General features: G+C 41.5%; 1 protein-coding gene and 1 long non-coding RNA gene across 4 annotated transcripts; one reads left to right on the top strand and one right to left on the bottom strand.

The window, feature by feature from the left end:
* Positions 1-298: 298 nt before the first annotated feature.
* Usp8 (ubiquitin specific peptidase 8) lies at positions 299-49,507 on the bottom strand. Of its 3 annotated transcripts, none has more exons than XM_006234916.5 (19): positions 47,675-49,507; positions 37,194-37,363; positions 35,122-35,266; positions 30,328-30,413; positions 27,083-27,245; positions 24,484-24,526; positions 22,619-22,763; positions 20,618-20,780; positions 19,334-19,478; positions 18,832-19,055; positions 14,401-14,961; positions 11,215-11,295; positions 10,533-10,795; positions 8,131-8,343; positions 6,942-7,152; positions 5,013-5,249; positions 3,905-4,047; positions 1,330-1,462; positions 299-1,164 (listed from the first exon to the last, which is right to left on the bottom strand). In XM_006234916.5, exons 2-19 carry the CDS (start codon positions 37,295-37,297, stop codon positions 979-981), a joined length of 3,246 nt encoding a protein of 1,081 aa, XP_006234978.1. In that variant the 5' UTR covers positions 37,298-37,363; positions 47,675-49,507; the 3' UTR covers positions 299-978. The 3 variants fall into 3 exon arrangements, with proteins under 3 accessions (XP_006234978.1, NP_001099972.1, XP_063139398.1); NM_001106502.1 differs by having other exon boundaries at positions 314-1,164; positions 37,194-37,312; positions 47,675-47,813; XM_063283328.1 differs by lacking the exons at positions 299-1,164; positions 1,330-1,462; positions 3,905-4,047; positions 5,013-5,249; positions 6,942-7,152 and adding an exon at positions 7,159-7,358.
* On the top strand, positions 17,543-25,812 carry LOC134486144 (uncharacterized). Its single transcript, XR_010064881.1, has 2 exons — positions 17,543-17,689; positions 23,357-25,812. It is a non-coding gene; the product is annotated as an uncharacterized LOC134486144 (long non-coding RNA).
* Positions 49,508-60,948: the final 11,441 nt, after the last annotated feature.

Here is a 60,948-nt window from a genome sequence, read left to right as displayed (position 1 = left end):
GTGACTCAGGACTCCTCCCTGACTCTTCCACAGAATCGTGACAGGCAGCTGGGATTACTTAACTGATTTCCAGCTCTCGAGATCTGAATACCACATGTGGAGAGAGTGGAATTAAGTCCTAATTTGCAGAATAAGTAACTAAACCCAGAGTGAGTGTGGAATAGTGTGTAGAAAAGCACACAAGCAGCAAGAGGCAGGTGGATCTGTGAGCTCCAGGACAGCCAGGATATGACACACAGTGAGACCCTGTCTTAAAACACTTAGGAAAAAAAAAAAAAAAGACAAAGCATGTACAAGGTTTCAAATGAGTTTTCCTCGTTAAGATTTTAATGTAGATGTAAATGAATTATTTTTAAAAAATTAAAGTTTCCATTTTTTAGAATAAAGATTTAGTGCACAAATACAGCCGGAAGCCAACAGAAAAATAATTTTGCCCTGTCATTTCCCTAAGGAAGCATTGCAGCTACCTAGAAGAGGTGGGAAGAAAAAGGACGGATGCTTTCTAGGCGTCCACAGAGGATCTGTTAAGTATGTACAGTGGTCTGATGTGCAGCAGTGCAGTAAATATGTACACATACATTCCTATCTGGGTTAGGCCATTCTAGAGAGTTCAGTGGGTCGAGCTGGGACAGAAGTAGGAAGAGGCTAGAGCAGTGGATAGGAAAATGGAGGTTACAATGGTTTGGTACCAATAGAATAATAAATGTCTGGCTAATGAATTATTTAACTTTGGGGCAGACTCAAAAAGTTGTTTTGAAATAAATGATTCCTGTAAGGAATGTGCACTATGATAGTTGTTAAATGTCAGGGTTTTTTCTTTCTTTTTTGATAAACAGCACTGACCTGAATTCTATGGTGCTAGTAGCACAGCCCCCAGTGTTCTGGGCTCCTCTGCATAGCGGCTGCAGCGAGCCATGATCTCTAAGCATTAGATGTGCTGCTGCAATGTAGAAATGTCACCCCATACCCTACGCCTTGTTATGTGGCTGCCTCAGTCACGCGTGGCCCCAGGGAGGTGTAAAACAGGATATAAGCTGCTGACGACCTCACAGAAGACACGGAGATGTCCGAAACCTCGTGGTCATCAAACTTAAACCAGCGCTGCCTCGCCGCGTTTTTACAATAGGCCGTGTAGTGGCCTCCATCGAGCCCGCCGTAGTGGTTCTGTGCCGAGTGAGACAAAACAAACTCAGTTATTCCTTAGCATGAAAAAATGTCTTGGTTATTTCCAGTTTTGGCTATCTCACTCTTCTGTGACACAGGCACATGTGGAGCCTCCTATCTTACTAGTTTGCTTTAAAAATGCCTTCAGTTCGACACGATACTTACTGAAACAGAAAACAAGTTATATTTCTTCAAACTGCTTTTTGGGCCAATAACATACTGTGACAGGTCAAGATTTTCTAATGGGAAATCCACGGACGTTTGCAGTTTCTGCTTCCACCTGCCGTCATAGGAGAATCTGCAGGACAAACATCACAGGAATTAGGCTGACAGAGAAAGACAAAGATGATATCTCACTATTTAGCATGGATTTTAGGAAGCTCTTAAAGTTCACTTTAAATCTGAGGGCCAGTAAGACGCTCAGAGGGCAAAGTCCTTGCTGTGCCAATGCTGCCCACCCATGTAAGAGTGGAAAGAGAGAGGGGACTCTGGAAAGCTGTCCTCCATGTGTGTGGCATGACAAGTCTGCCTGCACTCACAGCGATACACATGACAAAATTGTTTAGTAAGTCCTGTTTTAGTAATGGGAAGATATGTTTCATTTTTAAAAGAGATGTATGTATGTATGTATGTATGTATGTATGTATGTATGTATGTATGTATGTACATGAGTAAGTTGCTGTCTTCAGACAAAGCAGAAGAGGGTACTGGATTCCATTACAGATGGTTCTGAGCCACCATGTGGTTGCTGGGATATGAACTCTGGAAGAGCAGTCAGTGCTCTTAACCGCTGAGTCATCTCTCCAACCCCGACATGTTTCATTTTATTTTACAAAGAAGGAGATGTAGGTTACAGAGCAACACACCAAAATGCAAGCTCTATTATTATTTACAGTGTTAAGGGTTAAACCCAGGCATCATGCAGACCAAAACAGTTCAGTGATGAACTGCTTCTCAGAGACTAAACTATCTATACCATTGCTTTAGCGCTTCCAGGGATAATGTTTTACTAACTACAACTTTTAACAGAACAAACCTCTGCTTGAAAGCTATACTGCCATTTACGTCATCACAGAGCTCAAAGTGAGGCCAACTTTGTCAAGACTAAACTAGAAAACTGAACATTCAGTGTTAAAACTGATACACGCAGTTGGCTATGAATCTCCAGTAACCCAAAACAAAACTATAGTTCTCAACAAAGATGAAACTTTAGGTTTTTGTTTGTTTGTTTGTTTTTTTGAAGCTAATTCAGGCTGGGTGTGGTGGTGCACCCATAATATCAGCATTAAGGGAGTCCAGGGAAGACAGAGTCACAACTGGCCTGAGGTATACATCTATGTGTAACATCTAACTTCCCACATGGATTTACTGAGGAGTGAGAATAGAGCGCGCTGCAGCTCTCACTGCTGTGCTGTCTGCTGTGTGGGACCCTGTCCTCCACTTGGTGCTTCTCGCCATGAGGAGAATGGACTGAACCTCTGAACCTGTAAGTCAACCGCAATTAAATGTTGTCCTTATAAAAGTTGTCATGGTCATAGTGTCTGTTCACAGCAGTGAAACCCTAACTAAGACAGAATTTGGAGACAATGCTTGGATTTAGCACAGGCAATATTTAAATATTTTTATCTTAAAGTCAGTTACTTTAAAATTATGCATTATTTTTCCCCCACTTAAAAGATGTATTGTGGGCTGGTGAGAGGGCTCAGCAGACTCAAACAGCTGAGCGCAGCCCCGATGACCTGAGTTCAATTTCTAGATCTCAGTAGGTGACATGAGAAAGCTGACTTCCAAGAGCTGCCCTCTGACTGTCATACAGGAGCTAAGGCACACATGCCCTGAACTCACACACCGCTTTTTAAAAATATGACTTTACATTTTAACCTTTTTGACACCGGGTCTCATGAAGCCCACACTGGTCTTAAAGTCTTTTCTTTTTTAAAGATTTATTTATTATATGTAAGTACACTGTAGCTGTCTGAAGGCACACCAGAAGAGGGCATCAGATCTCATTACAGATGGTTGTGACCACCATGTGGTTGCTGGGATTTGAACTCAGGACCTCTGGAAGAGCAGTCGGCACACTTATCCGCTGAGCCATCTCTCCAGGCCTGGTCTTAAAGTCTTGATCATCCTGCTTCCACTTCTCAAGAGCTTGAATTCATAGGTATGGCCGCCGTGTTTCACATAATGTTGCTATAGTTTATACTTTGAATGTCAGTTAAAAACGACTGTATCATTTGATGTGTCCGGATACTTCGCCTGCATGTGCATCTGTGCTCCACACATGTCTGGCGCTCACAGACGACAGAAGAGGGCACTAGATCTGCTGGAGCTGGATTTCAGGCAGTTGGGAGCTGCCATGTGGGTGCTGGGAATGGAACCTGGGTCCTCTGCAGGAAGTCCGTTCTCCTAACCAGTGACTCCTCTTTCTAGAATGTTAAGTGTTAGCCACTCATCTGTGTTAGAATTGCAGTGTGTAACATTTTTCCCTAGATGTGATTTAAAACTATGTTATCTGAAATTCCATTATTTCCATTAATTTTTTGTTCCATTTTTTGTAAGGCAATAGAACTGCATAGAATGCACATAAGTAAGTGTAGTTATTCTGCTGTCCTGTCTCTCTGCCTTTCTTTTTTTGCTAGAGAACATTCCTTAGGTTTCCTTTAAGAGACAGTATGTGCAAATTATGTAGACATTACAGTTCCTCTATCAAATGCTACTGCACAGGCAGAGACCTTACCGTTTCAGGTGTACTAACAGCACAGGAGGCAATTTCCAGATTTCTATTTTCTTTAGAGAATCCCGCCGAGCTCGGCAATGGCTGCAGTAAAATCTGTTGTTATCTGTAAGCTTTTCTTCTTTGGAAAATAATCTAAGGCAGTCCTGGTGGGGAGAAAAAAGCACAACTACTCAGTGATTCCCTTCCTAATGGAGTGCCTTAAGGAGGCCTCTTCTGGAAGAACGAGGAGACACGAAGGGCACCTCAATAAGGTGGACAAGTGTCTGCGATAAGACGGAGGCAAACAATGTGATGCAAGGTGCAGTGAGGAATAGGGAAGGGGTGCGGAGGGGAGCACAGCACACAGACCTCTGTCCTGAGTCTGGTGGATTACAGTAGACTTAAACTGGAGGAAGTAAAGACTGAGGGTATTAACACAGGCTACTACATTAGTTACACTGCTGTCACATGCAAACCAACATGTCTGATCCCAAGGAAGTAGATGGAAAAACTAGATCTGCATTAACATCAAATTTAATTCCTAAATTAGCTTTCAAAACATCTTTAAAATACAAGCTTTTTAGTTTGGCTGTGTGGTGAGATGTTTATCCAGCATGCACAGCGCTCTGGGTTCAGCCCTTACAACCAACTTCTAGTTGACATAAGCCTATACCCCCCCAGCGCTGTTGAGTCCTAGCTAGTCTGAACTACATGGCAGGATGCATTTCAACTCAAGGGCTATAGGCTGGAGAGATGGCTCAGCAGTCGACAGCACTTGGGTTCAATTCCCAGCACCCACATGACGGTTTGCACCCACCAACTGTAGCTCCAGAGAATCTGATGCCCTCTTCTGGCTTCTGTGGGTACTGCATGCAGCTGGTATACAAACATGCGGGCAAAACATGCAAACATAAAAACAGTAACAAAACCCCACAAGGGGTAGTGGGGTAGCTCACCTACTTTTCTGTCAGGATGAAGCACACTTCTATGCACACAGAAATAACTTTTTTTTTTTGAGCTGGGGTCCGAACCCAGGGCCTTGTGCTTGCTAGGCAAGCGCTCTACCACTGAGCTAAATCCCCAACCCCCAGAAATAACATTTTAATAACACATTTTCTCTTCAGCTTACCTGTAAAGTACATTTACTTGTGGATGCTAGTGGCAAAGACAAATACATGAAAGCCTCGAATGTCCGAGACTTCTTGTGACAGGTGAGGCACTGCACTGTGGATTTGAACTGACCCTGAAAGAGTGCGACAATAATGGACTCATTGAGCTGCTTGTGCTTCTGCCAGGCATGTTCTGCCGCTTTAAAGTCATCGAGGTGGTCATTGTTCTCTTCCTTATGCCTCTTCCGATTGTCAGCCTAGGGGTGAGGACAATTAAATTCTGTTAGTATCTAAGGGTACAGCTGACAGTTAAACGTGAATTTGATACTAAATATCTTATACATTTAGCCACACTGAGGAGCTCTGAGCCTAGTAAATACTACAAAAAAAAATTAATTCTACCCCAAACCCACTTTACTGAAAGGATGTGGCTTGAATTTCTTCTCTTACCCCCTCCTTATTTTGTTTGGAGACAGGGTCTCATTATGTAGCCCTGGCTGTCCTAGAACTCATTATGCAGACAGGCTGGCTTTGAACTCAGAGATCCACCTGCTTCTGCCTCCCAAATGCTGGGATTAAAAGCATAGGTCATCCTACCAGGCCTTTATAACAGCTTCTGGACATATTTTTATTTAAAGTGTGTAAGACTGCAGACTGTAGACAACCCTGAGTAGTCTGCAGAGTGGCTCTGAGTCAAAGAGGCTCAGTTCTGTTTCAAGAGTGAAGCTGTTTTTACACTGTAGAGACTCTAACTGGCCAAGGCACTGAGAACAAATGACTGCTGAAAGCCCAGCCATAGATGGAACATATGTCACCCTCTAAGGCTCACAGAGGAAGGGTAGAAGGAAGGGCAGGGGAGAGAGGTATGCATAACACAACTGCTTAGATTTAAAACTCGCAGCAGCTGTAATGACACATACCAGAACTGAGCAAGACTGGACAGCACCATGGAAGGGAAAGGGGCTCATGGTCCCCACACCTCCCCATAGTTAATGACTGATGAAGGACAGATATTTTCTTCAGTGACATACCACTGACAAGGTGCACGTGTTCCAGTAAACAAACCTCGATCATGCTTCTGCGAGTACCATTAAGTCATTGATTACAAGACAAAAACTATGAAGGAGGAAGGGAACTAGCCGGGAGTGGGAGGAGAGCAAGGAGAGTAGACAGGCTTAATAAAACTGAACATGGGCTGGAGAGATGGCTCAGCGGTTAAGAGCACCCGACTGCTCTTCCAGAGGTCATGAGTTCAATTCCCAGCAACCACATGGTGGCTCACAACCATCTGTAATGGGATCTGATGCCCTGTTCTGGTGTGTCTGTACAGTGTACTTATAGATAATAAACAAACAAAGATGTTAGACTATACTTAATAAAACCATGACTTGGCTTTCATAAGCAGAGTCACAAGAGCACCTCCAATAGCTATTTTACTATCTGTTAACTGTGTAATACTTCTTATTAGTACTTGAGTGAATAACCACACTACTTTTCAAATCCATGGTGCACATTCCTAATCTGAGAGTCTCAAACATGGCATGCTGCCACAAGTGGAAAATTGTACTCCATGAGAAAAAAAAAATCATTAAAAAATAGGTATTCAAAAATACTGTAAAAATTCACTTCAGGACATGTATATATGGAAAATAAAAATAATTTTATGTTGAGTCTAAGATTCCAGTCCCAACATGTCTCATTCTATTAAATAAATGTAAACATTCAATTTTATTCTGGGGAGCTCAGCAGATTCCACACAGTACACACATTTGCACACAGGACCAGCACACAGAACACACACACACACACACACACACACACGCGCGCGCGCGCACGGCACAGGCCACACTTACTACAGTCACTGTATCTGAGTAAGGAACACTGGTGAGCAGGCATGTAAACTGCTGTGAAGACAGAAGTGAGTGAAGCTGCGGAGACCCCACTCTTACCTTATTTAGATCCTCGTGGAGGCCATCCATGAGGAAAAGCAGCAGCTCTTGTGAATCTTGCTGGCTGGATCCTGCAAACTGGTCATTAATCTTACCAATGGTGACTTTAAAGTCTTTTGGACTGATGTATCTATACTGTCCTGTCCACAGTGCCTTCATGATTATACCAAATTCTTCTGCCACTTCACCTTTATGCCCCAACAAATTTGACCTGTGCGAGTAAAGTTACGGAAAATAAAGGAACAAAACTTAAGTTATAGTGGGGTCTTGATGTCAGCACAAAACCACACACAACACACAAAGGAATCACTCACCTGCAGGCTTGAACCAAACACATCTGAACCTGACTTTGCTGTGGTCCTCCAACTCATTTTCTTATCCTGGTTGCAAACCCTGCTCCTCACGCACATCAACAGGCTGCAGTCAAAGACGGAAGCTGTAACCCTGACAGTGTGTCTGCCATTTTCTTTGTCCTTATGACCAGAAGTGGGGTAACTACCCCGTATTCTGACAGATGAAGATAAGTTCTCTTTTGCTAATTCCCCTCCTCTGAAGCTGAGTAACAACTGAATACGTCCCTTCAAAATTTGGGTATTGCACATAGACTAGGAACAAGCCCTTAAGGGGCTGAAGAGATGGCTCCGTGTTAGTTAGGAGGAATTGTTTCTCTTGGAGAATACCCAAGTTTGATTCCTGGCACCCAGATGGTGGCTCACGATTGTCCATAACTCCAGCTCTGGGGATCTGATACTCTCTCTGGAGCCCTCAAGCTGCTATCCTCACATATGTACATACTCCTAAAGACACAATGAAAAAACCAAACTGAAAAGGACCTGACGAGGCCATGCCTTGCAAGGCTTTGGGGTTGGGTCTGCTGAAAAGGACCCAATGAACACTCAATCTCTACAACTATGGAAAAGAAGCTCAGCAGGTAAAGTGTTCGCCATTCGAGCTGACAACACGACATAATCCTGGAGTCCACACTGGAGCACTAACTCCTGCAAGCTGCCCTCTGACCTTCACGTGTCTGCTCTAGTTTGTACAGAGCCACACTTAAGATACACACATTTTTAAAAATCAAAATTCTTTTATATAAAACAAAAGTGATTACCTATCTCGCATGCTACAACAAGAGTAAGACTAAACATCCTTCGCACTGGTGTACTGCAGCAGGGCTAAGTCCCCTTACCTGTTGATATCGTCCTGGTAGCAGTTTCGGTTGAAATAATCAGCCAAATGTGGAGCATTGCACAGGCACTGTAATATTGAGTTCATGTAACAAGTATTTCCCAAATTACGAAGTCCAGTAAGAGCTGGTCCAGATCCTCCAAAAACGGGATTGAGGTTCCGAATCTGAGAAGCAGAAAGCCTCGAGATCTCAGCTTTAGGGTAACACGGCGGCCTAAGGAAGAAGAACAAGATGCCTTATGCAGAGCATCTCACGCTGAGTGCACACTGAAGATGCAGACAGCTGGAGCAGCTGTACCACATCAAATCTTGTCCACAATCCACAGGCTAAACTGCTGTGTTCTCTAAGACATTTAGCAACTAGGTTAACTGACTGTGACCCAGGATCCTCCCATGAAACGCATGCCTACCACCTCTCCTATGAGGTCTTGGCTCTAGAGGTGGCCTGAGACAGGTCCTCTAGCTTCCACAGACTCAGCTACTGCCCAATGGGAAAAGCCTCTTTCAAACTTCTCCAAGTGGCCCAGAGACATTAGCATCATGAAATACTCTAACTCAACCAGAATGTTAGAGAATTAAATATGATAAAATCATGTATAATTATAAATTATACATTGACTCTAAAAGGGTAATATGTAGTGTTCTCTCATATGTAGATCTCAGCTGCTAAATATCAAATAGTGTATTTAAGTGGCATTAGGTTGAGTAGAAAGAAACCCATCTATCAGGAAAAAAAAATAAAAAAATAAAAAAATGAGGGGGGAGAGGGAGGGAAAGAACATGAGACATGGATAGATTCCTAGAGGCAGAAGGGAGCGGGGCTGGGAGTTTGGAGTGGGGTGGGGTGTGTACAGAGATTTTTCTTGTAACATTTCCTCAACACTATATATGCACAGCATTTATACTGTAGTAGGTATTAAATATTAAAAAAAATAAAGAACCAGATATTTATACCCTTGCAAATAAAATATACATAAATAAAAGAATATACTAACCATAGAATGGGTCTCAAATGAGGCAAAGGTTATCTGGGTACTACTACCTAACTATGCCTGTAATATTCCACCAGGTCTCAGAGGATGGCCACATTTAAATGAACTAAAATTTAAAGTCATGGGGGACAGCATGGAGGCATCTGCTGGGCACGTCTGGGCTAAAGGTTCCCTGACCAGTGAACCAGTGAACACTCTCTTCCTGATCCCCACTAAGTGTTCCCTACCTCTGGAGGGGAATATAAAAAACAGCACACATCCCAGTTTTCTCTACGTGCTCTTTCTCTGTTCATGTATCTTTTACAGAAGATACATAAGCTGTTAATGAGACAGCTTCAAAACCCTGCCTAATTAATGAGCGTTAATAACATTATAAGGATTTCTAATATCTGAACTGTACTAATTCCAAAAACTCTTTCAAATAGGTCTCTCCCTCGTAAGGTGAATTCTTAGGGAGGGGACCGATTACTTCCTTGGGATGTGCTAGAAAAGATAAATTGAAAACCCTTAGTAATTAACAAATGATATATAATACATGAAAAGAACACCCCATCAGTTATTTATATATACTCCAAACTCCAATATCCAAGGCCCCTGCAGTAAGGATATTCCATGCCTGAGATAAAATGCTACAGTGTCTGTGTTAACTTGTGTACCCCTTCCTGTTTCCTTTAAACCACTTCTGATTATTAATTCCTGATACGATGTAAATAGCTGTCGTACTGTGTTAAAAACAACGGCAAGGACAAACACCTATTCGTATTTAGTACTTCTGTAAGTCCCCCCACCCCAATATTTCTGACCCCAGCCCAGAGGCCAAGGCCACTTGAATTTCCACTCCATCCCCCAAAATTGCCAAACTCCTATCAGTTAGGGGCAAAAATGCAAGAAAATGATGTGCTACTTAGGGAAACCTAAACCCACTGATCACCCGGAGAGCAGAGATAGGAAGAGGAGACTTGCTCCTAGATGACTGGGTGAGAGAAACAAGTGCTGGAAACTGAGTACTGTAACACCGCCAATTCAACCATCCTACAAATTACCATCTTGGGTCAGCACCAACTGAATAAAGGCACTCCCTCCCAAGGCTGCTACCTGAGTCCAATCGTCAGGACCCACACAGTAGATGAGAGTATTGTGTGTGCAAGTACACATGTGTACACACACACACACACTTTCCTTAATAAAATTAAAAATTACAAAAAAAATTGTGACCTATGAAAGATGAGTGGAGGCCTTGGGCATGATACTGGGAAAGTGCTGTAACAATATATGCAACACTTTATATCAACACTAATTAAACTTCTCATGTATTAAGCTTCCATCATGACATCAGAATCCTCCAAGGTGACGACATTCAGATAGGTTTAACTGATGCCACTGTTTTGGTCCTAGAATTGGGAGTGCTTACTTGTTCTCCCGGTTGACTGTCGGGGTCACTGCTGGCCTCCTCTTCTCCTCCTCCTGCAGGGCCTGAGTGATGTCTGGTGAGGAGTAGGAGCGCTTCAGTTTGGATGGCTCCCTGTCCCGCTCAGCAGGGATCTGGGGCTTGACTTTGTGAGTGGGAGGGGTGGAAGGAGGCACAGACGAAGGAGCCATCTCAGGCGGATACATGTGAACCGTGTTTGTGGGTGAATGGTAGTAACGAAAAGTCCCAGTGATTGGATCAAGAAACTTGGAAAAGAAAAATAACAAAAAGGTAAGAGAATCATATAAGCACAGAAGTGACTCAAGTGTCATCCCCATTGCAATATTTACATCTGAGTTAAAACGTGTGTGCTAAGGATTACAGCTAGGGCCTTGAGTTTGCTAAGCACAAACTTCTATATTCTGCAGTGCCTAAAATAACTTGAATAAAAGTGATAATCACTTTACAAACTTTCAAAGAAATTTAGGTTTGCCTTAATAGAATATGCAATTTCAAAATTATATTGCCAGGGTGTTCATATGTTAGCCAGCATCTGAGGCTGGAGCTCTCACTCTACAGTAATCAGGGGAAGAGTTTATATTCTCCAGCAAAGTGGACGGACAACTAGAAAATGCCTTTTTAAAACAAAGTAGGGTGCATTTTAATATAGAATTCTAGTGTTTACCTTGGCCCAGCCTAAAGGCAGTCCTGGCACAATTCTCCCCATTTCTTCACTTCTTGCTCTTGTCAAAGGTTCTCGCTGAGCCTAGTTTAAAAAACAATAATCTGATTTTCCAGTTAAAAATTTCCATTCATGAACTTAAAGTACTTACACAGGAAAAAAAAGTTTCCTGACCACACTTCATATTTTTTTTTAAGATTTATTTATCTATTTTATTTAGATGAGTACACTGTAGCTGTCTTTAGATGCACCAGAAGAGAGCATTGGATCCCCATTACAGATGGTGTAAGCCACCATGTGGGTGCTGTGAATTGAACTCAGGACCTCTGGAAGAGCAGTCAGTGCTCTTAACCACTGAGCCATCTCTCCAGCCCACACTTCATATTTTTAAAGGCAGCATCAAAGATGAAGGTGGTTTTGTGTTTCTCAAAGTATACTATATCAAGGGTTAAAGGAATAAGAAGTAAGAGGGAAAATGAAATAACACTTCTAGAACTTTCCAAAGGAAGCCTAGAGGCCCAGGGAAGCAGGGACTATGACTGCAGCTGCTAGCTAGGAGAGATCCAAAGGCAAGTGAGTAATCCTTAGTTAATTATCCCCTGCACAGAGACTGGAGACACTCAAAGGGTACAGACTCTGGAGCACTCGCTGAGAGCTGTGTGACTCTTCTCTGTCTTCAACAGCGATTCCTAAAACCTTAACAACATGGTTACTTCTGCAGTCACTGTGTTTGCAGCACTGGAGATGAGTATGCACGGAAGCCTGGTGCTGAGTGGGGAGGAGGCTCTCCATAGTGGTTGGTGAGAGAAGGAGCCACATAAGTCTGTCAGATGGTTATCTCCTGATGTAGTGTAAGCCACCTTGCCCTCCCTCCCACCACAGTCTCTTCTGTATCCTTTTACAAAAATCATGTAGTGTTCTCTACATGTAAGTAATGCCGGGCAGCATGCTGAAGCATCAGTCCCCCACACTGACTGGTGATGCTTCTAGCTTTAGAGGCTTTTCTGTTTGTAACACTTCCTTAAGTAAATGAAAGACACTTCTCATCATGGAGAAAATACTTACAAATCTTACTTCAAATAAGGGACTTAGCCAGAATATTATAAATTCCTATAGCTCAGTCAAAACTGGCAGTCTAATTTAAAAGTTGGCTACGATTTTGTCAAAGACAGATAAGCTGGGTGTAATAGCGACTGCCTACAACCTCAGCTTTTGCGGTGTAAAGGGGAAAAAGTCATGAGTTCAAGGTCAGTCTGGGCTCTATGAGACTATCTCAGAAAACGAAGAGCAAAGATAAATAGGGGTTGGGGATTTAGCTCAGTGGTAGAGCGCTTGCCTAGGAAGCGCAAGGCCCTGGGTTCGGTCCCCAGCTCCGAAAAAAAGAAAAAGGAAAAAAAAAAAAAAAAAGAGAGCAATGTCATTAGGGAATGTACATTAAAACTACAAGCTGCATCTTACAATCATTGTAATGTTTTGGCTAGGATGTGGATATACTTTGACAGGTGTAAAGTGGGCAGCTGACTGAAAAAGCATTTTGGGAAGTTTTTTTGTTGTTTGGTTTTTGTTTTTAAGTTTTTTTACTGTTGCTGTTCTGTTTTTTCATTTGTTTGTTTTTGAAGATGGCAGCTCTGGCTGTTCTACAATTTGCTCTGTAGACCAGGCTGGCCTGAAACTCAAGAGACCTGCCTGTCTCTCTCTGTGCCTTCTGAAAGCTGGGATTAAAGGCATGTGCCACTGTGCCAAGCTCCTTTGAAGTCTTTTTATTTTTGGTTTGTTTGTTTTTCAGTTTTTAAGTTTATTAACAAAATGGGTTGAAAGATTCCAGTCCTAAGTATCCACTCAAAGTAAAGACACAGGGCTGGAGAGATAGCTTAATGATTAAGAGCACTGTTGATTTGCTCTTTGAGAGGTCCTGAGTTCAATTCCCAGCAACCACATGGTGACTCACAGCCATCTGTAATGGGATCCAATGCCCTCTTCTGGTGTGTCTGAAGACAGTGATGGTGTACTCATATACATTAAATAAATAAATCTTTAAAAGAAAAAAGACACAAATGTTCACAGTAGCATTATTCAAAATAATTCCCAAAAAGCAATGCAAATGTCTAAACAATGCAAACTGACATGTGTGTGTGTGCAGAGCCTATAATACTTAGCCACATGGAGAAACAGGCTGCCAATACATGCTACAGCATGAACATGGGAGCTCTGCTGGGTAAGGGGCTGGAGACATGGCTCAGAGGATAAGAGCACAGGCTGCTCTTCCAGAGGATGTGGGTTCCCAAGACACGTGCTCTTCTGCCCTCCTCAGAGGAACTGACATACATTCAGGCAAACATCCATACACATTAAAAAAAAAGTCTAAATTTTTTTTTTCTTTTTTCTTTTTTTTCGGAGCTGGGGACAGAACCCAGGGCCTTGCGCTTCCTAGGTAAGCGCTCTACCACTGAGCTAAATCCCCAGCCCCAAGTCTGTAAATTTTTAAGTCACTGACTAACTGCATGTTAAAAACAAGTAAATTTTATAATATGTAAATACCTAAATTAAACTATTATTAAACCTATCAGACTGAAAATAAAAACAAAAAGAAAACTTTGAAGTCTCTCTGAAAGGTGTATTTTATTGCCAAGGTTAACACTGAGCTCACTGGGAATTTCATACCCCTAAAGAGAAAAATGAGTCAGTGAAGGAAATAAAGCTCAACAGAATGTGAAGCGCTGGTTTACAATGCGGTGTAAAACGTTAATTTTTCATGTGTATTCACTATGCTCTCAGACTCTACTGGCGTTACATACTACTCAAAATGCAAGGTCTATTTATTAACTAAAACCTTTTTTAAAAAAGATTTATTTATTTATTTTATGTATATGAGTACACTGTTGCTGTCTTCAGACACATCAGAAGAGGATATCTGAACCTATTACAGATGGCTGTGAGACACCATGTGGTTGCTGGGAATTGAACTCAGGACCTTTGCAAGAGCAGTCAGTGCTCTTAGCCTCTAAGCCACCTCTCCAGCTCTAAAACCTTATTATTATTATTATTATTATTATTATTATTATTATTATTATTAACTTGAGTATTTCTTATATACATTTCGAGTGTTATTCCCTTTCCCGGTTTCTGGGCAAACATCCCCCTAATCCCTGTGTCATCATCTTATACACATTTACTGTTTGTTTTACCTACCTTGCCTGCACTCAGCTCTCCCGACATGGAGGATGCAGACGACACATCTGCTGGCCTCTTCTGCACTTCTGACATGGGACACCTTTTACCTTCCACAGATACCTTAGCATCGGAAGCATCGTGTTCACTCTTACTTTGTCTTTGCGTTCCTGTGGCGTCCTGGGCCCCATCTGCTGGGGGCTCTCTGTCTTCTGCCTTGGTCTGTTTGCTGTCTCTCTTCTCTTGTCCATCCTTTGCTTTGTGCTGATTCTCAGTGAAGTCCCGTTCTTCTGCATCCTGGGTCTTTCCAGCTTTGCGCTCTTGTTCCTCCCTTCTCAGCTTCTCTTTCTGTTCCTTCTGCTGCCTTTCCCACAGTTCCTTCTCCTGTCTATTCTTTTCCATAAGAAGGGCTGTTTCTTCATGAATGCGAGCCTTTTCTTCATCTGTTAGCATGGTGGCTGGAGAGGTAAATACTGGCTTGGTGGATCGGTCAGAAAGAACTCTTCCACTCTGATCTGTACTTTCAGATTTCATTCTATGATCTTCAGGCAACTTAACTGCTGGTTTTTTTGTACGATCAACCTGGAGAAACACAAATAGAACAAAATTTGCTTTTTGTGTTGTTTTTGAGACAAGTTCTTACACATAGGCTAAGTTGGCCCCAAACCTACAAATTTTGCTTCAGCAAAATTTAGGAGTATTACTTTAGTTTCCGTTTGCAATCATGTGTTCTGGGCTCACAAGAGTTACATGTCTTAATGATTGACCACAGAACCAAGACTGGACAGACGAGTCTGAAGCTCCATACTGACACACCCATCTACCCTCCCCATCTCCACAGAAGTGCCACACAATACCTCACATCCAGCATGGCCAAAGATGAATGTATGATGCCCACGATACAGAGCGTCCCCTCACTCTCCACACAGCTCTATAAAACCATGGCAGTTCAAGGCCATGTTCTTCCCACAGCTTTCTGCTGCCTGATGAGATTCCTTTCAGCTTTACCAGCTTTGAGACTACCAGGAAGCCTACTGCCTAACTCCAAAACTCCAGAAAAGCCTCCACCATTTCCAGCTACATATCTGATGTGCCCAGCATAAGTGTGAAAATTAAAAGATAATTTTCTCCCACCTTTATGGAACACCTTCTAGGAATTGAATTCAAGTCACCGGGTTTATTTGGCAAGAGCCTTAACCTGTCACTCATCCATTGTAAAACAAATCTGACCATGTTTCTCTTTCGTTTAATAAAATCCTATTTTACATTGCCATTCATATTTAAGTTGTAATTCATATACATATACTTAAGTACATAGACCTATAAACAAAATGAGTAAATGAATTAAATAAACTTTATCATAGCCAGTCTACTACTCATTCTTTAATACTTAAACATTTTTCTTCCTTTATTTTTAATATTTATTTTTATTTTATGTGCATTGGTGTTTTGCCTGAGTGTAAGAGTCTGTGTGAGTGTGTCAGACCCCTGGAACTGGAATTATATATAGGCAGTTGTGAGCTGCCATGTTGGTGTTGGGAATTGAACTCAAGTCCTCTGGAAGCGCAACCAGTACTCTTAACGCTGAGCCATCTCTCCAGCCCCAACATACTTACTTATTTTGTGTGTGTACACCGCATGTGAGTGTGAATGCAGAGTCAAGTGTGGAGGTCAAAAGACAACTCTCGGAAGTTGGGCCTTTTCTCCCACGTTGCAGGGTTCAGTGACTGACGCTGACCTCAGGTCATCAGGCCCATGCATGAATGCCTGTACCCACTAAAGCATCTCACCAGCCCTACTTCTTTATTCTTATCCCTGTTATACATTTTAAAGCTATTATTAATTGTATTTACTTGGTAGGGAGAGTGAGAAGACAGCCTGCAGGAGTCAGTTCTCCCCTTCTACCACATAGGTCCTAGGGTTCAAACTCAAGTCATTTTTAACTACTGAGCCATCTTGTTGGCCCCCCATCTTACTTTCTGAAACAGGCTCATGATTCCCTTACTCTGGCCTCCCCGGTTCCAGGATTCCAGGTGTGTGATGCTACACTTGGCTTTCATGTGGCTGTTGGGGCCCTGAACTCAGATCCTCATCCTTACACAACAGGCTCTTTACTGACTGAGCCATCTCCCCAGCACCACGTCTGATTAAGAAAGCTGCCATATACCTAGAATGTGAGCACCGAGAGGTGCTTTAGCTGCTCCAGCAATATTGTGAGACGTAATCCTAACATTTCTTGAAAATAGTGTGTGCAAAACAGAAAGGAGAATGTAACTGAGAACTTCTTAATAATGACTTATGCAGCATGCTTATTAAAGGTATTTTATGTTAACATTAGAACAAAGTTACTGTTTTTTCTTTTCACTTTTATTTTTTGCCTTCTTACTTTTTCATATAAGCAAAGAAATCCCTCAAATAAACAGAATCACTTGTCTTTTCTACAAATGAGGATGAAGTAGGGAGAACCACTGTAGAGATAAAGCCAACATTACAAGTGGAGCAGGAACCAAAGCCAAAGCTTCTATCCCTGTCTGCTGGCTCACTCACCCTTCCCCAATCTGAAAAGCACAATACTTCACTATCTCAAACTTACAATTCCTTCTTCAGTCCCTCATACCTACAGAACAAAGTTCAAATTCCACCCAAGTCTCTGTCACTGTCTGTCTTTCAGTCGCATGTGGTGTCATGGTGCTCTCTCCAGCACGGACCCTCAACTATGGAGGTCAAGGGCTATCTGGCCTCAATCACTCACTTTTCCACCGGTCTCTGCATCTGTAAACTCCACTAAGAACTCAGAGTTCAGAAAGCTGCTGCTTCTCCAAGGAGAAGAAGCTCAGTTCTCCTGCTCTGCTCCACGGGGGCTGGTAGAGCAATGGTGCACTATTCTGTGACCGGGCTCTACACAGGTCTTTCTTAGTCACTCCAGGAGTCCATCTTACCCACATTTACAAACTTTCATTTCATATAGAAATTTCCTCAATTACTTCTCAGATTATTGAATGCAAAGGACCTCAAAATACACTGGACAAACTGTACATTTCTCAGTCATCTTGGGATACATAAGGATTAGAATTCAATTAACTTGAAGACATATACAACATTATACCTTCTCTTTATAATGTCTTACATTTATATTTTAAGGAAACTTATTTATTCAATTTGTTCAAGTTTAATCTGAAATATTAGATAACCTTAAAAATGATAAAGATACTGACTTTCAACAGCTCTAAAGAAATCAGCATCGTTCACTTCAAATGGATGATACCTGAGGGAAAATAAATGCTACAAATCCATTCTGAATACTACATAGGTAAGTTTTATTACTGTTTCTTCAAAAAAAACTTAACAAGAAGCTCTAAATTTTTATCTGAATAGCTTTGCAAGTTTTCAATAACTATTGTTAATATTTCAAACGCCAAAGAAATGTAACTAAAATATGTTTTAAAACCAGAATACTGATATCTCACTCTCTGATATGCAAAAGCAGGCAACTACTCTGCACAGTGATGGGCTCCGTCCTCCACAGAGATGGGCTCCGTCCTCCACAGTGATGGGCCTGCCCTCCACAGTGATGGGCCTGCCCTCCACAGGGCAGTGCTTTGTCTACAGAAGTCTGCTCCTGTAGCCAGCATGTCAGAGAGTTTCTCACCATTATTCTGAACAGTCAGCACAGCAGCTCTCCCATAGCATCTGTAGCCACCAGAAGTAATGCAGAGAGGACTAAAACTCTGAGTGTGGTGTAGGTGACGTGTACATGTGTGAGAGTGAGTGAGCACTTGCAAGCTTTGTCATTCTCACGGAGTCCTGGAAGCCATCTGAGGCAGACCCTTGAGGGCAGCTGTGCCAGTCAAATCACAGCAATGTCACCAGCTGATCTCTTCCAGCTACTTCAGAACACAAGCTGTTGCTACAGGTTATGGGAAATGACCACCAGCTAGCTTTGAAGTCTTGTAAGTAGTCTACCATAGCCAGGGCAACAGTGATAATTATTATAAAAGGTTTTTGTAAAAATAAGGGTGCCTGGGGCTGGAGAGATGGCTCAGTGGTTAAGAGCACTGACTGTTTTTCCAGAGGTTCTGAATCCAATTCCCAGCAACCACAGGCTCATAACCATCTGTAATGGATCTGATGCCCTCTTCTGGTGTGTCTGAAGACAGAGACAATGTACTGTACATTTACATTAAAATAAAATAAATCTTAAGAAAATAAAAATGCACAAATCCAAATCCTTCTGATGTTTCCTAAGGTATCATAGACAATATATAAAACTCTGTGTATCATGTATCAATATGATATTAAAAGAAAAGAATAGGGGTTGGGGATTTAGCTCAGTGGTAGAGCGCTTGCCTAGGAAGCGCAAGGCCCTGGGTTCGGTCCCCAGCTCCGGAAAAAAAAAAAAAAAAAAAAAAAAAAAGAATAAAGTTAGTAAACAAACAAACACCAAGACAATACCTGTGGAACATTCTTTGTAGCAGGCACTGGCTGAATTATGGGTGAAGCTTCAGCTTTGGGAGCCACACTGGGTCCGGCTAGAGCCGACTGGACTAACGGTCTCGGTTTACCATCTTGATCAGTTACCAACTGTGCCTTCTCATTTGCTTCTAAAGGAGGAGGTGGCATCTGGGCAGGAAGTTTGGAAGGAACTGGTTCTTCCAGTGAGGGATAAGTAAAATCCACTAAAACCGCCAAAAGAACAGTACATGTGTTTTAAGAACCGCGAACTGCACACACGGTATTTACATGCTATGTAGGCTGTGTGATAACTAATAGAGTGAAATGGCAATCACAACTGTCTTAAAGAACATGAACTCCCAGTCAATGTTGTTTTGCCCGAAGACTAGCATTTCATAGGACAAAGGTATATACAAGTAAGGTTACCCTGAACACATAAGTGTTTTATTCTGTACTGAAGCAATTTTAAACACAAATTTCACATACATGCATACATACATACATGAGACAGACACCTCTTCAGGCCTGCTCCGAGGGGGTGGAGTAACCTTAGCATTTGTTGTGAACTGTGGATAGCACAGGAGCCAGTTCTCATAGCCGCCCTCCAGCACCAAGGGCTCATGGTGCAGGACAGCTTTACTTTCCCACTACAAAATAAGAACAGATATTTTTAAGATGGTACCAGTCTCTTGACAGTAAAACCCACAAATCACAACAAACCCAAATGTAGAACTGTTCCCTGCTGAGCAAAATGAAAACAAAACAAAATAAATTCAAAACATAACATTAAATAAGGTATTAGATATATGTCAATATAACCGGTTCAAGAACCAAAAAACAATCCATGATCTTAGAAGTTATAAAATAATTAGGGGGCTGGAGAGATAGCTCAGCGGTTAAGAGCACCCGACTGCTCTTCCAGAGGTCCTGAGTTCAATTCCCAGCAACCACATGGTGGCTCACAACCATCTGTAAAGAGATCCAATGCCCTCTTCTGGTGTATCTGAAGACAGCTACAGTGTACTTATATATAATAAATGAATAAATCTTTAAAAAAAAAAATAATTACAAGGCTACCTAACCCTGGGTGCTTAGACCTGATAGCACTTCTACATTCTGGGGTTTATTCCTACCTCCTGCATATACACACACTTTTCAAAATGTGTTTCTATAAAATAATGGGTTTTTAAGATAAGGGTTCTGTGTACAATACCCCTGGCCACCTGCCTCTGCTCCACCCTCGCCCTCCACCCGAGTGCTGGGATTAAAAAGCATGCCCCATCCCACACCCTCAGCCTAAAATAACAAAAATGATTACGCCCCCTGGGGTTGGGGATTTGGCTCAGTGGTAGAGCGCTTGCCTAGCAAGCGCAAGGCCCTGGGTTCGGTCCCCAGCTCCGGAAAAAAAAAAAAATGATTACCCTCCTCTCTCCCTCTCCCTCTCTTTCTGTGTGTGTGTGTGTGTGTTTGTGTGTGTTTGTGCACAGATATTTCAGAATTTAACGAATTATTTAAATACTTCCAACCATCACCCCTTGCTATGCTGGAATAAACACCAAAGATAAGCATCCATGCGGTCACCCCCTTAAGTAAAATTTCTAAAAAGAGAATGACTGAATCCAGGTTCTAGAACACATTATGACTTTCAATATTAAATTTCACCGCCAAGATGGCTACTGAACACAACTTCAGTACAGTTGGTTTAAAAGTCTAACAGAGCCAGTCAAAACAACCAGGCTCCAAACAATCAGACAACAGCAGTTACAGCAACAAGGAGAGCCCCAACCTTGAAAAGAGCATCTTTCAGACTCCGTAGCGTGGTCCCGAGCAGCAAATCTTTCGCTGAACTAAACCAGTCCAGCAGGACCACATAGTCCACACTCCCCCTTTTTTTCCACGTGTCTTTAGAATCATCTGAAAGCTTTGCTTCAATCCAATTGGCAGTGACTCTGAAATAAATGAGCATTTGTATTAAGGCAAAGTTGAGAAATGATCCTCTTACATCCAGGACAAACGTTCTCAAGTTAAGTTCCATATTAAGATATTAACTAGTCAAAGATACTCTATCCCTTCGTCACTGCATGTTAGTGCTTTTAGTAATTACAAGACAGTAAAAGAAACAGACTCAATTTTAACTCCTTAAAAAAAATATGGGGTGGGGGAGCACAGCAAAACAGGAAATCACCTGGACACTCTTCTCAGCCAAATCTAAACTGGAGAATCACGTTGGATAGATTACTCATATTTGAGCTCACGTCTATCTATACTCATAATAACTAAACAGCAAGATTACCTTAGTTGGCAAGTGCACGCAGCCTCACGGTGTGCCAGACAGCATGTGCTTCAGGCTGTACTGAATCCTCCCAACAGTACCAGTCAGGAGACCTTCCCCCACATTACTGCATCCTGGCATTTGGTTACAGCTCAAGTCTATGCCTACTTAGGTCCTGTCATCAGCTCTCAACTACACAGCAACAGTGTTCAGCTATTCTTTTGCTCGTACGAAAGCTCAGGTCCTTACCGTGGCCTGTTACCCAGACTGCAATCCTGTCACCTCATCCTTCTCTTCTCAAATGGCTTGTCCCCTTTGCTGTACTCCTGCTTAGGACCTCTATCCTCACTGTCTTCTCTCGGTTTGCTCTCCACTCCTGGCCTCAGAATGTGCACATATTGAACACTTGTTAAGAACGTTTCTGTGAGTCTTCCTTAAACTAAACTTTAGGGTCTACTCCAAGACAGAAAGACAGACCAATACACATCCACCCATCACACCTCACTAATATTAGGAATACTATATATTTTAATTTTTATTATTTTTCTTGTCTTTATCTGCCTGTTTAAATAAAAGCTTCATAAAGGCAACAACTTGTATTTGTTCACTGGTTAACCTCAGCACTCAGAACCACAGTAACCCAGCGTACTGCTCAGAAAATACTGCTGAATGACATAGTGACTGAATAACACAGATCCATCCCCTTGGTTAAAACAAACAAACAAACAAACAAGCCAGTATTCTAGAAAGCACTCAGCATTTCGTAGGCATTTTAGTATTTAACTGACAATGCTGGGAAGCTGGGTGGGACTGGTGAAACTTTTACTGATAAATAAAACAAAATGGCTCTGGACTAAAAATTAAAAATTAAAAAAAAAAATATGTCCCTAAGTTATAATGTTGGCTACTGGGAAGTGTAGAGGAGGAGGCGGACCAATATGAACTATCGTCCTGGCTGTCCTCACAGAGACAGATCAAGATGCCTGCCCTACAATGGAATGGAATGGAAGCACATGGACTGAGAGGTTCTCAGGGACGCTTATTCGCCTACACAGTTCCTTTACCTTTAGTATTTTAGTGAACTTGTTTGGAAATAACAGAATCAAAAGTGTTTCCCAAATTTAAGTTTCTTATGCATTATTTTCATAATTTGTTCTATCCATTCTATAATTTAATTTTAAATGTAACCTAATAATCAATTAAATTTAATTATACTAAGTTTATTTTAATAAATTCACATGTTCCTGTATAAATGGAAAAAGCACCATCATATCCAATATATAAAGGCCAAGTCTAAATAAAACAGGTAAGAAAATCACATTGTCATTCTATAAGGAAACGAACAGCGCAATGGTAATAAGCACACCGCTTACATAGTGATGGCGATGACGGTCAGGTTGACTCAAAGGACACAGTCATTTACACACCAGGGAGGTCAAGTGGGAGCACCATTCAGGGCCATCCTGTTAGCACAGCAGACTTTATCTATTATTATCTAAGCACACAATGACCTACCCTGGACTGATAGCTTCTTCAGGAACACTGAGAGAGCCCAAGATACAGGAATGCTGATAATCCTGTATTTTCCGAGCATCCATTATAATCAGGCTTGTGTTTTTATCCATCATCATTGTATATAGCTCCTTTGCTGTGACTGCTCCTTGGAATTGAGAGACATAGTAGTAAGTGAAGAGTCCAGCTCTATGTGCTGGCACATCAGCACATACGGAAGAGCAAGTTTTGGCATCAGACTCATGGTCCCAGAGTCATTTTTTATCTTTTACATGAACACTGAGTATAATTCATATTGTCTTGTTTACACACAGGCTGGACATATAGCTCGATGGAATAGTATCTGCCTACCAGTGTTTGGCTCTGGGTCTGATTCGACCACAACTCCTTTTGCCCAATTAAAAACCTTCATGTCAAGGTCCCAACTGTATCTGGTATTAGTTCTACTAGTAGTCCCAAAGGAAAAAAATTAAATATATGCCTCATTAAGATAGAAATACTTCATACACAAAATGCACGATTAATAAAGTCACAAGGACGGTGATGTGGCTCAGCTGGTGGAATACTTTTCTAATTGATCTTTTCTAAATCTTTTTTGGGTCTCTGATGAGGTGCTATGAGGAATGTTTGAATGTCTAGATTTCTAATTATTTATTAATTGAAATGGGGGTATGCAATTTGGCAAAACAAACAAAACTATGTTGTTATTTTTTCTGTCACCTTTACCACCTGAAATGAAAGATCAAGAAGCGTCACACTGAACTTTAGATACAGAAGGCTGCTTGCTAATCACCTTCCAGCTGCCGAGAGCTACGCTGATGATGAACACCAATCTTAAGACCACCAACAGCTTCTAGGAAGGTACCTTCCACTACATGCAGTTTATTCTTAAAACTGTGATCAGTACACAATTGCTTTGGTGTTACATATAATTATGTGTAATTTATATCTTTTCTGAAAAAGAAAAAAATGTCTCTAGTAGATGACATCAACTACGTAACATTAGCAGGCCACATACTTGTTACTAGATCATCAATACCATCAGTGTGTGGATACCTGCAAAGTACAGGTTAAGATTTCTTCTTCAGGGCATAAGGGCATCTGCTAAATAATTAACTCTTACAACCTACAGTCACAAATAAGAGCTAGTGACCCTTAAATTTACTATGGGTTCTCAAAGTTCAATATATGCAGCTGAATTCACTACGAGCTGTTTCCTTATTAATTCCTTGACAGTTAATGACAGTTAATGCTGTAAGCCTGACAGGATCTAAAATCACCTTAGAGACAACTTCTAGCCTCATCGGTGAGGAACTGTCTCATTTCTATAGATCAGTTGAAGCGGCATGGCTCCATGGCTGAGGTACTGTCTGGGTGAAAAGGAGAAATGAACCGAGTGCTAGCACTCACTTCCTCTGCTTCCTGACTACTGTGCAGCGTGCACTGCTGCCTCAAGCTCCTAACGCCAGGGCTTACTTCCCTGCAGTGACCTGCTGTGACCTTGGAACCATAGGCCAAAATAAATCCTTCCTTCCTTAAGTAAGAGGAAAAGAAAATAATACAATCCCACTTTACATATAGGGAAACTCAGGTACAATGCTAAGTATCATACTCAATAAATATATTGAGAGGCTGCTTCAGACAGGTCATCTCTCAAACACTACGCTATGGCTAACTACTGTGCTTAGAAAACAAAATAAGAAAGCGGCACATTGACACATTTAATCATGCCAGACTAAAATTATATATAAAATACCCCCTCAGTAAATCAATACAGAACTTAGAGAGTATAGGAAGTCTCTCACTGTATGTATCAAGCTGAAGTCTATTCCAATGGAAAGACTCACAGGAACAGCTCTCTCACATACCTCTCTCTGCTGCTGCACCTCCTTCGCTCTTCTCTCCATTGACCTAGTTCACAGAAGAAAAGAGTTTCAATTGCATAAAAGACTCAAACTTAATACTCCACTGCAATGGAAAGCAATGGCATTTTATAAAAAATACACTTGAAAAAAAGACATAGCTCAGCCGTAGAGCTGCATGAACTACTCAAGCCTGCAAACGCCCTCCACCCTCAAGACTTCAGACACACAGTACTGGCTTTACTAGGCACCAGCTAAAATAGCCAGAAGTGTATCAGAATCACGGTTCATTCTCAAAGTTTCTTAAGAAGCGCCAGATATAATTTGAGTACTTAACCAGAAAGTGCTTCTTAAAATGAAGCAGCAATTCTAGTATTTCAGCCAGTGTTTTCTACCGCAAAGTTAAAGGAAAACCAGTAATAACTGAATAGGCAGCAATACTTATACATTTTCCAGGGCAACATGACATAACCTTGTAGAATGCTAGCTCAGTTTTCAGATGGGAAAACTGAGGACCCACTTGGACCTATGGATCAAAGTTAATAACATACTTGTAGGTGCACATTTGCACACGGTATATATATATATATATATATCATCTGGCTCCTAGTATGAAACACAGGATACCGTCCACAGAGAATTCTTACCATGAAACAAAACAGCACTGCCCTGACACTGTAGGAAATAAAGGAAAACCTACAGGTTGGGGGCAGAAAGTGTGGTTCACTTTCTTTATTTAATCACGTGCATGGTATGAAGTTTCAGAAGAGAATCTTAAAGGGAAATTATTTTAACACCTTAAGAGATATAACAATCAGAAGGCAGTTCATTGTTGTGCATCATGATCAACAAATCAACTTAAAAACCAACCACGTGCAGGCAGCAGCAATGTCCGACTATAGACTGAGCACCAGGCAACACTAAGGAGTTACTGTGAAGTTTACAGGGTGGAGAGGACCACGGCTATGTGAGCTGTACAGCGAAGTGCTTAGCAGTAAAGTAGCAGAGCAGCTAGAGTTTGCTTTCAAATTCTCAAACCACAAAAAGAAAAAGCAAAGAAAATAGAAAATGTACGAGACAAAGTTGGGCAAACGTTAAAGTGAAAGTAACAGGGCTGGAGATGTAGCACAGCTGGTCATATGCTTGTCCTAGCAACCCATTAACTGGGCATGATTACCCAGGCCTATAATCCTAAAAATCGGGGTAAAGGCAAAAAGCAGGAATTCAAGGCCAGTCTTGATTACTTAATGAGTCTGGGCTAGCCTGGACTATAAGAGACCCTGTCTCAAATTACCAAAAAAAAAAAAAAAAAAAAAAAAAAAAAAAAAAAAGCAACTTCCCACTTTTGAAAAGGCAACAGGGGCTGGAGGGATCACTCAGCACTTAAGAGCACTGACTGGACCCAGGTTCTATTCCAAGAACCCACATGGCAGCTCACAACTGTCTGTAACTCCAAGATCTGACACCCTCACACAGACATACATGGAGGGAAAACACCAATGCACATAAAATAATAATAAATTATTAAAAAAGAAAACGAAAGAAAAGGCAACAAAATGAAAAGTTCCCTTCATACCACTCTTTCCAGTACTGTTATTTGCTGATTGAGAAACACCTCCCTAAGTTAGTGGTTTGTCTGCCATTGTGAATTCAAACAATGGAACATTAAACCCTTTTAGAGTGCTTAACCCAGTGGAAGCTCTTCCAAACAAGTGATCAACACTAGCAACAAGACAACACTTCAAACACTGAAGAAACACAAAGGACCAGAGGAATCGAAGCACAATCTCCAAGGATTTCAACAATTCAAAACAATTTACATTTTAGGGCGAGTAATTCTCAGACAGTAGAGGAAGGGGCACAAGGACAGCTGGCAGAGACTGAGTCACTGGTGGCTTTGGATAAAAACATCTCCTACATGTGCTAAGAAGACTAAATGAAATGCTGAGCAGGACAGACAGACAGACAAAGGGAAAACTAGAATAGAAGAAGAAAGGAATGGATGACAGTGCCCGAGACTCCAGTCACAAAAATTGTTTAGGACCAAATAAAGCAGCAAACCAAGCTCTTCCCTCCTTTATTTTATTTTTGGTTTTCAGGCAGGGTTTCTCTGTATAGCCCTGGCTGGCCTAGAACTCACTTGAATGAACTCTGAGACCCACCTGTCTCTACTGGGATTTAAGGCCACTCACCTCACCACCATGCCTGGCCCCGGTCCTTCTCTTAATGTAGATCTCATCAGGAGGAAAAGACACCTCAAATCTTGTTTTAAGACCTTCATTTGGCAAACCTGAGTCCAAGAGTTGTTAAGCAAGACTCGCACAGGCCCAGAACTTAGATGGATAGATCACAATCCAATGCTTCCTCTCATGCCACCCTCCTTCTGCTATAGTGATGCTAAAATTGTAACCAATGACCAGGACAATGCTGCTGTGGACACTTACAGGAAAACGTACCAACTGCAGTTGGGACCTTTGATTCAAATTCTGACCAACACTGAAATGTTCTCCCTGCTGCCTCAAAGAACTTTACAGAAGCAGCACAACTCCTCCAGGTAGGTCACCTGGCAAACAGGACCAGTGTTTACACAATGAACTTGCAATACCCTTTGGATTTTGGTTTTGGAATCCAGTAAATTTTCCACGGAGCGTTTGGCCGCCGCACCACTATCCTCTCTTCCCATCTCCTGCCTTTTCTGTTGCTGCAGCTGTTCTTCCTCCCGTCTGTCCTTTTCTTCAAGCTGTTTCCGAACTTCAGCCTCTTCGTATCTAGTTGAAAGAAGATTCTAATTACATGATGGAGTTAAGGGAGTTCGTGTTTCATACTTAGCATCCTGCCTTGGGCATAGCCTATGGCTTTTTAACACACTCCTTCCTTCCAAGTGAAAAGAGAATTCTGCTAGAGTTCCCATACAAACCACACACATCTGCCCTTAGGGGCTATCTGTGTACTTTAAACTGGACAAACACCTTGAAAAATAAATGTTATGCTTTTTTTATTAATGCTGTTCTTGCTTTTTCACTAATTTCAAATATTTAATTATCAATTCTGGTACAATTTTATTTTTAAAACAAACATTTGTTTGTCTCTAGAAGAGAAATTGTTGACGATTTAGATTAAAATGTTAAAACAAGTATGCAAGAAAGGTATTAACCGGGGCTGGGGATTTAGCTCAGTGGTAGAGCGCTTACCTAGGAAGCGCAAGGCCCTGGGTTCGGTCCCCAGCTCCGAAAAAAAGAACAAAAAAAAAAAAAAAAAAAAAAAAAGAAAGGTATTAACCATATCAACTGGAGAATTATTATCAAAGTCAAGAAGTGATTATCTTCTAATTTGCTAAAAGTTAAACAGCTATGGTGATTACAGTTGCAGCTATCCAAAGTATTTGGAGCCATTCCCCTCAGAATGATAAGCAGTATTATTGGGAATGTGTGCTATCAAGGACCTTGCTCACCCTGTCCTTAGTGAGGACAGTAATGTCTGCTGGCTCTGAACTTAAGAGGAAGGGAGACAGAGACAGAGACAGAGATGGGGTGGTGAGAGAAGGGAGAGAGAATATAGAGCAAAGGGAGAAAAGGGTAATGAATAATTGACTCCAGTTGGTTAGTAAAGGATGAACTATGCGTCTACTGTCTGTCCTCCATACTTGTATAAGGAGGACATATGCCTCCTCAGACAGCTACAGCTCTGGCCTGTCACAGAGACAAGGAACAGGCAGAGTGAGAGACTGCGAAGGGGTCATAACTCTCTAGTTTTGAGGGCCTTATCCCTAACGTCAGGACCTCACGTGCCAGAGGTGGCTAAAACTAACACAGAAAGCCAAAGCTCCTGTCTCTTTGCTTTGTAAAGTTGTCCAAGTCTACAGTCGACACCCAAACTAAGTAAGAACAGAGCAGACACTGAGGACTTTAAAAGACATTTCAGATGCTGACTACCACAGGCAAGGCAGTGAATAAAATCTGACCCAAGTTCACCCCCATCCCAGAACAAAACACCCCAACACTCTTCAAGGGATAAAACAAGAGGCTGAGTTTCCAGAGCCCACCATGTCCAAAACTAATCAACGTAGCAAGAAAACAGGACCCAAAGAGAAAGGGCAAACGGTCCAAACTGGACCCAAAGAGAAAGGGCAAACAGTCCAAACTGGACCCAAAGAGAAAGGGCAAACAGTCTAAACAGGACCCAAAGAGAAAGGGCAAACAGTCCAAACAGGACCCATAGAGAAAGGGCAAACAGTCCAAACTGGCTGAGGTAAACCTGGATGACAGCCTCAAACCAGAGCAATCAGGAGAGGCTAACCAACTCTGCCCAAGGATAAGTGAAAAATGGCTTGCATTGAGTAAACAAACATAGGACACTAAAAAAAAAGCTGATACTACAAAACAGCTACATAGAAACCCTGGAGTTAAAATGTTTCTGAAACAAAACCCTGAAAACTGGAAGCAACAGTCAGGACCTAAGGAGCCAACAGAAACTTCCCAGTATGAGGGAGAGAAGAGAGAAGAGAGAAGAGAGAAGAGAGAAGAGAGAAGAGAGAAGAGAGAAGAGAGAGAGAGACAGAGAGAGAGACAGAGAGAGAGACAGAGAGAGAGACAGAGAGAGAGACAGAGACAGAGAGACAGAGACAGAGACAGAGACAGAGAGAGTTTTTTCCAAGTTAAAGCATTTATAGTATCATAGGCCCTAGATTCAAAATCCTTGAGGGGGTGGGGCAGAAAATAGTTAAGATCTGAACAGCATTCAACAAAGCACAGAGACCTAAATGACAAACAGTACATCAGGTCCGTCAACTCTAACATCCCCCTCCTAACCATCCCCATTCTATCATGTTCCTGAAGAAATTTCATTTCCATTGTGAGGTTAATACAGAAGATTCCTGTGAATTTTATAGAGGTGATCAGTTAGGTCAACGAAGTGAAAAGATCTTGGTAGCTTTATAAGAAGCCAGAAGAGAAATTTAACACCTTGTCCTCACTGACATGGTGCGTCAAGGACCTTGCTTTAGGTTCTGTAATGTTGTTTGACCTTCAGCCTCTAATAAACCTTTTTTATTTAAAAAAACAAAAAACAAAAAACCAGACTGCCTACCTATCTATGTATTTTTACTATAGTAATGAAAAATAGATAAACCACATAGAAAACAATGTATTCAGTCACTGCACTCTCTTTTTAAGTACACACAGCATACTGGACTAGGTAAAACTATATGTAGGACCATAAACAAAACTGTTTAAGGACAGATATCTGTAGCTATGATGAAATTGAAATAAGTAAGATACCCAGAAAAATATCATATTTGAAAATTAAACACCATAGTTCTAAACAATGCTGGGTCAAAGGACAAACAAAACGCTCAAGTGCTCTAAAGAGCAGCAAGTGGCTCCTGACTCCTGAGCCACCTCTGTACTCGTTTGTGATCATTTCACAGACTGGTACAGCAGTTCTGGTAAATACTGAGATTGTTTTTAAGATATCTAACTTTTGCAACTACAGGGAGATTAAAACTAAGAATAAATACTTCATTTCTGTATAATTAAAGCCAATAGCAGTTTCTAATTCAACATACCATATGTAAAGAATTAAAATTCCTTTTTATTATGTCAAAAATTTACAAACATGAATAATTGGACATGAGTTCTAATGTAATACATCAGTGCTATTTTAATAGCCTAAAATGTTCTTGAAGAATATTAATTGTAGCACATCAATACGGGCACTACTAGTTAACATATGACTTGCTTGTAGGAAATAGTTATTATAGGTATGGTTAGATATAAATGAACAAACCTATAGTATTATCATTTTCTAATTTGCATTCTTTACAGAATTTATAGTGACATTTGACATCGGTACCTCAGTTTGAGGCTCTCAGAGAGTCTTTCAGCTTCTTCAATAGCCTTTTTGATGTTTGCAGGTCCAAGTATTGAAAGGTAATAGTCCTAAAAGTATGAAAATCATCCCACACTGTTAGCACCTGTCAGTTATAGCACTGGTGTTATAGGAAACACTAAAATCATGGTGCCTGTAGAAAGGAAGCAAAAGTTTTTGTTTTTATCTTCTAACCTATATAAATGCACAATTTATTGTCTGTCTTAGCCAGGGTTTCTATTCCTGCACAAACATCATGACCAAGAAGCAAGTTGGGGAGGAAAGTGTTTATTCAGCTTACACCTCCACACTGCTGTTTCATCACTAAAGGAAGTCAGGACTGGAACTCAAGCAGGTCAGGAAGCAGGAACTGATGCAGAAGCCACGGAGAGAAGTTTCTTACTGGCTTGCTTCCTCTGGCTTGCTCAGCTTGCTCTCTTATAGAACCCAAGACCACCAGTCCAGGGATGACACCACCCACAATGGGCTGGGCCCTCCCCCTTGATCACTAGTTGAGAAAATGCCTTACAGCTGGGTCTCATGGAGGCATTTCCTCACCTGAGGCTCCTTTCTCTGTGATAACTCCAGCTTCTATCAAGTTGACGCATAAAACCAGCCAGCACGTTGTCCAAATATCTCAAAAGTATCTTTATAACATCAGTATGCACAAAATCCACTATATAATACATTTAACTTATTTATGAGATGCCACTAAAAGTAAACACTATTCTTACTAATCACAAATAAAAACAGGAGAATTTGGGAGAATAAAGCAAATTTTCTTCTGACAAATATGCAATACACTAAGTTCCTTTTCTCCAGTCTCAAAAGGAATAAAGCAAATTATGCAAAGATGAATAGCTTGGGATTTATTCACTTGCTGAGATGGGCTGGGTGTGTATTCCACGCTGGCTTATTAGGTTCTAGGATCTTCATCCTCAACACCTAAGTAATGGAATTATATGTGCTCCCCTGGGAGAGGCTATGTTTACTATAGTAAACAGATTTTTTTATCTCTATCTGGAATAGTTACATTAACTAGAGTTCAGTTTTGACACACAAAACAAATTTTATACTTGAAGAAATCGAATTTCTAAAATCAAATAGTAGAAAGAAATAGCATAAATCTAACTCAAAAAAAGGTTTGATGTAGAAAGTAACTAAATGAAGTTACTTCAAAAGGTCACAGGTTACGGTCAAAGAGATTCTGCAATCAAGGCTTATCAAGTCTAATTCGTTACAAGTCACTGTGACTTTGTAAACAAAACCTATTAGGACACTTCATCACTAGTAGTAGTAGTAGTAGTAGTAGTAGTAGTAGTAGTAGCAGCAGTAGTAAAAACGCACGCACAAGTGTGTGTGTGTGTGTGTGTGTGTGTGTGTGTGTGTGTGTGTGAAAGGCAGTGAGAAGGATGAAGATACAGGGCTCACCTTCAGCAATGAAGTGGTTAAGAGTAGTGATGGCAAAGAAATCTGTTGTAACACTTACCATTATCTATGCATTGATCTAAACTTTGACTCTAATGTTTCACTGTGTCAGAAGAGCCCTTCACCAAGTAATACTAATAAAGATGTAGTTTATTTAAAATTGTACCAACTGAATATTAGAGACGTCTAGTGCAACATGTTCTTAAAAAGTGTAATGCAATCATCGCAAGCTTCTTATAAACGCAAAGCACAAAGCAAAACCAAAAATGTTCTCATTTATTTTATTTTCATGAACTCAATTAAAAAGCTAGTCTAAACCAGGGAGTGGCGGTGCACACCTTCAATCCTAGCACTTTGAGAGGTAGAGACAGGTGAATCAGTTCAAAGTGGTCTACAAAGTGAATTCTACAACAACTAAGCCTACACAGAGAAACACTGTCTCAAAAAACAAAACAAAAAGCTAGTCTGAGAGCCTGCTTTATCTTACTTAAATGTTGTTTGAGACTGTCTATTACAAAACTATGAGACAACAGTCCTCACAGTCCTCTAGTATTACTGAGGTTCCCTAAAGGCCATTATCAGCATAGATATTGTCGATAACATGTCAAGTGGCATATAGAGCGATTAACACCTTCACAAGTTCACCAGTACAACTTTCCTATTTGCTGATTCTCTAATTTAAAAGGTTAATTTAAAAGGGAGCAGGAATGTGATGTGCACACCTTTAATACCAGCACTTCTGAGGCAGAAGCAGGTGCATCCCATGTTTGAGGCCAGCTAGGCTCCATAGTAAGAGCCTGTCCAAAAAAAGGGGAGGGGGTGCGTGCATGCCTGCGTGAGTGGGTTGCAATGCTCTGACGATTCCTAAATATGACCCTAGTTTCCCGAGGATTTGCTGTGCTTGTGTTTTACCTTCTCTCACTTCTCAAAGGACCCTGAAGGCACTGCTCAGGATGGAGCAGTTTCCAGCTGTATCACTGTGTCCTCTCTACTACACTAACTTTTACTTACAATTAAACACTGTGCAATATAAAATAAGAGGGAAAACACACAATTTTGAAGGAATTCAGCTACATATTCTGTCCCTACTCAATTTAAAGGAGTTATAAAATATGTAGGTAGTTTAATACCTCACATGCTTGAAGGTAAGAGTAAATGAAACAAAACAAAAACAGTTCTAAGACAGGAGAGGAGAGGGCTCTAGACAGCACAGGAAACAAGCAACTATAGCATCCAAAGTAACAAACTGGGTTAGCTGACCCTTCCGAGGCAGCTTCCTAACCTGACCTTCACAAACTCAGTGACAGTGAGGACATGGAAAGAGTTTTTATCCATCAAAATTAATCCCAACCTATTCAAAGAGAAGGAACAGACAATCAAAATGGTAATTCCAACTTTACCAAAGGAGAAAAAAAAACACTATTAAGTTCCAAAAGTAAAGCAAAAAGCAAATACACAAAAACAGTGCAACGACAGACCAATCAGCTGACAGCAGCTACCAAATTTAGCAATCATCAAGCCTTCCAACTATTTACTTCAGAGTCCCAGCGCAGGAGTTGGGGTAGAGGGTGTGGCACACAACCTCACAGTGCGCACATGGGAGACAGATGGCCCGTGGGAAGTTGCTCTCCCTGCCTTATGGGTCCAGAGAGTCCTATTAGGTCATAGTGCTTTGTATCCAGCCATCTCACCCGCCAATCCTCTTTAAAAGCAGTTTCTCCAGAACATTTTAAAGAGTGTTTGAATTGAGGCAGGCTTCTGACTTCTTAATCTGCTGATAAGTATGCTTTTAAATATTAAAAGCTGTTTTCTCCCATGGTAGGACAAATCCAACCATTTATGGGCAGGCAGATGAACCCCTAAGTGCAAGGGGACCTTTGTAATTGCTTTAAAATCCAGTAACAATTAGCATAATTTTGCTGGTAGAAATTACCTACTACCATTAGCTTAACTATTAAGGTATCCCTCTTTATTAAGAAATGTTATCTATCATTCACAATACACTGGGCAAAAAGAAAGGAAACTTCAATTAAGAGAAATTTCATTCCTTCTGTAAGTCAACTTTCCCACCACAGAACAAAGCAAAATACTATAAAGTATCAAGTGCTAACAGAGTGTGTCACAGTAACTTCCAAAATAAAATATCAATATTAATTTTTAAATGGCTGGGCATGATGGTGTACTGTTGAAATTGAAGTGCTTTGGAGATAAGGCAGGGGGACTGTAACCTCTATGCCAGCATGGCTTTGAGACCCTCTCAGACAAAGAAAAATTCCTCTGCGGGGTAAGAAATCTCTAGGCAGTACTTTGCTGTTGTATGTGATAATCAGGTCATTTCTAACGTGGGAGCACTAATGCATCACTCTTCCTATTCTTTAACATCACCTATATATTATTTTGCCTGTTTCTAGGACAACTGATATGCAAACACTAATTCTGGCTATCGGTTTCTCTGTCTATACCATGATAGCCCTCACTTTCTACTCATGACTTCAGCAAAGTGAAAGACTAGTATCTGCTAAACAGATTAAGAACAAAAAAGAAAACATGACCATGAAAAGACCCTAAAGTCTTCCTCTTAATTCTACAGCTATAGCTAACACAGCTCCAATGTCAGTCAAATGAAAGGCTGACAAGCATTTGACCTTAAAGCACAATGAAAACATTGTCATTTCACTTTTCATCTGTGTGTGTTGTGTGAATGTGCACATGTGCAGGTGCCCAAGGAGGCCAGAATGGGGCACTGGATGCCCTGGCACTCGAGTCAGAAGCATCTGTTAAGTCACTTGAAATGGGTGCTGGGAACCAAACCTGGGTCTTCTGCACACAGCACTCTTAACTGCTGAGCCATGTCTCCAATCCCTGTTTTATTTATTGATATACGATCTCTCTATGTTGTCCAAGCTGGCCTAGAACTCTTGGACTCACAAGAGACTACAGGCATGAGCCACTGCAGCACCCAGCTATTACTTTTCTCATTCAGTGCACTGAATAAACTCAATCCTTCCACTAGCAATAATTTATTACAACAAAAAGCAAACAATCATTTATATGCTGTTATATACACATATTGATCCAAGCAAAATGTATTCATGAATACACTAACAAATAATAAAAGTATATTTTTGCTTTGCTTTTCCTGGCCACCCAGGAGTTAAAAATTGTCAAGGTATCATGGGATCTAAATCCATTCTTAAGTTGGTGACAGACCTCTGCTTAGCATTACCAGACTGCTAGCATTGAGAGAGAGGTGAGGAGAAACAAATTAATCACGGGTAGTTAAAGCTTTTAGAGGAAACCAATAGCTCTATTGTGTAAAAATAACAAATAAAATAGCAAAAATGAGTGTACCTGCTGTTGCTTGAAATCAGGTCTCTTTTTGATAAGATTATAAACCGCCACATATTTCATATAAAGCACATAGGCCCTTTCCTCATCACGATCTAGTCTGCATTCTTCTGCTGCCTTGAAAATCTTCTGAGCGCTGTGTATATAACTTAGAAAGGAAGAGAATTTATAAAACTTGGCACTGGGGGAAAATACATGTAATATATAAACTCCACAGATGACCCTGATAAAATAAATTTCATGATTAAAGTTTTTACTCCCCTCAGTTACAATGTATAACCTCCCTCTGGGGCTAGGCTAGTCTTAAGAAATAAATGATAGAAAGAAATGACCATCTTTGATCTAACATTTACAAAGATTCTGTCTTTAGTATTTGAGAAGTTCAAAGTGGCTTTATTGATTAAAAAAAAAATTTAAGCGACAAGAATTAAACAATTATTTTTTTGTGTTATCCCACATTATCAATTCAGCTCAAGAAGAAGCCAACTTTTCTTTTTCCCCTAAAGGACATTTTAAAGCCATTTTGCCACTGGTAATATTAAGAAGCAATGGTGTGTGTCAGACTTTCTCCTCACTTTTAATGAAATTGTCACTGCTCAACTGTCACCACTGACGTTTTATTTTCTTTTCATTTTCATTTTCTTGTAAAATGATTCATTAAAATGCCCCAGGGCCTACACAGGTATCTTAGTGTTGTCCTTATTGATTCATTTGGGATCATATTTCTCTCCAATCAGAGAATACCTATTGCTCCCCCTTGCTCTCTAAGACCTATTTTTCCTAAGTCTAGGGAATGTGGTAGCTACGTTCACCTTTCTTTCTAAAACTTTATTTCCATCTAAATAATAATGTAATTACTAATTTCTAAATCTCTTTTGCTGGCGAAAATAAATGTGAACGGAAAGTTCTCTTTGATTCTCTGTTCTTTAACTACTTGAGTTGGCAATTTTAAAGACAATCTATTTTTAGCAAATTTAAATTCCCAGCAAGTATTATAATCAGTGGACCACTGGACCATGAAAATTTGGAACCTCTCCTGCAAAGGCACATTTTCTACATGTGCCTTAGATGGCAAGTAAACCCAGGGAAGTAAAAACACATGAAATAAATCATTAAGTTAAAGATTCTATCAAATTGGAAAAAAATAAAACCTATAGAATACTAATATTTGTCCCTTAGAGATTCCACCATAACTAAAGCAACTCAGGATGGAAAGGGACTATTGGGCTTACACATCCCTAGTCAGTCCATGGAGGGAAGCCAAGGCAGAAATTCAAACCTGTTGGAAACCTGGAAGCAGCAGCTGATGCAGGGCCCATGGAGATGCTCCTCCTGGCTTGCTCAGGCTGCTTTCTTATAGAACACAGAACCACCAGCCCAGAGATGTTCCTACCCACAGTGGATGGGATAAATCCCTTCCATCAATCATTAAATAACGGTCTATAGGCTTGCCTTCCTATAGCCTGTTCTGATGGAGGCATTTTTTCCAACTAGGTCCCTTCTCTCAGATAACTTTAGCTTCTGTTAAGTTGCTATAGAACTATAGATAACTAGAAAAAAAAGCAGTCACAGCCCCTCTTTCAGTCAGAGGAAGTCTACGCAATACCTAACTTGCACGTGCCCTACACAAGAGTAAAGGTGACCTTTTAAAAGATTAAAGACTTTAATTAAAACTTATATTGTGGGGCTGGGGATTTAGCTCAGTGGTAGAGCGCTTGCCTAGGAAGCGCAAGGCCCTGGGTTCGGTCCCCAGCTCTGAAAAAAAGAAAAAAAAGAAAATAAAACTTATATCGTTTTATGAGAAAAGATGACTTGTGACAAAATGGCTTTATTAGACCCTTCATACTCTTTTAAACATATCATCTGGTATACATACTGGTCAGGAAGCAGGTAACTTGCATCTGAGCAATCACACATTTATTCTGTTAAGACAAAGTTAAGAACTTCTCTAGATCTTATTTACTCCTGTGATACCATTTTTCAAATAAACTTTAAATTAGCTATTCACCAAATCTAAATAGTAAGAAAATGAAATAAAATTGATATGACTTAATCAACTAGCAAAGAGCACACACTTCTTGGTGCTGGTTTTCTCAGGTTTAACTTCTGTCTTCTTATTGAGGTCTTTGAGTGAAGAACTGAGGTAGAGTTCTTTAGGAACTGAAGCTACAGCAGGCATGATGAATGATTCTTGCTTTTCTACTTCAACAAACGGATAATGTGGTTCATGAAAAGTAGTTCTTTCCTAAAACAAAACAAGTAAACAATTCCACTAATTAACCTCATCAGCAAAAACAGTTAGAAAACAATCATGAGGCAGAGGGAGAGAGGGATCTGGGTAGAAAGGGGAGCAGGGAAGGGCAAAGAGGAACATCATCAGTTGGGGCAGTAGGGTGAAACAACAGGAGAGATGCTCTGAGGGTCAGCAGAATGAATGGAAATAGGCAACCTCGAGGAGTGGGAGGTGGGGGACCCTTTAGAATGTACCAGAGCCCTGGGAGACGAGAGACTCTCAGGACTCAAAGGGAGGATCCTTAGATGAAATTCCCAACCGTGGGGACAGGGAACTTGTAGAGCCACCTCCAGTAGTAGAAAGACAGGACATCAAGTGAGGGATGGGGTTGCCATCCCTGTCAAAAACCCTGACCCAGAATTGTTCCTGTCTAAAAGAACTGCAGGAACAAAAATGGAGAAGAGACTTTGGGAAATGAGGTCCAGTCACCAGTCCAAATTGGGATCCAGTTTAAGGGAAGGCTCCAAGGCATGACACTATTGCTAATCCTACGTTGTGCTTACAGACAGGAGCCTAGCATGGCTATCCTTCGAGAGGCCCAACAAGCAGCTGACTGAGACAAACACAGATACTTACACCTAACCATCGGACTTAAGTTGGGGACCCCTGTGATTGAATTAGGAAAAGACTGGAAGAAACTGAGGAGGAGGGCGAACCCATAGGAAGAACAGCAGTGGTAACTAACCTGGACCCCTGAGATCTCTCTGACACGGAGCCACCAACCAGGCAGCACACACCAGCTGATTTGAGGCCCCTGACACAGGTACAGCAGAGGGCTGCCTGGTCTGGCCTCAGTGAGAAAAGACTCGCCTAACCCTGAGAGACTTGAGGCCCCAGGGAGTGGGAAGACTTGGGTAGGTGGGGAGAGGGGGTTGGGGGACGAGGGACATGCTCTTGAAGACAGGAGGGAGGAGGAATGGAATGAGGAACTATGGGAGGGGGCAAAGACTGGACTGTTAAAAAATTAAATCAATAAAAAAGGTTCTGGGGCTGGAGAGGTGGCTCCGAGGTTAAGAGCACTGACTGCTCTTCCATAGGTCCTGAGTTCAATTCCCAGCAACCACATGGTGGCTCACAACCATCCTTCTTCCCGTGTGTCTGAAGACAGCTACAGTGTATTCATATAAATAAAATAAATCTTTAAAAAAAAAAAGGTTCTGGAATAAATTGGAAGGGATAGTGAGGTGTGTATGAGTCAAATACATTGAATGCATGTATTAAGTTCTTAACAAACTAATAAAAATGTTACATTATTTAGAGCAAAAAAAAAAGTGTTAGAAAAATGAAATTCCAGAAGTAGGAATGTAGCTCAGGGCTGGAGAGATGGCTCAGTGTTTAAGAGTACTCTTCCAGAGGTCATATCCACATGGTGGCTCAGAGCCTTCTGTAATGAGATCTGATCCCTCTTATGGTGTGTCTAAGACAGCTACAGTATACTCATATACACTAAATAATTAAATGAATCTTAAAAAAAAAAAACAAAAAACGGAATGCAGCTCAGTGGCAAAGTGACTGGGTGGTGTGAGTGGTGTGAAAGGCTTTAGATTGAATTCGTGGCTTAGCAACACACTCACGTCAAGCCTGGGCCAGCAATTGGGAAGCTGAGGTAAGAGGATTGTGAGTTTATCACTAATCTGGGCTACCCAATAAGACTGTATTCAAGGGGCTGGGGATTTAGCTCAGTGGTAGAGCGCTTACCTAGGAAGCGCAAGGCCCTGGGTTTGGTCCCCAGCTCCGAAAAAAAGAACCAAAAAAAAAAAAAAAAAAAAAAAAAAAAAAGACTGTATTCAAACAAAAACAAACACCCACTATTTAACTATATCCTTTCCCAACAGGGTCCATTTTAAGTTATCTTGAATTTCTATTTTGGGATATATTTAAGATACACACCCCCATACCCCTATGATATTAAGAAATATTTATTTTCAGGGGTTGGGGATTTAGCTCAGCAGTAGAGCGCTTGCCTAGCGAGCACAAGGCCCTGGGTTCGGTTCCCAGCTCCGAAAAAAAAGAAAAGAAAAAAAAAAAAAAAGAAATACTTATTTTCAAATGTTCATTAACTAAATGGGTTATTGTACCATTTTGCCATCAGTATTTAAATCTTTTTTTTCAGTATTAAAATCTTATCTATTAAAAAGAACAGAATAATAAAGTTTTCATATTTTTCTGTTAAAACTACATTTATATACAAGTAGAATTTCCAACTTGGAATATTTTGTTTTCCTCTTGATATAAGTTTATAAAAGTAGTAGGCAAAACCAGGTTTATACGGAGCTAGGAACTAAAACAACATATTTCTGCTTCTGCCAGGAAACACTCCTACACTTTGGTTTACTCTGAAAGGATCTTTGATAGTTCATGACATTTTTTTGTTTCCTGGTATGCTAATTCTGACCAGTAGAAAATATGAAGTAAACAAAATGAAAACAGGAAGAATCAGAAGGTATGCACTAATTAAAATGGCATGTTACTTTTTATGAAGATACCAGAGATGGAACAGATCAAAGCGCCCCAGGCAGTGTCTTGGTATGCTCCTAAGTGTCACCACCTGAAAACCAGTGACCAGACTAACTTCCAGTGTGGTCTTCTGCCAGGCGTAACTACTTACAATTTAGTAATTTAACTGTAACTTTATTTTCCCCCATCATCTCTGTGCTCTCTAAACGGTACAATCAATTCAGTTTCATCAATCAATTCAGAGATCAACAAGCGCCTATTCCCAAGAGAGTGAATAGGGAAGGCGGTAGAGAGATGGCTCAGAGGTTAAGAGCATTGATTGCTCTTCCAGAAAACCAGTATTCAATTCCATGCATCCACATGTTGGCTCATAACCATCTATAACACCAATCCAGAAGATCCAACACCCAAGTGATATGTAGATGTACATGCAGACAAAATGGCCACGTTTCTCTGTATAACCCTGACTGTCTTGAAACTTGCTTTGTAGACCAGGTTGGACTCAAACTCAAGATCTACCTGCCTCTGCCTTCCAAATGCTGAGATTAAAGGTGGCTGGACAAAAAAAAAATTCCTAAGGGCTGATTGAGGTACAATTTAAGGGAATGGTCTTAGTCCACTTACATCAAACTCCAAAAACACTTCAATTTCCTTTGACTCTAGTCATTCCTGTATTAAACACTAATACTTTATGAATATCTGGTCTTATCCCTTCCAAGTCTGTGTTAGGACTATATTGTTACCAAACAGCTTTCCTCTAAAAATCCCATTTTTACCTTTTCAGGTTTTTCTATATATATACTTGCTCCATGCATCTTTCAAAACATGTTGAACTAAATGGTAACTGATACCTTGATATATATGCAATTAGAAACAATGACTTTAGGGGTTGGGGATTTAGCTCAGTGATAGAGTGCTTGCCTAGCAAGCGCAAGGCCCTGGGTTCAGTCCTCAGCTCGGGGGGGGGGGGGGGGGGGGGACACAATGACTTTGCATATGAAACCTTTACCTCCTGTTCTGAACCTTGTATCTAAAGTTATAATAATGGGAGAAAAAGTTTCTACCCTCACCATCACTTCCAAATGGGTCAAGTGATACTGGATGTGTTCTACTATCAATTCATTAACAATTCACTAAGAACAAAGAACATCCATTAAATAAAGGGTGTGACAGGGATCCCTTGGATTGCCTTGTTCTCAGACAGCACCATTATTTTAGTATCAGTGAAAACCCCAAGCAGATTTTCCTTGCAAGTGCAGGTTCTGCACTAAAGGACAGCTGTTAAAGAAGACATAAGGCCTGGTATCTAATATGAACACTTTAATTCACAAACAGGTGCTGGATCCCTTGGAACTGGAGTTAAAGATCCTGTGAACTGCCATGTGGGTGCAGGAATCAAACCTGGGTCATCTGAAAAAGCAGCCAGTGCTCTCAATCCCAACTCTTTAGCCCCTAAAACTTGGATCTTTAAAATAAATGTGAAAATCGTGTCAGATATATAGATAATTTAAAAGAGTAGGTCATTAGCTAGTTAAAGTAAAATGTAAGCGCATTGATATCCTGCTATATAAAGTGCCATGCTTTCAGAAGCTGAAGGATTAGACTAGTTCCACATGAGGCTTACAAAACTAATGTGAAACAAAATTGTAATCAGTGGAAATAAAAGTAATAGATGGTGTTACAAATAAAAACATTAGGAAAGAAAACTACAACCAAAGGGAACTAGAAGTAATCAGAAAAAAGTGAACGTTAAGTATCTTCTTTGATGAAGATGGCTTTGATAGCAGTGAGGAATAGTGTGGGGACAAGGTCAAGAGACCAAGTGCATCTCTAGGAATCAGCTATCAGACAGAATGTACAAGAAGCCATGAGGCAGAGAAGTCAAAAACAGTCTCCACACAAATCATAAAAGGCTATGAAAAGGGGTTAGTGATTTAGCTCAGTGGTAGAGCGAAAAAAAGAAAAGAAAAAAAAAAAGGCTATGAAAAGCACATGAGCATTTACCTTGTTTTCTAAAGGTAATAAGAGAACCACAGCAGGGTTCTGAAGGAACCTGCTTGTTAGTTGTGCAACCCCAACTAACAAGAGCACAAAGATGTGAAGAAAGAAAATCCTAGTTATCTATTGTAATGATTTGTAATGATGGAAGAGAAAGAAGGATGGAGGTCGGACCCAGGGTGACAGAAGTGAAATAAGGAAGTAGAACAAGAACAAGAAACCCTGCAAAGACAGCGACAGGGCATGCCACATAGTCAGACTCCGCATGGAACAATGCTACTAAAGTCTTCAGCACGTGCGTGTGTGTGTGTGTGTGTGTGTGTGTGTATGTGTGTGTGTGTGTATGTGTGTGTGTGTGTGTGTGTGTGTGTGTGTGTATATGTATGTATGTATTTTACTGGATTATAGATTCAAGGCCAACCTGGGCTTCATAGTAAGACCCTGGATATATGTATGTATGCATGTATGTATATGTGTATATTATATATGTAAAATTATGCAATATTAAAAAAAGGATTATAAACTAAAGCAAACAAAGTAGCCCGATGTGTAGCCGGAAGCTAAAGCAAGAAGACTGAGAATTCAAGCCAGCCTATGCTAACCAGCAAGACAATGTCTCAAAACAAAACGAGAACTTGATAGCTCACATGACGGCAGTGCTATTCCAAATACAGTCCAAAGACCAACGCTGGCCTGGGGAACTACCACTTGCTGATCTGTAACCAAATAAGCTCATTATAGAACACACGCCAAAAAGCATACACCTTTTATAGTCCTTGAACCTCCATTCTAAGGCAAGCTTTTACTTCCTAAAGAAAACAGAAGGGGCTGGGGATTTAGCTCAGTGGTAGAGCGCTTACCTAGGAAGCGCAAGGCCCTGGGTTCGGTCCCCAGCTCCGAAAAAAAGAACCAAAAAAAAAAAAAAAAAGAAAGAAAACAGAAGACTAAGCATAATGCAGCCATGTCTCATCACTGAGGTAAGGTGGAACCTTAAGTGAGGCAGACTCTGAACACACTTTTCTAAGGGATATAGAAAACAAGGGTTGGTGGTCACAAATGTCTTACTCTGGTTAACCAGAGTTAATATTCATGAAATAATAAGTCAACAATCAATTGCTCTAGTACATATTAATATGACTCAGGTCACTAGCTGAACTCAGGGAAAGAAAAATCTAGTTCAGCTAGACAGAGAAAGCTTCAGCCAGCCCACAGTGTCTTCTTCAATGCTGGCCCCTTCCTTTCAGCTTCAGCTTCCCTCTGTCTGTCAGTTCTTGAAGTTCATGTCTTAGTCTGAGTCCTACAGTACTTGCTACCTATATTGCTCAGTCAGTACAGTTTTTGGGCCAAATAACAAATTGGCTGAAATGATGAGAGATGAAGTGAGAAAGGCAATGTTTCAGAAGGGAAGCACCATAGAGACATAAAATGAGAAATCACTGTGAGAAAACAATTCGGAAACTATAGTAAGGCAACCTATGGGAATCATGAAGCAATAATCACTGGGACCAAAGGAGTGCACTGATGATATGATGTATCCTGACTCTAACTTAATAATCCTGTCAACACTTAAGAGCTGCTAGATTAAAAAGTAAGTACTGGGGTTGGGGATTTAGCTCAGTGGTAGAGCGCTTGCCTAGGAAGCACAAGGCCCTGGGTTCGGTCCCCAGCTCCAGAAAAAAAAGAACCAAAAAAAAAAAAAAAAGTAAGTACTGTCGCAGAGTGGAGGGCTTGAGAAGACATTTGGCACATCAGTATTGCCTCAGGACGGCCAGAATGGGTATATGCAAGAGGATTTGAAGATGGAATAAGGGAACAATACTATGGGAAAGAACAGTTAGGGAAGAATAGCAGGGAAGAACAAATTGGGCACACTGCTTTGGTGATTTAATGATTAAAACTGAGTATTTTCACTTGCTTACATTACCTCATTTTCCTTCTGTAAAAAGACAAGAACACTAATGTTATTAACTAAATAATAATAACAGACACACAAAAATGCATGCCCAGACAGGAAGCTGAAGCTAGAAGGCGGTAAATTCAAGGCGGCTTTGGGCTATTTAAAAAGGTCATGTCTCAAAAAACAACCAAACAAGCAAGCCAATAATAACAACAAATGTGAAAAACAAAACCGTAGCTTAATATCTGATCAGTGATGGGGCTAGAGAGATGGCTCTGCGGTTAAGAGCACTGATGTTCTTCTAGAGGACCTGAGTTCAGTTCCCAGCAACCACACATAGTGGTTCACAACTGTCTGTAATGGGATCTGATGTGTCTGAAAAGATAGACAGTGTACTCAAATACATAAAATAAATAAATAATGAAAATAAAAACTGACCAGTGATGGGCATGGTGACACACACCTTTAATCCCAGCACTGAGGAGGCTGAGGCAGGTGGATCTCTTAGTACAAAGCCAACTTGGTCTACACAGTGAGTTCTAGGACAGCCAAGGCTGTCTTAGAAAGAAAAAAAAAAACCTATTGTTTGGGAGATTACAGCATATACTATCACTGAAAATGATACTGTATTACTTTTATTCTGTGACAAAAAAACCTGAAATAATTTAAGGGGAGTTTATTTTGCCTCACTGTTTTGGAAGAATTTCAGTCCATCATAGCAGGGAAAGTTATGACAGAATTTATGGCAGCACGAGTATGCTGAGGTGGCTCCTCTAATCTGGCAGACCAGAAGCAGAAAGCTCTGAGGGAGCCACAGGCTGGAACAACCTTCAAGACTATCCCCGGCAACAAACATCTACCAGTCAGGCCCCACCTCCTAAAGGCTACATATACTTCAAAATGGGGTCTGAAGCTGGGAGTCTACACAAGCAAAATTTGAGTCTGGGAGGGACGTTTTACAACTATTTTATTTACCCTGCTTTTATGTAGTGTTTTTTTTTTTTTTTTTTTTTGGTTCTTTTTTTTCCGGAGCTGGGGACCGAACCCAGGGCCTTGCGCTTCCGTAAGCGCTCTACCACTGAGCTAAATCCCCAGCCCCTATGTAGTGTATTTTAAAGCATATATAATTCTCTTTAAAACACTGGCATCAGAGTACAGCGGCATGCATCTGCAATTCCAGCTACCTGGGGGGAGGTTGAGGCAGAAGGATCTCTTCAGCCCAGGAATTAGAGGCCAGCCTTGGTCATGAGAGTAGAGAATAAATCATCAAGGAATCGAAGCCTTGTTTTTGCTGCAGCTGATACTTTACTTAAGGCCTCAAACTAGGCATCCTATGGGAAGAAAGACTCAGTAGAGAACAGACATTGCACAATGAAGGGAAGCATAGTGCTAAAAAAGGAAAAGAACAGGGGTTGGGAATTTAGCTCAGTGGTAGAGCGCTTGCCTAGGAAGCACAAGGCCCTGGGTTCGTTCCCCAGCTCCGAAAAAAAGAACCAAAAAAAAAAAAAAAAAGGAAAAGAACTCTAAGGCACACGAACAAGTATTAGAATGCTAAGGAACAGAAATGAAGGAGGGAAGGAAGGAAATAGCCCTAGTTTCTAAGAGCAATTATATATGGTTAGATTACAGAGTTTTTGATTTATACAAAAAATAAATTTGCGTGTGGTCACACACATGTTGGGAGCCTGTAAAGTAGTTTTGAGAACCTTTTGCTTTAAAAGGTAGGAGTCAGGCTTTTGGTACATCGCAGCAGTGCTTTGATATGTATGTGCCATGCCCTGGGTGCCCTAGCACCAAACACACATAAACACAAAAATGGTATAAATCCATCATCTGATAGGAAGGGTGCCATGATTGCTCTAACCACTAGAATATTACTAGAAGTTACTGTGCTAATTTCTTGATACAGGCTTTTCAGAGACTAAAGTGTAGTCATGGAACCCAGCACACAGGCTATAAGAAGTTCAATCCACACAGACGCTGCACTAAGCACTGCAGTCATTATTCCCAGCTGTAACCAACATCAGTAACTACGGTGAATGAACAATCTTGGAGTGCTTTCTGATAACCTAAACCCAGTCAGTTTTTATAACAAAATAAAATACAAGACTCCTCCCTGCTCTTTGGCTGCTATGAGGTAAACAGTCTCCATTAACATACTTTTGCCACCATGGGACTATGCTTCACCTCGGATGCAAAGCAATGGATCCAACTAACCTTGGGCAGAAGCCTCTGAAACCGTGGGGCAAAATAAATCTCCTTCCCTAAGCATATTACGAATAAAGTTTGATGTGTTGGCTTTATATTACAACTGTTTTACAAAGCCATCTGGATTCTGACCCATTTATGTTCTTTTTTTTTCTTTTTTCTTTTTTTCGAAGCTGGGGACTGAACCCAGGGCCTTGCGCTCGCTAGGCAAGCACTCTACCGCTGAGCTAAATCCCCAACCCCCCCATTTATGTTCTTATCAACAAAAGGTCAGAATGATTAATAAGGTGTAAGTAAATAAATCAACAAGTTAATGGATAAAAAGAAAACTTTAAATATTTCTGTTAGTTTTTCATTACTCACAGACTTATATTGCTACTGCAAGATCCGTGCAGCTCAACTAAAATATGTACCTAATATCTGGTCAAAAGAGCAGTAATATACATTTCATATCAACAGTGGCATGATTAATATATATACTAATTCACAGTCTTAAAGAAGCATGAATACAGCCTTATTAGGCAGAGCTCTATCGATAAGAAACTCCCTAAATCCAACATGATTGACTTTCAACTAGAAGTCTTAAACAGAAAGAGTCATAAAGCAGAGAGCTTTAAAAAAAAAAAAAAAAAAAGCAACATGCAGAGCCTGGCAGTGGTGGGGCTGCACTCGGGAGGCAGAGGCCGGTGAGACCAAGGCAAGCCTGGTTTACAGAGTGAGTTCCAGAACAGCCCTGGCTACACAGAGAAACTCTGCCTCGGAAAAACAAAAGCCACCAAACCCAAAAAATAACACATGGATTTTTTAATGAAGTAAGATAATATACACAACTAAGAATACTCTACAGATTAAAAAAGATTGCCCTTGCCAGGAGTGGTGCTTGATGCACAGTTTTATCCAACTCTCGAGCCAAGGGAGGAGGGTTTCTGTGAGTTTAAGACAAGTCTTGTTTACATAGTAAGACTTGTTTGGGAGGTGGGGGAGATTACACTCTTTAGGCATCCTTTTGATCCCAAACCCTAGAGCTTTTAATAAACATTAAACCCCTTAGACTCTGAAACACCTCTGTGAGTCACATAAATATTTCTTGAATGACTGACTTGGTCAAGGTCACAGACTGAAAGCTAGAACAAAACAGGAACAGGGTCTGCAGCTTTGTGGGTAAATGAACATCACTGTGTTTGGGTTTGACAATCCCCTCGGTACATCATATTTGAAGTGAACTTGTCAGTGCCAAAAGTCTACAAACGAAGAAACATTTTTTTAAAAAATAGAAAATGCCCTCTTTGAAGAAGTTTTAAATGTGGTGAGTTTATTTAACTCAATTCTTGTACTTCACTAAAATCATGCGTGACCGGGGTACAGGGGAATAGGGAAAACATGACAAATGGTTGTAGTAAGGCCTGGGATTGTAGATAGCACAAAATGAGAAAAAGGAAGCAAAAGGAACGAGTCCAAAGTTGGGTCTAGTGTCCAAAAGAAAGGAGAACTGGTCAAGGCCACCCTCTGAGACCGGCAAACCACATCAAACTCGCTGGGCACCGGAGGAGGGGAACGGGAGAGACCAGGAGTCGGGCCCTTCCTGGACCAGCCAGTTGTCAGGGGTTGTCCCACCCCTCCGCGGACACCGCTCGTCTCCCGGATGACCAGCAGCTGGAGGACGCCTTCCCCGGGAACCGGGGCCGGAGCCAGGCCGCACTCACCGCAGCGCCCGCGCTCCGCTAACGCCGGCCTTCTCGCCTGACGCCCATCGCCCACCACCAGAAGGAGAACGAGCCTCCGTTCTCAGACGCAAAGCAGCGCAGATCATCCCCTCTTCCCGATTCGCATTGCGTGCGACGGGTCGCGCCTCTAAACGTCACGGAGGGGGCGGAGCTTCAAGTGAGAACCGTAACTCCTCCTCTCTGTCCGGTAGGGAGGGACAACGGGGTGGCCCTCTCCAGAAGGGTGAGCACGGAGCCGGTGTGAGCATGCGTCAGAAGGGAGGTTTGAGCCTGTGCGGGACCGAAGCGCCCATGCAGCACTTCCGGGGTCCTCGCGCATCTCATTTCCTAGAGGAAGTCAGTTCAGAATGTGTCACATCGTGTTTTAAGCTGTCCATGGAGGAAGCGAAGATATTTTAGCGCCTCTCAATAGTGTATTTTTCTTCTCAGATCGGAAATTGGGGAGAAAAAAACGGGAAGAGGATTGATACCCCAAAAACTTGAGAGTAAGCATTCTCCAAATCCAAGCCTCTTGTTAAAGAACAGACGTGTTTGGAAAACATTGCACAAACACGGTCAAAATTTCCTAAAGGTCCAGTCTTACAAAGCTGGGTCTGAACTCTGGAAGATAGTTTGTGGAGAAAGGATGGGGTACTCGTGGACATAAAAATTGCTTAGGGTGGAGTTGTCCCTGGTCACTAAATCCCTAGGGATAGTCCAAATCTTTTTTCTTTTTTTTTCTTTTTTTTTGGAGCTGGGGACCGAACCCAGGGCCTTGGGCTTGCTAGGCAAGTGAGCTAAATTCCCAATCCCGATAGTCCAAATCTTTAATGCATGTCAAATCTGTAAGTACAGGTCTACTAAGTATATATAATGAAAATATTTAGCAAATAGGCAGTCAACCGTAAAGACTAGTAAGCATCCAGTCCAGCAGCCTTTAAAATAAACATTAATTTCCTTCCCATTACAGTTTGCTACATGCAAAAATATATTTGTATTCCTTCTTTAAAAAACCAACACTAAATTATATACTATTTGATCTCTCTAGACAAGTAAAGACTGCTATGATAAGGCACAATGCTTGAAACTATTGAATAAAAGTCTCAATGACTTTCTTTTTCCTCATAATTAAGGAAGAAATTGCTTTTTGAGGACGGGTTGTTTTAGGAAAATATTTTCTCTACTCAGCTTTGTAAAATTGAATAAGGAAAGAAAAACTTAGAGCTGAATGTGAGAGTAAGTATCAAACACATGGAGAACGTTTTGGGGTGCTCTGACAATTGGAAGAAGGTAGGAATGAAAGAAGAAGAGAGACATCATTGGAGTGGGTCAATAAAAAATTTCTCTTAGCCCAACAAGATGGGTGAAATCCTTACCGGGTAAGCTAAGCTTGACAGTCTGAGTTTGATCCCTGGAAAACACACACACACACACACACACACACACACACACACACACACACACACGCCTGGTATCTCAAAAGTTGTCTTCTGATCTCCATGTGCTTTCTCTCCCCAAGAACAATTTTTTTTTAATATATTGATGAGGTCCCAGAAAAGCTTTTAATAAACACTGCTTTTTAATATTCACCTACAGTTATTTTTTTAATGTATTTATGCATGTGATGCCTTCTGAGGCCAGAAGAGGGTGTCCTAGCCCCTAGAGCTGAAGTTACAGGTAGTTGTGAATCACTCAACATGGGTGCTGGCAACTGAAGCTTTGTCCCCTTGAAGAGCAGCAAGAGCTCTTAGCTCTTGAGCCACCTCTTCAACCCACGCCTAGAGTTATTTTACTTGCATTGATGTAATTCTGCTTCTGTCTCGTCCCACTCCCAGCAAACAGAATTCTTCCTGCTTCACTGACATTTCAGTCAGGTTTGCTAGAAATCACAAGTCATTTGCATGTGTTTCTGCGTAAATAGAGAAAGAGGTGGACATGTGGGTTAACAGGTGCCAAACATCAGAAACAAGAAATGGCAAGGTAATCCCCAGTCCGAGCCATACAGTAAAAGCAAAAAGACTGGAGATAGCTCCAGATGACTAATAAAAATCCTGAGGTGAGATTTGAACTTTTCAGTCCTTATGGGATGAGAAATCTTCATGAGGAGAGACACCTGGATGAAATTATGCTCATTCAGTTGTATTGTAGGACACGGCTCTTTTTCATATATATATATATATATATATATATATATATATATAATAACAAACTAGGCAACAGTACTTGTGGTGCCTAGAATAATACCTATTTAAAAGTAATGGCCCATATTGAATCATAGCTTCAGTGCTCACATAAGTCAGTACCTGGTTCACTCACCATTATTAAACATCCACTTACTGGTAGTTAAGCAAGGTGACACAGATGTAATCCTAACACTTGTTGGGAGGGGATAGAGGTAGGAGGATCAGTAGTTCAAAGACAACCTCTGCTATACATCGTTTAAAGCCAGGCTGGGCTACATGAGGCCCCGTCTCAAAAAATTAAGACAAAACAATATTTTTAAAATAAAAACTGTACAGTTATTGAGTAGATGTTTGTGCCAGTCATCAATTTTCAGAGTTGATTTAGGTTTTTCTGGTAAAGACATAATAAAAACATAAAGTCTATGTTAACCATTGTTAAATTCTAAGGGTAAAAATAAACTAAGGGGTCTGGAAGGACGGCAGTCTCTTTTATGGGATTGACAGGAGAGGGCTTTATGAAAAAGTGGTACTCTACAGGACCTAGGGTGAGAGATGCACTAATGGGTATGTACAGGACAAAACCTGTGAAGCAGGGACGAGTGGGTATGCTGAAAGACTTGCAAGAATTTGAACATGAAGCCACAGTAAAAATCTCCAAATTCTTGTGATGGTGTTTGCAATCAAAATAGGCATGCTAAGAGCACTGTATATAAAGTTATTTGTTAGTATATAGCATACAAACAGCATACAATACTTTACACTTAGACTTGGGGTTCTATCCCCAAGATACTTCATTAGATATGAAAGAATTCCAAATTAAAAAATTAAAGCCCTGAAATTCTTGTTGTCCCAACCATTTCAGATAAGAGATGTGCTGTTTTTACAATTGGAGAATGTTACCAACCTTCACCTATAATGATACTTTAAGGAATCGTCTAAAGAAGATATTTTAAATTAAATATTTAATATGTATAAATGTATATCATGTATGTGCTTGGATGCAATCCTTCCTTGAGATAGAACTATACTATAACACACTATGTATTATATTATAATATCTCCACAATTTATTTCCAATTGTATGATTCATAACCAGTCCCGTAGTTATTTTTCTATTGCTATGGCAATCTTCTAGGCTCTGAAGGGGCTGAGTAGTTCCGCCTCTGTGGCTCTTCTGTCCACAGTATACACAGATTTTCTCACAGACTCAGACCAGCTCCATCCCACACTTGCTGCTGTCCTTGGTGGTTGCTCCATGGCACTGGCACCTCTAAAGTTCTGGGCTCTCCGTTACAAATGGACTGGTTCACCTGCAACCAATTCTGGACTCTCATCAGGGAACCTAAACACGACCAGACACTGTCAGCCCTCAATTCTCTACTTGCCCCTTCAATACTAGGGCTTCTAGTGCAACTAAATTTGGACTGTCACCAGTGGCTTCTCCTGGCCTTCTTCATGCTTTCGAAAACAGTATTACCTGGGAGACTTGCCACATTCCAAAGGACCACATCTTCTCTGTGCTGATCTGAGGAAACACCTAAGAAGACTCTGCCTCTATGATACTGCTGGTCTCCTCTTAAACATAGCTTAATCTCTTCTCAATCATTTTAGTGATTTTGGCCTCTTGTCAATGAAAGCAAATTTTTTAACCCTATCTGACCAGAACACAGTCTTTGTTTGTTTGTTTGTTTGTTTGGTTGGTTGGTTGGTTGTTGGTTTTGTTTTTTCAAAGCAGGGTTTCTCTCTGTGTGTAGCTCTGGCTGCCATGTAACTTGCTCTTGTAGGCCAGACTGGCCTCAAACTCAGAGATCTGCCCGCCTTTGCCTATTGAGTGCTGGGATAAAAGGTGTGCACCATCACCTCCTGGTGCAGATTTTAAACTCAGAATATCAAGTGGTCCTAGTAGAGTCATTGAAGGAATTGTAAACTCCCTCTGAAACTTTACAAGCCAGGCCTCCCTCATCTGCTCTACACTCACCATTTTCTTCTAAATCCCCACAGTAATTAATTTGTCTCTGAATATTCAACTCCTTTTCTATAAATCTTTTTTTTTTTTTTTCCTTTTCTTTTTTTCGGAGCTGGGGACCGAACCCAGGGCCTTGCGCTTCCTAGGCAAGTGCTCTACCACTGAGCTAAATCCCCAACCCCCCTCAACTCCTTTTCTAATTCAACATTTCAAAGTCTATCCACAAATTCTGAAAAGTTGGTCAGGTCTGTCACAGCTGAGAGGCCAAATCTTTTCAATTCAGACTCCATTTCCGAGAACCTGACCTGAGTTTGAACTCAGGTAAACAAGCATAGCATTAGTTTCTAAGTTATCTCCCAACAAGACCAGCATCTCCAGGTTATTCCTCCAACAAACCTGCACCCCCAGGTTACAAGCCCGCCCCCTGCCTAACAACCCCAACGCAGAGGGACTCAAAACTTAAGTTTATAGTATGACTCCCAGCACCAGCCAATTATGTTAATGGCATAATAACTTCCCAATTAGATGCTTGCACACTTACCCCCCACTTGCTGTTTCCTATAAAGTCTTGCCCAGATAGATATTCGGGGCTCCTCAGCACCAAAACCTTCCTGCGTAGCAGGGGTGCACTGAGGAACCCTAGCTAGCTTGAATAAAAATGTCCTACTGTGATTGCATCGGATGGGCTCCTGTCTGTTTGGGGGATGGGGTACCTTTACAGGTTGTTATGAATGTTCTTAAGGGATTGATGCGTACAAGGCTTTGTGTGTTTAGGTGGGCAATTATATCTTATCAATTGGATCAGAGGTTATTGTGTTGTGTGTTCTTTCATGTGCAGATTTAAGTATAAGGGAGTGTGGGGCGGCTGGGCTGGGCTGCCACACAGTTATGTGTGTTTCTGGCATGGAAACCTGCCTTGGGAACTATATAGGTAGAGAGATTGCTGACAGGGCTCAGAGAGAGGCCTTTGGCAGTATGATATGGGATGGAGCAAATCGGGTGAGAGGCTTTGCTGACTGAGATTTAAGATATCTAGCAGATATCTTAGGGCACCCCAGTGCTGGATCTAGAGGGAATAAAAGACAGCATTTTATTTTTATAATTATACCACAACATCCATCTCTTGTTCCAAAGGCTAGAAGACTAGATCCCACATGGTTAGGAGCAGGTCTCATTGCCCGCGCCCATAGTGACATACTTCCTCCAAAAAGACCACCCCTCCAAATAGTGCCACTCCCTGGGCCAAGCATATTCAAACCACCACAGGGACTTGAGACAGAAACTTGGAGACAGAAACTGAAGCAGAAGCCATGAAAGGAAGCTGTTTAGAGGCTTTCAGCCTGTTTTGTTATACAACCCAGGTCCACCTGCACAGGAAGGGCACTACCCACAATGGACTGAGCCCTCCCACATCAGTTAGTAATGAAGAAAATACCCTCAAAACTCATATACATAGGCTACTTTGGAAAGGGCATTTTGTCAATTGAGGTTTCTTCTTTCCAAATTACTCTAGTTTGTGATACATTGACAATAAACTAACAAACATAATACCTAAGTTTTCCTATAGCCTACACACACAGACACACATACAAGGATGCACAAGCACCTGCACACACTCAGCAAAAGTGCACAGATCCTGTTGTATGGCAATATAGAAGTCTGAATAAGAATGGCTCCCACAGGCTCATCTCCTTGAATACTTAGTCACCAGGGAGTGGCACTATTTGAGAAGGATTAGAAGGATCAGGAAATGTGGCTTTATTGGAGGAAGTGTGTAATTGGGGTGAGCATTGAACTTTCAAAGGGCCTACATCTGACTCTGGCCAGGAGAACAGGTAGACTAACTGCACTCTTCACTTATCCCTTCTCTTCTCCAAATCCAGTGCCTCAGTTTTATTCCTAGCTCTGTAGCAGATCACATGCTGCAGTCTCCCTGCTCCATCTCCAGTGGGTTATACAGATCTCCTTGATACCCCTCCCCCCCCCACACACACTCACGGCTTCATCCTAGCTCTAATTCCCACAGGCATTCCCAGGGAACACTCTGTTTGCCACACAGGCCAGGGAAGAAAGTAGGCTAAGGATAACTAACAGCAACTTATCATCTCTCCCCATCTCCTCCAAATCCAACCTCCAGTCTCCTCCCCAGCTCGTACCAGTCCATATGCTGTGTCCTCCCTTCCCTCCCTACCCCCATCTCCAGCGAGTCATACAGATCTTCCCCTCCAACCTTTCAACTCCTAAATCATCACTTCATCCTGTTGTTGTAAAAATATAAAAAATAAAATGCTGTCTTTTATCCCCAACTAGGTCTGTCACTGCAGTGCCCCAAGATATCTGCTGTACATCTTGCCAGAAGCACACATTCCAATTCCCTGGTGGCCCAGACCAGCCGCCCCACACTCCCTTACACTTAAATCTGCACATGAAAGAACACACAACACAATAACTTTAGATCCAACTGATAAGATATAATTGCCCACCTAAACATACAAAGCCCAGTACCATCCATCCCTTAAGAACATTAATAACAGCCTGTAAATAAAGAGTGGAATCTTAATGTCCGCTTCCATTTTCTCTCCACTGTGACTACTCTCTGTGTCCCTCTTGTCTCTTCCTCTTTCTGTTCCTGTCTCCTCCTCTCCCTTCAAACTTTTCTCCCACCCATCCTTCCTTCTTGTCTAATGGCAGGCCTCCTTCTATCCTGTACCTGCCCTCACCTGTATTTTACAATTAAATGGGGAGAAGGTTCTAGTGCAGTCACCTGAGTCCTGAGTAGGTGACTAGGAAGCTGTCCTTGAGGTATCAAATTACATTAGCATCAAAATACAGATAACTCCAGGGCAAACCACATCATCATCCCACTTCCCAATTTCAAAAGACACTCTCTGGGAATTGGTGGGGAGCCTAACTATTTTTCTCACTTCTCTCCTCCAAGTCCAGTACCCTTTCTCAGCTCCTGCTCTGTAGCAGACCATCCCTCCCTCCACTCTGCCTTATCTCCAGCAGATCCTGCAGCTCTCCTCCTCCAATCTTACTCCCCACTCATCCTGATCACCCAGCCCCAAGCTACAGCAGACATTCTCTGGGAACCCACCACCCAAGCCTGTCAGAGAAGCAAATAGACCTGCAAAGGCGATAGTCAGGCTTCAGCTCTTCACTTCCCCTGCTTTCCTCCATATCCACCCCTCCCGTCTCACCCTCAGCTCTGTAGTGACTATTTGTTGTGGCTTCTCCTTACTCTCTGCCCCCATCCCCAGAGGACTAAGCAGATCCTGGTGGAACACCTGCTTTCCTCCCATTTGTGAAGCCCCAGCCTCTCCTGCCTTCCCCCTCCTAGCCGGCTCATCTACACTTCTAAGTGTCAGTTTACCAGTACCTGGGAATATATTTTACCTAGAAACTCCCAATGGCCATATCTATCAGGATCCTAGAAGTATTCCCTACGAGGTAAAATATAGTCACTGTGGTCTCCTAAGAACCAGGGAGGGGCAATAGAAACAAGGTCCACTCAACAAGGACAGGACCGGATATCAGTGCCTAGAATGACAATTTTTCCAGACCCAGATGCCTAAATGTAGGGAGCGGGTCTGATGCTAAGGTCCTGTTTCCCAATTGCTTCTTGATCTGTCAGTAAAGAAAGCCTTGAGCCAATTGCTGGGCAGAAGGGTCAGACAGGGCTTCTGGGCCCCAGGAGAAGAGAGACACTGTAGGGTGTAAAATCATGCCAGGAAGTTCAGTGAGGTAGAGCAGGTTGAGACCCAGAGATTTGGTGGGCACACAAGGCTTAGGTGACTCCCTTCTCCCTGCCGGATTCCTGACATGGAAGGTGTGGTCATGTAGGCACCTGACAGATCATAGACTGTCTCTATTATGGGGACCCATGAAGGAGGTCTATGACTACAAAGTTGCAGCCTAATCTTCTGTAGAAGGCCTCTCTGCACTCCCAGCTACAACAGCCATCAAGCCTGCATCAACCAAGCTAAGGATAATCAATCATTCCTACTGGGATAAGTTGGAGCGCGCGCGCGCGCGCGCGCAAACACACACACACACACACACACACACACACACACACACACACACACACACACACACACACACTGCCCCAATGGCTAGAAGCTGTCCTCAGCCCTCCAGCACCCAACTCCGTTTTCTGCCCTTCTGTGACTCTCAGAAGCACCTGGATGTCCAAGAGTCTGAGAACCCCAAGGTCACAGGGCAGGGGAATCCCTGAACCAGCTCTGGCTTTTCCAAGTCTCAGACTGCACTTTCCCATCCCTGGTGCCTCAGTGCTTCCCTAGTGCAGTCTAACACCCCAAGTTCCACTTCCCGAGGGGGCTGTGCCCAGCGGAGGCAGATGCGGGCCAACAACCTTACAAGATGCAAGGGAGGAGAACAGAGTTCACCCTTCTTTGGAGAGAGGAGAACCAGGCAACCTTGCTAGATCTCAAAAGGGGGTGGCCACACAGGCCGCTCCTACAGGCGGGGTGGGTGGTCAGGGGAGTTTAGCAATTGAAGTGGAGGGCTGGTAGAAGAGACTGAGATAAGAAACTGATAAGGGCATACTTCTCCAGGCCAGAGACTGGGCTGTAGCAAGATGTAATTGAGCAACTGTGTGTCTGGATCTTTTATCCACGATTCAGGGAAATCTGGGAGGGGGCTGGTAGCGTGGTCTGTTCCCGGAACTAAAGGCGGGTAGAGCATAAAACTACACATTACACCTAAACCCCAGTGTAAAATCACAACAGCATGCAGAGCCCAGCAGCCCCACCACTGGAGACCCTATAGCTGCAACGGAACTGAAGACAAAGACCTGAAACAGCCTTTATGGATCTGATAGAGGTCTTTAAAGAGAAATGGGGGTTGGGGATTTGGCTCAGGGGGTTGGGGATTTAGCTCAGTGGTAGAGCGCTTGCCTAGCAAGCGCAAGGCCCTGGGTTCGGTCCCCAGCTCCGAAAAAAAAGAAAAGAAAAGAAAAAAAAAAGAGAGAAATGAATCAATCCTTTGAAGAAGTCTATGAAAACACAAACAGTAGAAGGAAATAAAATAGTTCAACACCCAAAAGTGGAGACAGAATTAACAAAGAAAACTCAAACTGAGGGGGAACCCGGAAATGAAAAATTGAAGAAAGTTAAACAGGATCCTCAGAGGCATCACTTCTCGGCCTTTTGGCTAAGATCAAGAGGCAAACCTCACCAACAGAAAGAAATCAAGGGGATACAAATTGGAAATGAAGAAATCAAAGTATCTTTATTTGCAGATGATATGATAGTATACATAAGTGACTCTAAAAATTACACTGGGACCTCCCTAAAGCTGATAAACACTTTCAGCAAAATAACTATTCAAAATTAACTAAAAAAAATCAGTATACAAATGACAAATAGAAAGAAATCAGAAAAATAGCCTCAAATAATATCAAATACCTTGGAGTAACTGTAAACACATAAAAGATGAAACCTTTAAAACATTGATGAATGAGATTTAGGAAGGTAGCAGAAGTTGGAAAGATCTCCTATGTTCATAGATCGATAGAATTAATATAATAAAAATGATCATCCTACTAAAAGCACTTTACAGAACCAATGAAATTCCATCAAAATTCTAACACAATTCTTCATATGTCTAGAAAGGACAGTTTTCAGCTTTGTCCAAGAACATTAAAAGAAAAAAAAAAGAAAAGAACCGCTAAGACAATCCTGACTAATAAAAGAACTGCTGAGGGTGTCACCATCTCTGGCCTCAAGTTGTATTACAGAGCTAGAGTAATAAAAACTGCATGGTATTGTTACAGAACGAGACATTTTGCTAAGTGTGGTCAAACTGAAGACTCACATAAAAATCCTTATACCTGCCAGGTGGTGGTGCACACGTTTTGTTTTGTTTTGTTTTTGTTTTTGTTTTTTCCGGAGCTGGGGACCGAACCCAGGGCCTTGCGCTCACTAGGCAAGCACTCTACCGCTGAGCTAAATCCCCAACCCCCTTGTTTTGTTTTTTATTATTATTAGATATATGTCTTTACTTACATTTCAAATGCTATTCCCTTTCCCGGTTTCCTGTCCATAAGCTCTCATCCCCTCCCCCTTCCCCTCCCCTCCCCTCCCCTCCCCCTCCCCCATATAGGTATTCCCCCCATCCACCCCCCTTACTGCCCCCCATATTCCCCTGCACTGGGGGTCCAACCTTGGCAGGACAAATGACTTCCCCTTCCACTGGTGCCCCAACAAGGCTATTCTTTGCTACATATGCAGTTGGAGTCCTGGGTCAGTCCATGTATAGTCTTTCGGTAGTAGTTTAGTCCCTGGAAACTCTGGTTGTTTGGCATTGTTGTTCTTATGGGGCTGCAAGCTCCTTCAACTCTTTCAATCCTTCCTCTAAATCCCCCCAAGGGGGGTCCTGTTCTCAGTTCAGTGGTTTGCTGCTAACATTGATCTCTGTATTGGACATGATCTGGATGTGTCTCTCAGGAGAGATCTATATCCGGTCCCTTTCAGCATGCATTTTTTAGCTTCATCAATCTTATCTAGTTTTGATGGCTGTATATATATGTGGGCCACATGTGGGGCAGATTCTGAATGGCTGATCCTTCAGTTGCTGCTCTAAACTTTGCTTCCATATCCCCTCGTATGGATATTTCCCTCCTTTTAAGAAGGAGTGGGAGCATCTGCATTTCAGTCATTCTTCTTGAGCTTCCTGTGGTGTGTGGATTGCATCTTGGGTAATTCGAGCTTTTGGGATGATATCCACTTATCAATGAGTGCATACCAAGTGTGTTTTTCTGTGATTGGGTTACCTCACTCAGGATGATTTTTTTTTCTTTTTCTTTTTCTTCTTTTTTCTTTTTTTTGGAGCTGGGGACCGAACCCAGGGCCTTGCGCTTGCTAGGCAAGCGCTCTATCACTGAGCTAAGTCCCCAACCCCAGGATGATATTTTTTTTTAAGACTTATTTATTTATTTATTTATTTATTCATTTATTTATTATAAGTATACTGTAGCTATCTTCAGACACACCAGAAGAGGGCATCAGATCTCATTACAAATGGTTGTGAGCCACCATGTAGTTGCCAGGATTTGAACTCAGGACCTCTGGAAGAGCAGTCATTGTTCTTTTTTTTTTTTTTTTTTTTTTTTTGGTTCTTTTTTTCCGGAGCTGGGGACCGAACCCAGGGCCTTGCGCTTCCTAGGTAAGCGCTCTACCACTGAGCTAAATCCCCAGCCCCTGCAGTCATTGTTCTTAACCACTGAGCCATCTCTCCAGCCCCCAGGATGGTATTTTCTAGTTCATTCCATTTGCCTATGAAATTCATGACGTCATTGTTTTTGATAGCTGAGTAGTACTCCACTGTGTAGATGTACCACATTTTTTTTAATCCATTCCTCTGTTGAAGGGAATCTGGGTTCTTTCCAGCTTCTGGCTATTATGAATAAGGCTGCTATGAACATAGTGGAGCACGTGTCTTTGTTGTATGTTGGGGCATCTTTTGGGTATATGCCCAAGAGAGGTATAGCTGGATCCTCAGATAGTGCAATGTCCAATTTTCTGAGGAATCTTCAGGCTGATTTCCAGAATGGTTGTACCAGTCTGCAATCCCACCAACAATGGAGGAGTGTTCCTCTTTCTCCACATCCTCGCCAGCATCTGTTGTCACCTGAATTTTTTTATCTTGGCCATTCTGACTGGTGTGAGGTAGAATCTCAGGGTTGTTTTGATTTGCATTTCCCTGATGACTAAGGATATTGAACATTTCTTTTGGTGCTTTTTGGCCGTTCGATATTCTTCAGCTGAGAATATTTTGTTTAGGTCTGTACCTCATTTTTTAATCGGGTTATTTGTCTCCCTGCAGTCTAATTTCATGAGTTCTTTGTATATTTTGGATATTAGCCCTCTCTCAGATGTAGGATTAATAAAGATCTTTTCTCAATCTGTTGGTTGCCATTTTGTCCTAATGACAGTGTCTTTTGCCTTACAGAAGCTTTGCAGTTTTATAAGGTCCCATTTTTTTGGGGGGGGTTCTTTTTTTTTTCGGAGCTGGGGACCGAACCCAGGGCCTTGTGCTTCCTAGGTAAGCGCTCTACCACTGAGCTAAATCCCCAGCCCCCCATTTTTTGATTCTTGATCTTAGAGCATAAGCCATTGGTGTTTTGCTCAGGAAATTTTCCCCAGTGCCCATGTGTTTGAGACTTTTCCCTACTTTTTCTTCTATTAGTTTGAGTGTATCTGGTTTGATGTGGAGGTCCTTGATCCACTTGGACTTAAGCTTTGTACAGGGTGATAAGAATGGATTGATTTCCATTCTTCTACATGCTGACCTCCAGTTGAACCAGTACCATTTGTCGAAAATGCTTTCTTCCATTGGATAATTTTAGCTCCTTTGTCAAAGATCAAGTGACCATAGGTGTGTGTGTTCATTTCTGGGTCTTCAATTCTGTTCCACTGATCTATCTGCCTGTCTCTGTAGCAATACCATACAGTTCTTTTTCTTTTTCTTTTTTTCGGAGCTGGGGACCGAACCCAGGGCCTTGAACTTCCTAGGCAAGCGCTCTACCACTGAGCTAAATCCCCAACCCCACCATACAGTTTTTATGACTATTGCTCTGTAATACTGCTACAGATCAGGGATGGTGATTCTCCCAGAAGTTCTTTTATTGTTGAGTATAGTTTTTGATATCCTGGGTTTTTTGTTATTCCAAATGAATTTGCAAATTGCTCTTTCTATCTCTATAAAGAATCAAGTAGGAATTTTGATGGGGATTACATTGAGTCTGTAGATGGTGCACACATTTTTAATCCTAGCACTTGAGAGGCAGAGTGAGTTCCAGGATAACCAGGAACACAGAGAAACCCTGTTTCAAGAAAAGCCAAACAATCAATTGATCGATCCATACACCTATGGACACTTGATTTTTGATAAAGAAGCCAGAAATACTCACTGGGGGTTGGGGAGAGATTGCATCTACAACAAATGCTCAAACTGGATGACTGCTCAGAGAAGAATCCAAATAGATTCATACTTATCACCCTACAAAAATCTCAACTCCAAGTGGGTCAACTTAAGACCAGATATACTGAACCTAATAGAAGAGAAAGTTGAGAATAGCCTTGGATTCACTGGTGCAGGAG

This window comes from Rattus norvegicus, chromosome 3, assembly GCF_036323735.1.
Source record: "Rattus norvegicus strain BN/NHsdMcwi chromosome 3, GRCr8, whole genome shotgun sequence".
Classification (NCBI taxonomy): Eukaryota; Metazoa; Chordata; class Mammalia; order Rodentia; family Muridae; genus Rattus; species Rattus norvegicus.
This window is presented reverse-complemented; position numbering and strand designations above follow the sequence as displayed.

Excerpts from the sequence above, each read along its gene's own strand:
- Usp8 (XM_006234916.5), bottom strand. The coding sequence starts at position 37,297 with ATGCCTGCTGTAGCTTCAGTTCCTAAAGAACTCTACCTCAGTTCTTCA. Across the intron at positions 19,479-20,617 it reads TGAAAGATGCTCTTTTCAAG|TGGGAAAGTAAAGCTGTCCT; the intron begins GTTGGGGCTCTC and ends CTTATTTTGTAG. Across the intron at positions 4,048-5,012 it reads CAAGTAAATGTACTTTACAG|GACTGCCTTAGATTATTTTC; the intron begins GTAAGCTGAAGA and ends TCTCCCCACCAG.